The sequence below is a fragment of the Biomphalaria glabrata genome, chromosome 3 (genome assembly GCF_947242115.1).
Source record: "Biomphalaria glabrata chromosome 3, xgBioGlab47.1, whole genome shotgun sequence".
Classification (NCBI taxonomy): Eukaryota; Metazoa; Mollusca; class Gastropoda; family Planorbidae; genus Biomphalaria; species Biomphalaria glabrata.
Window position 1 is genome coordinate 19,128,822 of NC_074713.1, and position 63,466 is coordinate 19,192,287.

The 63,466-nt window shown below is 37.2% G+C and overlaps 2 protein-coding genes, 1 long non-coding RNA gene and 4 other non-coding genes across 7 annotated transcripts in view; 6 read left to right on the plus strand and 1 right to left on the minus strand.

Annotated features, from left to right (window-relative positions):
* Positions 1–6,117: 6,117 nt before the first annotated feature.
* On the plus strand, positions 6,118–6,189 carry Trnac-gca (transfer RNA cysteine (anticodon GCA)). The gene has a single exon. It is a non-coding gene; the product is annotated as a tRNA-Cys (tRNA).
* A 902-nt stretch (positions 6,190–7,091) lies between these two features.
* Trnac-gca (transfer RNA cysteine (anticodon GCA)) lies at positions 7,092–7,163 on the plus strand. The gene has a single exon. It is a non-coding gene; the product is annotated as a tRNA-Cys (tRNA).
* A 4,275-nt stretch (positions 7,164–11,438) lies between these two features.
* On the plus strand, positions 11,439–11,510 carry Trnac-gca (transfer RNA cysteine (anticodon GCA)). The gene has a single exon. It is a non-coding gene; the product is annotated as a tRNA-Cys (tRNA).
* An 8,195-nt stretch (positions 11,511–19,705) lies between these two features.
* Positions 19,706–19,777, plus strand: Trnac-gca (transfer RNA cysteine (anticodon GCA)). Its single transcript has one exon. It is a non-coding gene; the product is annotated as a tRNA-Cys (tRNA).
* A 9,864-nt stretch (positions 19,778–29,641) lies between these two features.
* Positions 29,642–39,463, minus strand: LOC106056983 (probable cytochrome P450 12e1, mitochondrial). Its single transcript, XM_056023868.1, has 9 exons — positions 39,239–39,463; positions 36,476–36,698; positions 34,490–34,671; positions 34,196–34,394; positions 33,822–33,996; positions 32,993–33,159; positions 31,540–31,621; positions 31,206–31,412; positions 29,642–29,859 (listed from the first exon to the last, which is right to left on the minus strand). The coding sequence occupies exons 1-9, from the start codon at positions 39,429–39,431 to the stop codon at positions 29,743–29,745; spliced, it is 1,545 nt and encodes a 514-aa protein (XP_055879843.1). The 5' UTR covers positions 39,432–39,463; the 3' UTR covers positions 29,642–29,742.
* A 1,705-nt stretch (positions 39,464–41,168) lies between these two features.
* LOC106056991 (uncharacterized) lies at positions 41,169–47,140 on the plus strand. Its single transcript, XR_001215783.2, has 4 exons — positions 41,169–41,302; positions 43,726–43,947; positions 45,744–45,973; positions 46,677–47,140. It is a non-coding gene; the product is annotated as an uncharacterized LOC106056991 (long non-coding RNA).
* A 9,335-nt stretch (positions 47,141–56,475) lies between these two features.
* Positions 56,476–63,466, plus strand: part of LOC106056988 (1,25-dihydroxyvitamin D(3) 24-hydroxylase, mitochondrial-like) — a 17,561-nt gene continuing 10,570 nt past the window's right edge. The window contains exons 1-2 of the mRNA XM_013213973.2: positions 56,476–57,005; positions 59,956–60,178. Coding sequence (XP_013069427.2) covers positions 56,807–57,005; positions 59,956–60,178 — 422 coding nt within the window. The 5' untranslated portion in view covers positions 56,476–56,806. The remainder of the gene's footprint in view (positions 57,006–59,955; positions 60,179–63,466) is intronic.

Consider the following 63,466-nt stretch of genomic DNA (forward strand, 5'->3'; position numbering starts at 1 on the left):
TCACTCCCACTAATTTCTCCCAAGCAAGAGAAAGATCCTCTGTGTTGGTTACAACTACTTTGACGGGACTTCGCATGCTCCTCATAGCTACTAACTTCTCTGATTTCAAAACTGCTGCTTAAACCGTGAATAAATACCAAGATTGTGGGCGTTATCAGATATGTCGGTAAACTCGTCAGTGGTAACAGAAAACATTTCGAAATCTGGTTTGTCTGTTAGTTTTGAATGGAGAATTTTAATCATATCTTTCACTCGCCTTGTAATTGTTATGAGAAAGGCTGACGGCTTCAATAGTATTCTTCTTTTCAGGATTCATTTCTTCCATCATTGCTAGCAAGCACTTTTTATGCATTCGCCGTCGGAAAATGGCTTCGTGTCTCTACTTACAATGTCAACAACACTGTAGCTAACCTTACAGCCGACTAATTTTCTATTTGGTAAATATTTTCATAAATCCTCCAACTTAGGTGTATTTTACAATCGCGTCTCAAACCTGGAATGCCACCTGTATTAATGTGTTTAGTTTCATAAAGCTGTTTAATATTATGTTCTTTAAAACTATCCACTCTTTAAAAAACAAAAAAAAAAAAAGAAAACACCGGGTATGTTGGATAATTACCGGTGCCAATCTATTTACTCTAAAGAAGGGAAAAAAATTCAAACGTTTTTTTTTTTTTGAAAGGGGATTTTCTACACATTGTGCCAACACTTCGGCGGGCCGGATCGATTCATATCGCGGGCCGGACGTGGCCCGCGGGCCGTATTTTGGGCATCACTGCTCTAGACAGCTAGTCCAAAAAAAGATTACTAAACCATTGTAGAAGCACTAAATTCTTAGTGCAGTAATATCATAAAATTTAAATAATTGTTTATTAAAAAAACAACTGAACGTAGCTTTTGACTTCAAGGTATTCCTCAATAATCTTCAGAGACAAGCCTCATTATTATAAATATTTGGAATTACCAAACAAAATAATATTTTGAGACAATTCAATTGTAAGAACAATGTTTCCAACATTTCTGAGGTAGTAACCAAGAATATATTCAGCCCACGCCATAGATCAAGCAATACGTCTATTATATTTTATGACTGCATATTGATAATTTACGCACAAGAGTAGACTTGACTTAAAGTTTATAACTAACAAACTGTATTGATCCTCATTAAAAGCTTGTCATATTTATAGTTTTACAAAGAAAAGTTCTAGTAATGGAACCTAAACACTGTATTTTTTCATCTCTAATTATCTACCCCTACATTATTTACTCTTTTGTGTAGAATCTCGAAGCAACTAGAATTTTAAAAAATGTTTTCTTTAGACACTTGTGACTGTCAAACCTGACACACACACCATGTGACACTGTTATTGTTAATAAGTAATTAATTGTTGTTTTTTTGTGTGTCGTAAATGAGCAACCTGAAATCGCCGCCCTACGACAACTTCGCCCAGCCTGTACCCCTTCTAATTTCGGTCTACGGACACGCCCGCGCTTATTGAAACATTTTGCTACTGGGTTATCCTCTCTTGTCACTACTCTTAAGTTATATAAGCTGTGTGTATAACTGAAGTGGCCTATTTAATAGGGCCAATAAATATGTGGGCCTCAGGTCTGGTCAAGATTACGCTCCATAAAAAAAAAGTTCACTGGGTCATTGACCGATAGATAAACTGGCCCTTTCATTGAATGTATATACTCGCGCGCACACACTTGGGTCAACATGCATGCAAATACACATACAGAACATTATAACCGATCATGTCATGTGATGACTCTGGCAAGGACAGTGAAGGAAAAAAAGTTTTCTTGATTAATTTAAACCTTGTGGGTTTGTTCTGAGGCAGGCTAATGTCGATGTACACTCCCTTTACTTAGGTAAGACATCAAATGTCGATGTACACTCCCATTTACTTCGGTAATGCATCAAATGTCGATGTACATTCTCTTTACTTAGGTAAGGCATCAAATGTCGATGTACACTCCCATTTACTTCGGTAATGCATCAAATGTCGATGTACATTCTCTTTACTTAGGTAAGGCATCAAATGTCGATGTACACTCCCATTTACTTAGGTAAGGCATCAAATGTCGATGTACACTCCCATTTACTTAGGTAAGGCATCAAATGTCGATGTACATTCCCTTTACTTAGGTAAGGCATCAAATGTCGATGTACATTCCCTTTACTTCGGTAATGCATCAAATGTCGATGTACATTCTCTTTACTTAGGTAAGGCATCAAATGTCGATGTAAACTCCCATTTACTTCGGTAATGCATCAAATGTCGATGTACATTCTCTTTACTTAGGTAAGGCATCAAATGTCGATGTAAACTCCCATTTACTTCGGTAATGCATCAAATGTCGATGTACACTCCCATTTACTTAGGTAAGGCATCAAATGTCGATGTAAACTCCCATTTACTTCGGTAATGCATCAAATGTCGATGTACATTCTCTTTACTTAGGTAAGGCATCAAATGTCGATGTAAACTCCCATTTACTTCGGTAATGCATCAAATGTCGATGTACATTCCTTTTACTTAGGTAAGGCATCAAATGTCGATGTACATTCCTTTTACTTAGGTAAGGCATCAAATGTCGATGTAAACTCCCATTTACTTCGGTAATGCATCAAATGTCGATGTACATTCCTTTTACTTAGGTAAGGCATCAAATGTCGATGTACATTCTCTTTACTTAGGTAAGGCATCAAATGTCGATGTAAACTCCCATTTACTTCGGTAATGCATACAATGTCGATGTACATTCCTTTTACTTAGGTAATGCATCAAATGTCGATGTACATTCCTTTTACTTAGGTAAGGCATCAAATGTCGATGTAAACTCCCATTTACTTCGGTAATGCATCAAATGTCGATGTACATTCCTTTTACTTAGGTAAGGCATCAAATGTCGATGTACATTCCCTTTACTTGGGTAAGGCATCAAATGTCGATGTACATTCCCTTTACTTGGGTAAGGCATCAAATGTCGATGTACATTCCCTTTACTTGGGTAAGGCATCAAATGTCGATGTACACTCCCATTTACTTAGGTAAGGCATCAAATGTCGATGTACATTCCCTTTACTTGGGTAAGGCATCAAATGTCGATGTACATTCCCTTTACTTGGGTAAGGCATCAAATGTCGATGTACATTCCCTTTACTTAGGTAAGGCATCAAATGTCGATGTACATTCCCTTTACTTGGGTAAGGCATCAAATGTCGATGTACACTCCCATTTACTTAGGTAAGGCATCAAATGTCGATGTACACTCCCATTTACTCGAGTACTGCCTGCCCCCCCCCCTTTTAAAATGACCACGGAGCTGTGGAAGAGAACAAAAATGAAAAAAAAAAAAAGAGTGAGCTAGGAGGCACAACTCTGGACCTGTATCTGTAACCTTTGACGTTTGTTTTTACAATCAAATTAGCTCCCTTGTGTTCATACACTTTGGGGATTTTGAAGTTAAACTATAAAGGACTTTCAATTGAACTTTAATAGTGCCAACTGGACTTTATGAAATCGGCTACTCTCTAATTGATATAGAAGTGCTATATATGGTGCACACACATTATTATATAATAAAAAAAAACATAGTTTATCAACACTTCCTTTATTCTGTGCACCGGATACACCAACAAGTGATCTATTTATAGTTTTTCGTCATAGAGGACATTGTCCAATACTTAGCATAAGAGAATGCAACTTAAAGAAGCATTAATAAAGTATTAACGTGAAGTTATATCTTCAGCTAACGTGAAGTAATATCTTAAGCTAACGTGAATTAATATCTTCAGCTAACGTGGTAGTCATTTCTTCAGTATAGCTCATTCAAAACAGTGAAAAGAGGGAAGAATGTATGCATTTTTATAGCTGCAAGTGATCTAACTGATACACCTAGACTATGTATAGAGGCTGCTTCCTTGTGCCCGTAAGTTGTGGGTAAAAATGTGGTGATTATTTGTAAGAATGTGAAGTGTAGCGAGTCTGGGTCATGAGACAGTGTCACACCATCAGATAAGAGGCCAGGTACTGTGGTCTACTACACGGCAGGTGACCCTCTGGATTGTTAAGCAAGGAATGATCCTTCACTTATTCAATGGTTCACGCACCGTGATCTTTAGTTGGTTCACGCACTGTGATCTTTAGTTGGTTCACCAATGTGACAATGTAGATCTTTTGCTTTGTTTTCTCATTAGCCGTAGCGTTGGACAACAAAATAAGTGTCCTAAAATCTAACAACATAATAGAAAACCATGCATAAATTATTGGAGGTTTTCAAACTTACAGCTAATTACAGTAATCAGCTCTTTCTTTACACTGTAATATTTAAAGATCCCGTCTACGTTATTTCAGTAATACAATTCAGTAAGTGAAGCAAATAGAATACAGAACGATATGAAGGAATGTCGTGGCAATATAATGGAACTCCAAGAAAAACGTCAGAAAAGGAAAAGACGAAGATCGGGCGAAATTTCGAAATAATTGACTAAAAAAAAACACCTCAAGGACGCCATAGTGAAAGACCAGTGTTGCCAACTACGAAATAAAAACCAAGTGAACGTGATGAGAAATTTAAATCTGAAGTGCTGGAAAGTGCTCTATGGTTTATAGAACTATTTCATTTATCAATACTTCCGTATTTTGTACACCAAAAACACCAAAAAAGCTTGCTAGTTATAGATTAGCCTTGGTGCATGGAACTCTTTCATATATTTGTTTTTCTATCACTGAAAATGTACGCAGTTGATGAAAACATTCATTCTCTGTTAATGGACAAGATTTCTGCACAAATCAAATATTTGTTAGCATTGTGAGGTGACCTTACTCTCTGCACTCAATAATTTCCAGAATATTTCCATAGACCAACACACACACACACAAACACACACAGAGAACAAAAAGAAAAGGACATGAATACCAGACCTACAAACACACAAACACACACAGAGAACAAAAAGAAAAGGACATGAATACCAGACCTGCAAACACACACACACACAGAGAACAAAAAGAAAAGGACATGAATACCAGACCTACACACACACACAGAGAGAGAGAGAGAGAGAGAGAGAGAGAGAGAGAGAGAGAGTAGGAAAAAAAGAAAACTACGAACCCTTGAAAGAAGGACAAATTTAATGTGTAACTTTAAACAAATACCCAACCGCTTGTTCTCAGTTGCCCACTGTGCGTTGATGAGTGAAACGCACTTTCAAAGTTGGCATCACCAGGAAGTTAAAAATAAAATCCCAGACCACGAGAAGTTTTCTGAAATAGATTTCTTTGAAACAATCTGGAATAAAGCGACCACCTGGTTGTGAAGTAGATTGTACAAAAAATAAATAAACATTTTCTTCCATACGTAAACCTGTGAGTTCCATCTAGAATACATATCTATCACCTCTAAATTATAGGCCATAAAGTAAAAAAAAAAAATTGAGTAAAAGCTGGACATTTAGACAATTTACAGTAATGCCAGCCAGACGTGGTACACGACTCAAAAAAGGAGGACCTGTTTTCCTTTTGCCGGACGTTTGTATTACTACGCAATGACCGCTGCGCAGAGATTAGCAGGAAACGGGAGAACAATAAGAGTTAGTTGGCAGATTAATTATGTCCAATTATGATGGCTCATGATGGCCCTATTGGCCCAACAAACTATAGAAAAGTAATTGGTCGAGCGAATAATAAGGGGCGCTGACCTACATGATGACCAACATAAGAATCCATAGAGTGACTGGTAAATAAAAGTAATGTTTCATTGTTGGACTGGAACTGTTAGCCCTCTTCACTCAGTCTCCACAGCTAGAGGCCGGCCACCGAAATTAAGGGGTAACAGTGTCAAAGCACATTCTAAGAGTTCCCCGATGGTCTATAAATAAACGAGCGTCATTTATTTACATTCTACTTCTGTCTTTCGTTTAAAATACTGTTTAGGGCAACATAAGAAATATTTAGAGTGAAAGAAATCCCCAGATTTTTTTCCTTCTTAGTAACATATGTTGCAGCTAAACAATAAAACCTGTTACCTCATAAATCTTATCAAAAACTTAAAAAAAAAAAAAAAAATAAGACATTACATATAGTTTGCACTATCATATGAGGTGTAGGGGATATAGCTCAGTGGTAGAGCATTCGACTGCAGATCGAGAGGTCCCCGGTTCAAACCCGGGTGTCCCCTTTTTTTTTTTTTTCGTTTTTAACATTTAAAAACTATTTTGATATTTTATTCATTTTGTAAAATTCCAATATTTTTATTTTTATTTTCCAAAGATATTTTATTTCATGTTTGACAAAGGGCAATTTCAGTTGAAAGCTGCTTTTTTAAAAAAATATTTCTATAGAAATGGTTAACTTTCACGTTTCAGCCGTGTACATACCACAGAAGATTACTAAGTCCTAGCCCAAATGTCCTGCATGACCAAAGAGGATACAAGCGGGCGAGATTCGAACTTGAGACCTTCACAACAAAAGCCCGAAGTGCAGACCTCATGACCAGAAACATTAGAAAGAATGTTTATGTATTTTAGAGATATTGTAGTGTAGAAAATGGCCGCGATGAAAGATAAAAGACCTAATCACAGAAATACATTTAGTTATCGATCCAGAGAACTTCGACGTAGAGGGATTGAAAACTAAATGGTACACAAGTCAAAACAAATAACCATTCTGTTGAAGTGACGTCATAAGGAGGATATTTTTGGCGTCATGAGCCTGTTTAAGCCTGTTGCTATGTGAGGATCTAAATATGGAATGTTTGATATAGAAGTTTGAGATGGGGTTACATGAATATTGATCCAAAGGTCACGGTAAGGTTTGAATAAGTCTCAAACTATTGATTTATCGAACTATTGGAGCGCTGCGAACATATTGATTCATACAGGCGAACTAAAACATTCAAAGAAACACAGGAGCGTAGCTACCTAAGGATAGAGTGTGGGTTTGGTGGTCACCTGGTAGCATTAGCGTCAATGTCGAATTTATAGTTTTGTTTTTTCACCACGAGAACATTTTTTAAAACTATCATTGCATATGCAGTCTTGGAAAAGTCTATTTAATTATGCTTAACACATAATCCTTAATGGGGATATAGCTCAGTGGTAGAGCATTCGACTGCAGATCGAGAGGTCCCCGGTTCAAACCCGGGTGTCCCCTTTATTTTTTTTTTGTTTTAATCATATTTTTACATTTCATATTTGCATTTCTAAAAGATTCCATCTATTTATAGCAATATGTTTCTTTTTTTTAAAGTCTACAACACTTATTTTGTTATTACCAATCATTGTTTGGGAGTGGTCTGTGTTAATGATTTCTAACGACAATCGATCGTGTCTTTCATCTACAATAGTAATACATTTTCTGGTATAAAAGTTGGAATACAAAAGTGTGCTGTGCAGCGAAACAAGATTACGTTTATTTATTTTTTACACTTTATCTTTAGAAATATGCCATCAGTTTGACCTTTCACAATCTTCATATACTTGTTAACATGTTGAAATTAGCCATTGACCTATTGATTATCCAAAAGTATACTAACAATTTTGTTACACTTTAAAACAGATAACAGAGTTTGAAAGAGGTTTGAAAAAAAACAAACTTTAAGGAAGTAATTTAAACATATGTTTTTTTTTTTTATTTTTTATTTTTTTAGTTTTTGGCTGCTGGCTTTGTTTTTCTAAGTATAAGCCGGCCTTGCTTAGGGTCAGAATTTGTAGCAAGATTGTTGTACAGAACTATCTGAAGATTAGCTTAAGCATGGGCTGAACAACCAAGTGAACTATATTTATGTTCATTTTTTTTCCTTTTCGTTTGTTTGCAGACGACAAGGGCATCGTGTCCCAAAATAGACGTGTTTTTACTTTGGTCTAATCAGAGTTTCCTCTGTCTGTTGTATCTTGGCCAGTGTCCATTCCACAAACACATTTACATTTGGTTGATGATAACAGTGGATGTGTAGCGATATTAACCTACACTGGACCTTGCATAATATGAAGATGACCTGTAAGAGAAGGGACAACAATGATGGACCTTTAGATCACTAATGTACAGAAGATATATGACAAGTCATGTGAATCTCAGTTCATTTCAGATACATGACATCTGAACACTCCAACATGAAATGGACCAGTACGGAAAATAACGAAAGTGTGGTTTTGAGAAATAACAATGGGGGTGGGGGAGGTCTAGTAAAATTTCTGGACTATAGGTCAGTTTGAAATACGTTCTCTCCCCCCACCCCTATGGAAGGAAGCCGCCCCCCCCCCACCATTCGCCCCCATAAGGGGGAATATAAATTACTAGTCGACAGGCGGCGTAGCAAACGCCGCTATTTTGCAGGGCTGTCCTTAGGGTACAGCAACCTATCCGACCGCAGTGGGCTCCACACTTTCATAGAACCCGCGCTAATTCTATGTGTAAATTATTAAATTAAAACATTTTATAACTTATAACAGATTTCTCGCGGCCTCTTATTGATTTACCAGGAGCTCCTGGAAATCTCCTGAAATTGTAAAATAAACGAAAACTTCGTGGAAATATCCGGAAATTATTAAAATCTTTTGAAAACTCATACAAATCTCCTGAAATATATAAACAAAATTGTCATTTTGGGGTGCCATTCAATATTTTAAAACGCCAATCCTACGCGCGATAAAAAAAAGGCATTATGCAATACACGTAATTGTGGAATCTAGTGAAAGAAGCTTCTCGCGCCTCAAAATAATGAAGAATTACTTGAGGTCAACAGTTCTCGTAGATAGATTGAAACATTTGGTAATTCTTGCTATTGATCGTGATCTATGTAGGAAACAGAATTCTTATAATATACTGTATGACTTCGCTACATGCAAGTCTCCTGTAGTAGTTCTGTGCGTGGTAAAGAATGAATAAAATACAAACACGAATATATTTTCTAATACAAACTCTTAATTTTCACTTATTATTCGTATCCCTACCCAAACTGGACCTCGCGAAATCCGTTTCGCATTGGGCCCCACAATGGTTAAGTTCGGCCCTGCTATTTAGTGACGGGTGAATAGAGGGTCGATTACTTGTTCTCTTTCCATGACTTCTTGGTCACAATGGTTAAGTCCGGCCCTGCTATTTAGTAACGGGTGAATACTCCTCGTTCTCCCCAGCCCCTCTTTTTTTTTCGCCTCTAAAATTACGTGGGTCAACTCTAGTCCGTCCGACTTGCAGAAATAAAAGAGTGATCTTTCCATTACTTGGTGTCCAAACTCTTGAGCCATGAAGAGAATGATCCTCTTGTGTTTCTGTGTTCATATTTATTTTACAGTAAAGAATAAATATCAATGGCTGCGACATCTTCCAAAAAATATAGTGCTGATCTGAAACTTAGATTCGCGAACATCATTAAAATTCTTAGTAACTATTTTTACAATGCTTATATCAACTCATTCTGCCTGTCTGTCAGTCTGTCTGTCTGGTAAATATAGTGCTGATCTGAAACTTAGATTCGCGAACATCATTAAAATTTTTAGTAACTATTTTCACAATGCTTATATCAACTCATTCTGCCTGTCTGTCAGTCTGTCTGTCAGGTAAAAAGTTTTGTACACGTTTTTCATCCCACACCCAATCTCGAATCATGCTGAAACTTTGCACAATTATTTCTTTTACCTGACAACACAAGAATCAATAATAATAATAAAAAAATTAACCACTTAGTTAATTAACTATAGCAATTAATGATTTTGTTTGGTATCTCGAACAATAGAAACAAATTGTACTTGACTGAAGTGGTGGTATAAGCTGAATCAGTCCCTAATATAGGTCGTCGTCTGAGGCTTAGTGAACACAAACAGGAAATAGAAACAAGAGATAACTCTAGGCCTACAATCTTTCATGTTCATGTTCAGAATGGTTACCGTGTAGGCCTGAGAAGACTTTAACCCTCGAGTTCGAATTAAGGTTGCTCACATTTTAAAAAATAAATACATTTAAAAAAGCGATCACCCAGATACCCCGTTCTTTCTTCCCACCCCTTTTCAACTGGTCCAGACAAGTGATAGGATCATGGCGTATTGAGAAAGCTAAAAGCATGAAATTGCGCTAAACAAAAACAAGTGGTAAAAAATATTTCAAAGCGTCCATATTTATTATTGTTGGTCAAGTAGAGTCCAGATCTATTACAATTTTAATTACACGACTTACACGACTGATCCAAACTAATTGATATACTTGATATAAGCTTTCGCTTCTTTAAAGAGGGGGACACCTATATACAGATATATAATTTGGTTTACTAACCGATTACATAAGTGAGAAATATCTCCAACACCAAGATAATTTTTTCCATGTCTTTATTGATTTCAAGAAAACTTTCGATCGAGTATGGCACGGAGCACTCTGGGCGACAATGGAAAAGTACAACATCAATAAAAACATAATCAAAGTTATCCAGAACCTCTACAAGGATGCCACCAGTGCGGTGTACTTCAACAATAATATTGGGGACTGGTTCAAAACCACAGTTTGAGTAAGACAGGCTGCCTACTGTCACCAACACTCTTCAATATCTTCCTTGAAAGGATAATGGAAGATGCCCTCGAGGGCTATGAAGGTACTGTTAGCATTGGAGGAAGAAGAATTACTAACTTGCGCTTCGCAGATGACATTGACGGCCTAGCAGGGACAGAAGAAGAACTAGCTGACCTGGTGATGCGCATTGACAAGACTTCCGCAGCATATGGCATGCAAATAAATGCCGAAAAAACTCAAATTATGACCAATGCATAAGAGGCATCAGTATTGGAGGTAAAAAGCTAACTAGTGTTAACAGCTTCAAATAACTAGGAGCTATTGTCTCAGATGAGGGAACAAAACCCGAACTATTGGCCCGAATAGCACAGTCCACAGCAGGCCTTTCAAAACTTAAAATAATATGGAAAGACAAGGCTTAGCCCTCGGCACCAAAATCAGACTGATGCGCTCTCTGGTCATGGCCACATTTTTATATGCTTGCGAATCGTGGGCGTTGAATGCAGAGCTTGAGAGAAGGATCCTAGCAATGGAATTGAGATGCTACAGAAGGATCCTAGGCATCACATTCAAAGACCGCATCACAAACCAAGAAATCAGAGACAGGATTACTGTAGCGATCGTAGACCATGACGACCTGCTAACTATTGTAAAAAGACGAAAGCTTAAAACCTTTGGCCACATTACAAGATCTACGGGGCTCGCAAAGACCTTCCTTCAGGGAACAGTCCCAGGAAAAAGAAGAAGAGGCAGACAGAAAAAGCGATGGGAGGACAACATTAAAGAATGGACAGGCCTGCCATTGAGAGAAGTTCTAAACAAGGAAAAAAAAGGGAGGAATGGAGAAAGACGGTCGACAAATCTTGCCTGGTGCCCCAACGGTCCAACAGACTAAGAGATAGGTAAAGGTACATGAGTTTATAGCATATCGGGGATATAGCTCAGCGGTAGAGCATTCGACTGCAGATCGAGAGGTCCCCGGTTCAAACCCGGGTGTCCCCTTTTTTTTTTTTTTTTAATTTTTGGCATAAAAAATATTACCAATATTTATTTTTATTTGAATTTCAATGTGCATTCGTTTACCAACCTGTTAGATACATAGAGAGCATGTCGGGGATATAGTGTAGTGATGCAGCATTTGACAAGTTTTATTAATTTTTTTTTATTTTTGGCATTAAAAAACATTACCTATATTTTTTATAATATATAGATATACAATTTCATTTATGAACCTGTTAGATAAAATTATTGTATCTTGGGGATCTAGCTCAGTTGTAGAGCATGAGACTGCAGATCGAGCGGTCCCTGGATCAAATCCGAGTGTCCCCTAATTTTTCTTTTTTTTTAATTTTTGGCATTTAAAATATTAAATATGTGTTTTGTTATATTTAGATATGCTTTTACTAACCTTTTAGATTAATTGATAGCATATCGTTTCAAACCCGGGTGTCCGCTAAATTTTTTTTTTTTAATTTTGTCATTTATATCATCCATCCATGGAGGGCTCTGGCCTGCTTCAACACATCCTTCAATTCAGATCTTTCCTGGGCCTTTCGTTTCCACGCCCTAACCCCAAGCTGTTGCAGATCTGCTTCTACTTCATCAATCCATCGCATTCGGGGTCTGCCTTTGGGTTGCCTGCCTTTTGGTTTTTGCCTGTATGTGATTTTCGCTCCTCTGTTATCTGACATTCTTTCAAGGTGACCTGCCCAACGTAGTCTGTTCTTTTTTATTTCGGTCACTATTGGTGGGTCTTCATATAATTGATATATCTCATGGTTAGTGTTCTCCACCCTGTGTCATTTATATATATATTTATTATATATATATATTATTTTTCGTTTAATACATAGATATACATACCCCATTTATTTTGTTTACATCACAGTTTCTGTCATACCTTATAGTTAAACAATTTAAAGCATTCAGAAATTTGAGTCTATCCCTAGCGTTTAGGAAGAGTCTAGAACAAAGAGAGAGAGAGAGAGAGAGAGCGAGGGAGAGCGAGGGAGAGAGAAAGAGAGAGAGAGAGAGAGAGAGGGGATTGAGCACGATAGAATGTACATGTGTATGTAACAATTTTGAATAGTTAATATTATGTATAAAATTTTGATAGCATCAGTTCATCTAGAGTCTAGAGACATATTTTGACTTCTATGAAGATTTTTATTTGCGGAAGTGGCAATGACTATGGCACGCGTCTCACACAGCGTCTGACAACCAGTCTGGAATACATCAGGTAACACATTTCTAAACCATTGAAATCAATGTTAGTGCTAAGACAGCCATAGGATCCGTAGAAATTATTTAACTTTTTGTTTGAAGAATCACGAAACAATTCTGGGTTTTATTAACTCAAAAAAACTTAGGTGACGCGTAAGAAGGGCAGAGGTTATCAATTGACCTTGACCTTGTGTTTTCCGCTCGATGTAAAAAAAAAAAAAAAGAGTTTGGTTTGTGTGCGAACTGATCGAATTCTAGTCGATACCTAGCGCGTTCAGATTAAAGTGTGGGCCAAATACCAGTTGGAGGACCGCTGGAACATCAAGATGTGTGTGTGTGTGTGTGTGTGTGTGCGTGAAAGAGAGATTGTCTGTGCGAGTACGCCCTGTTAGGGTTGATCCACCTGAAGTAACCTTACCTTTCAGGTAAACGAGGTAACAATTTATTTCTTATGTCGCAACTCTTGACATTTAGTTGAAGGAGGAGCGTTGAGAGGCGAGAGAGAGAGTGAAGAGGAGGAGGAAGCTAAAACCACGACAGAGTGTTAGGTAGGTAGAAGGGAGGGGGTAGTAAGCAAAGATTTCCCAGGGCAAGCAAGCACTTCCGTAAAATGAATAGGTTTATATAAATATATCCAGGTAGGGTGCCCTGGAGAGGTGGGGGAGGGTGCGCCCGGGGAGGGGAGGGCGTGGATTTCTCTCCTGTATGATAGATAAGGTGTAAGTATGGGGGGGGGGGGATGACGAGACCGAGGTTAAAAGTTTAGAGATAGTGCCCATAGGTCAATGTCCCGGTATGAAACAAACATGTCAGAATGAAGTCACTAGCCTTGATTGAACTTGACACTGTGACGTCACACGGTTCTACCTTTGTGCTCAGACGAAACAGGTTCTGGAACTTTGTCATTTGTAAGATTAAAAGCTTCAGCAGCGGCGGCTCGTTGATAATGAGTGGAGTGGGAGAAGGACGGTCAGAAAATGAAATTACGAGCTAATAATAATGCATGTATTAACATAATTAATTTTTTTTAACCGCTGGAAGTTTTACAACGACTGGTGGATCCTACTCACGTAAATACTTGTTTAGAACTTTGGGGAAAGGTCGGGACATGAACATTAAGCTAATGTTAGGACAACCTTTGAACTCAAGGTCGCGAACTTTTTCCATAGCCTCGCAATGACATCTAAAACATTATCTCATATCTCTTACACTGTGCGTTCTTACCATAGACGTATTATATAGTAGATCTAGACTGGAGATGGAGATCTTGTAACACTACAAAAAAAATGTCGTGAAAAACTTGTAAAAAAGTTGAAACAAGGCGTTGTTTTGTAAAGTATTTATAAGAAGTAAAGTTGTTTTTTTTCAACCCTAATTTATGTAACATATAATTAAATGTTTAGATATAGATCTAGTAATGGATCTCATTAACCACTCGTAAACAAACACTATTTAGCCACGCGATTCTCTATCTCTTCTATACAAATTACGTAATACACTAATGCTGTCACGTGATACGTTTTTTCGTTGTTTTATCAATATTATCACGTGGCTAAATGTTGTTTGTTTACGATTGGTGGATGAGGTCCATTAAACATCGAAAATAAGAGTAGGCCTACTCTCGTCTCATAATTATTATTTTGCAATTTTTAGATACATAATCTAAAAAGATCTAGGTCATCAATCTATTTAAATGTACATAAGATGACTAAAATCAATAGACGTGAATTATTTCGATCTAGGATTTCGACACATTATCTTAATGTGGAAACTAACAGGAAAAGGCTTTATTTCATGAATTACGTGAATATATAGTTCTGTGATAAATACATGACAATCTATATATATAGGTCTGTGATTTGAACATTTTCTAAACACGGAGAATAGAACGAAAAGCAGTGGCGTAGGTGGGAGGTGGGAGGAGGGGGGGGGAGAACTAGAGAAATCCCCCGGGCAGCCATTTGAGGGGGGGGCCAAATTAGTGGGGTTTTTTACATTAAAATTAAATATTACGCAAAATACAGGGGCCCCCAAAGAGGTCAAGCCTCCCGGGGCCCCCGAACGATAGAAAATTCCTAGCTACGCCCTTGACGAAAAGAGACCAGACTATGAAAACTTAGGCATACTTTAGTGTCTTATTAGCGAAGATAAAACACAGTCTATACACAGTCTATATGCTAGCTCGGATAGACTTAAACAGATTTTCGCATTCATACGTGCATATCTCAGAGAACATTATTTCTATAGTTTTAGAAGGTACACCTTTCAGGCCATGCGATCTATCGGGCAGGTGATGTAAAGCTCACATCTGTTTCTTTTTACGGTGATTAACGAGTGTGTCATGTGGTCAGCACTTTATCACTTGGCCACTTTACCCCCATAGACACTGTTACTAGAGCTAAATAACATTCAGTTTTTACGCTTTGCTAAAGCTTTGGATATTCCAGAGCCAGATTTAAGTATGGGCCACACAAACTATAACATAGGGCTCCCAATTACCTTGGTGCCGTAAAAAAAAATGTCCGAGAGAGTTTGTTATGAATAATGATGATTGAACTGAAATCTAATAACTGGAGCTATGCCCCCCCTCCTTCTCAAGGAGCTTAGGGACTTATCAAGTTAAAATCCGTTCCGCCGGACTTTTTAAAATTTATCCTGTTTAAAATGTGTATATGTACGTTTATGTTTTCGCAGTTCAAATACTTAATTTTGACTTAAAGACACTCTTTTGACAAACCCTAAGTTGTTGTGACCCCCTGTGAACATGAAGAAAATGTAGATAGCATTAACTTTCACATTGTGTACCAAACGGGGTGATACATTATAGGATAAGTGATTGGACAATGATCATTTTTTCTTATTAAACGTATGTTGATAATAGTATTGTTCTCTTTTTGGCCATTGTCCAGTAAGTCTACTGGCGGTTGAGTTCCAGGGACTAAGGGTACTTCAGTGCATGGGTTGTGTTGGTTGAAGTTTTCTTGTGGACTTAAAAAAAGAGTACAAAGTTAAGGGATGTTATTTTCACAAAGACAACGAGCATGAATATCTAACCTATTCTCCACTACTGTAGATTGATTTTCAAAAGATGGTTATATTTTTTGTTGCTGTTCTAGAAATGATTATTACCTGTCTGAATATTTTAATGTTTTTTTTTTAAAATACAAACCCTATGTAGTTAACATTTTAAATATATAAAAAAATATTCAAACAATCGTATAGGAACTACTTTAAAAAAAAAAAAAAAAGCAATCTCAGTTACATTTGTTTTGTTTTTCTAAATTGTATTTATTTAATTTATACTAGGTTGCCAGAGAAATAAAATAAACTGTGTGTGTGTGTGTGTGTGTGTGTGTGTGTGTGTGTGTGTGTGTTGAAACAGAGGATCTGTGCTAGTTCAATAAATACCATGGACGTTTCAGGTTGTTATGAAGTGTCTGTGCGCTTATATATGTGTGTGTGTGTTTAGACTGAGTTCATGCATGAGCTATGATGACTAAGAAGTTATTGTATCTGCCGGATATAATACAGGGAACGGCTAATGATCAGAGAAACAGAGTCGGAGACGTGAGTGGATATTGAATAGATACAACATTACACTTGAGTGAGTATGGGGATATGTTGAAAATCCTTTAACATTTTTTGATTTAATGCTCATGTTATGTAATTTTATTCAAATATTAAAAACCTGTTATATGTTTGTTGATAACGATTACATTTTATTGTTCATAAAGCAAAACATACAGGGAGTTACTACACATCAAAAGTTAGTTACCAATTAGAGTTGGGCGCCCTAAAAATCCCGAAATTCAAAATCTCAATCTACACCGAGAATTGAACCCAAGACCCCAGATTCGGAAGCCAAACGCTTAAACACTCAGCCACCGCGCCCCCGTATACTTATATAATATAGACAAAATCAAGCTGAGATCAAATGTAGTAGACTTTATTACTTCATGACACTCTAGCGATCTGGAGTCGTCTGTCCTAACTTGGACCACTCACCTATCTAGCATCAGTCAGAACCAATCGCTAACGTCTTCCCACAGTCACCATAGAAACACACACACATACAGACACACACACACACACATACAGACACTTCATGACAAACAGATCATTACGTTTCCAATACATCTCTAGATCTATTTAATACAAACTATTTTACCATAAGTAAAGGTAATAATAATGTTCATAAGCGTACTAACGAATCTTCTGTTCTGTTATAAAAGATCTTTCATCTGTGTGCGTCCCAGGCCGCACTCCCCCCCCCCCCCCCCCCCAAGCCTGTCCACCCAGGTGTCCGCCAATTTAACTAACTGGTTCACTTTTACATCGCTGCTCCATTCTCCATCTGTTTCAGTCTCATTACACAGTGTCTCTGTGTCTCTGTGCCTGTGTGTGTGTCCATATGTGTATGTGTGTGAGTGTTGAGAGAGGGGGAAAGAGGGTTACTTTTCACCCGCTACGTTGCTGTTGATGTAATGACCTACCATAAGGTACCATGTGGAGAACGGACGAGAGCGTCGAGGTCAAAGGTAAAGTGTTGTCTGTCTGCTGTCCGTCTGTTCATGGTCACGGCGCATAAGGTCAGTTCCAGCCGCTGTAGTAACATTAACACTAGTTGGTAACGCCAGAGAGAAAAAAAAAATTAGGAAAAATGGAGGGGGGGGGGGCAAAAGGTTCATGGCTAGGTCAGGCATATTTTAAGTGTATACCTTTCTCTGGCCTATACTTTTTTTTGATCCCCCACACCCCTTCCCCCCTGTGTTTCATAATACGGGAAGAGAGGGAGGGATAGATAGGTAAGATAAGTTGTAGAGTCTCTAAGAAAAAAAGGTACCGCTGAGATCCACGAGATCTCAAATCACAGTTAACCCGCCAGTATTTTGTTGTAGTTTAGGTCAACTCTCAGAGGAGACATCGCTACGAGTCAAAGATTTTGTCCCTCTCCAGTGTATGTGTACCTAATACATATAAAACCAACCAAATATTAAGGTAATGTTGAACTAAACCGCTAGCTAGATCTATCTAGATCTGACTGCTGTTAGTCAAGTTCACACACACAAGATGTGTTCACGCCATGGACTATTAATCAAAGTATTGCAAAATATTATCCAAAGTCCACATTTTCAACTAACAAACAAGCGTAATATATAAAATAATTTTCTTTTTATATATCTAAAGAAATCCCCCCCCCCCAAAAAAAAAACTAAAATTGTATACGCCCATGGAATATAGATATCACGTATGTAAATGTGTACAGAAGCAAAAGCTTGCCATGTAAAGTAAATGCCTCTTTAAGCGATGGGTTCATGGTATCCTAAATATTTCCAAAATACGAGACATTTTAAACTCATAAGGTTGTTTTCAACTATTGTACTTTAAATAACTTTCAGACAACATACCTACGTGTGTCAGTAAATGACATTAAGTAATCCTACGTAAGCATACATCCAGTTTTCGATGCACTATCAAACTTTATTATATTTGAAGAAAATTAGGCTTACACAAATAATATGGCATAATACATACATAATAAGTATCTATCGACCCTTTTATTGTGTGAACATTCTGCGTTATGTTCTGTTGATTCCTATTTCCACCTCTGATTGGCAACAGGCAACACACACACACGAGCCTACTACCCGTTCTGACCTAAACTATATATATTGATGCTAATTAATTGTATGTCTAGACAAGTGGTTGTTGACCTGTGCGACTTCTATGCATGACGTGTATTACGTAATCATCTTCTTTCTTGAAGTAACGTCTGTATTATATAAGATAAGAAGATTATATTGGAATCCACACGGAATTGAGACATTTTATTTAAATTTACATTAAAAAAAAATAAATTCTTGCTATTCTCAAACAGTAATTGACCTTTTGTTTTTGACCCTATAAATCTACTTGTGCTCAACTAGTTGAAACAAACAAATGTGTAACTAATATTTTACTCATTTGTTGTTTTTTTTCTTCTAATTCGTATGTTTCAACTCATAGTGGCTCAGAGCAGCTCTGGAGTCTAGATAAAATAAAAAAACAACAACTAAAGCTCAATTTGGACTTGTCCTGATGTCTAAACCACACCACTGGTCAGTGGTCAGAGATAACATTGTCCCTCCTCACCAAGCGCCTCTTATATTTCCATCCCCTCAACCAGCAAAAGATACACGGGGGGCGGGAGGAGACAGCTATGTTGACTTTGAGGCCAAGCTGGCCCGGGGGGGGGGGGAATCTTTAGAAGAGGGCAATGAGATGTTTGATACATGGCGTGCCCATAAAGTCTTTTGTACTTGTTCAAAGCTTACCGGATACGAGATATGGAGAGACAGAAACATATAGGAGGATGGAAATATTAAAACAGGCAAACAAATCACATCTGAGATCATTTTTTAAATCAGAATAGCTACATAGACTGTGTTAAAAAAAGACACACACTAAGAAGTAGGCTTATGTATCTTGGAGGATTTAATAAATATCTAAAGAACTAAACCTTTTTTGGCCTTTCCACAGGCGACATCAGATTAAGGGGATACGGAAGGTGGAATTTGTAACTAACCAAACATGCTGTTGCCGAGTGTTACTAGAGAATATGGAACACATTGTTCAAACTTGTATAGAAACTTTATCAAGATTCTGTCTCACTGTGGTACTACCGTCGTCACGTAGGGTGCAGCTATAAGACAGAGTGTAACCTACGGAAAATTGCCTGTTCTATAAAACCACTGCAAAGTTCAAATCTTAAGAGTCAGGAGTGGTTCTCAGATCCCTGCAGTATTATAATGACACAGAGAAGGAATTAGGTACTTCATCGTTACGAATTTCCAGACAAATTAGCGCTTAAAATTTCTTTTTCTCGGCGCAAAACAGAAACTATTTTTTAAAGTATTTGTTGATTAGTTCCAAATAGTCGATTTGTTATAAAATATTTTCTATGTTAGTACTATAATACTCTTACTGGTACCTCTGGGGATATAGCTCAGTGGTAGAGCATTCGACTGCAGATCGAGAGGTCCCCGGTTCAAACCCGGGTGTCCCCTTTAATTTTTTTTTCTAATTAAAATATTTTAAAAATATTAGTGATACTAAAATTCTATATTTTGTTGGATTTTCTTGATTCTGTAAAAATTTTAAATAGATCTTAAATTAGTATCAGAGATTTTAACGATAAACGGAACAACATATACGGACCCAACCTTGAACGTCATTGGTGTCTACTGAATTTAAGAATTGAACTATACTTTTAACACTATCTCGTTACGTGATGGTTGAACATTGAATCAAATCTTTATTTCTACAATGTCACTATAAGTCTTGGCATGTGTTTTTCATTCTGTCCTGAGACGTGTCCCACACCTTAAAAAATGCATTCCTTAACAATGTTCCTAACATTTCTCATACATCAAGCAAAACGATGTTTCAATTTTTGTTCACATATAGTAGCATTAAAACATATTCTTCTATTTTTCTGATCCGTGCAAATATCAATATGTTATATTATTTCTATGGGTATGATGGTGATGGAGTGTGATGGTGGTCGAGTGTGAGGTGTGAGTGTGAAGGTGAATGTAGTGTAAGGGTAGAGTGTGAGGGTGTAGTGTGAAGGTGTAGTGTAAGGGTGTAGTGTGAAGGTGTAGTGTGAGGGTGTCGTGTGAAGGTGTAGTGTGAGGGTGTAGTGTGAAGGTGTGTGATGGTGTAGTATAATGGTGTAGTGTAAGGGTAGGTAGAGTGTGAGGGTGTAGTGTGAAGGTGTAATGTAAGGGTGTAGTGTGAAAGTATAGTGTGAAGGTGTAGTGTGAAGGTGTAATGTAAGGGTGTAGTGTGAAAGTATAGTGTGAAGGTGTAGTGTGAAGGTGTAATGTAAGGGTGTAGTGTGAAAGTGTAGTGTGAAGGTGTAGTGTGAAGGTGTAATGTAAGGGTGTAGTGTGAAAGTGTAGTGTGAGGGTGTAGTGTTAAGGTGTAATGTAAGGGTGAAGTGTGAAAGTGTAGTGTGAGGGTGTAGTGTGAAGGTGTAATTTAAGGGTGTAGTGTGAAAGTGTAGTGTGAGGGTGTAGTGTTAAGGTGTAATGTAAGGGTGAAGTGTGAAAGTGTAGTGTGAGGGTGTAGTGTTAAGGTGTAATGTAAGGGTGTAGTGTGAAAGTGTAGTGTGAGGGTGTAGTGTGAAGGTGTAATGTAAGGGTGTAGTGTGAAAGTGTAGTGTGAGGGTGTAGTGTGAAGGTGTAATGTAAGGGTGTAGTGTGAAAGTGTAGTGTGAGGGTGTAGTGTGAAGGTGTAATGTAAGGGTGAAGTGTGAAAGTGTAGTGTGAGGGTGTAGTGTGAAGGTGTAATGTAAGGGTGTAGTGTGAAAGTGTAGTGTGAGGGTGTAGTGTGAAGGTGTAATGTAAGGGTGTAGTGTGAAAGTGTAGTGTGAGGGTGTAGTATGAAGGTGTAATGTAAGGGTGAAGTGTGAAAGTGTAGTGTGAGGGTGTAGTGTGACGGTGTAATGTAAGGGTGAAGTGTGAAAGTGTAGTAAGAAGGTGTAGTGTAAGGGTGTAGTGTGAGGGTGTCGTGTGAAGGTGTAGTGTGAGGGTGTAGTGTGAAGGTGTGTGATAGTGTAGTGTGAGGGTAGAGTGTGAAGGTGAAGTGTGAAAGTGTAGTGTGAGGGTGTAGTGTGAAGGTGTAATGTAAGGGTGAAGTGTGAAAGTGTACTGTGAGGGTGTAGTGTGAAGTTGTAATTAAGGGTGAAGTGGTCAAGTCCTTGGTGTAGGTTTTGAATCTCGGATGAAGACTTAGGTTTTTAATTTCGAGCTGTTATTTGATTAGGATTCTTCTAAAGAGTACCTGACACCCATATTAACCGTCGACCACAGAAACATTACATTACATCTATTGCCCTAAGATCGCAAGGTATTTCACCAAATATTTCTTTGCAACATTTATACATTTTTTCTTTTCATAAGGCGCAACATTTTTGTTTTCTTGGTCATTCGTATCACTCCGTAACTTTTGTTCAAGAAAGATAACTCGTTGTGTACTAGCTCCATCACTTGCATGAATCAGTAGAATGCAATGACTAACGCCAATGTTTACACTTACAAACACAATCACACATTTTTCCATTATGACTGGAGTTGAGTCATCATAGTTTGAATTAATACCACATTTAACCACATAACAGACTCCAATACATACTCGATTATATATTTCAGTGGTACCTAGACTATGTACTGAGGGCCATTTCCGTCCCTTAGTGCATGATAAAGCCGCAGAAGAGCCCCCACTCCCTACCCATTTCCATGGACATGAAAACATTTTTTAAGTGTTGTGGATTCAGAAACATGTGTAGGAAATTTAAAATTTATGCGGCACCATCTACAGACTTCATTACAGACTCTTGTATAGACTTCATTACAGACTCTTGTATAGACTTCATTACAGACTCTTGTATAGACTAAATTACAGACTCTTGTATAGACTTCATTACAGACTCTTGTATAGACTTCATTACAGACTCTTGTATAGACTAAATTACAGACTCTTGTATAGACTTCATTACAGACTCTTGTATAGACTTCATTACAGACTCTTGTATAGACTTCATTACAGACTCTTGTATAGACTTCATTACAGACTCTTGTATAGACTTCATTACAGACTCTTGTATAGACTTCATTACAGACTCTTGTATAGACTTCATTACAGACTCTTGTATAGACTTCATTACAGACTCTTGTATAGACTTCATTACAGACTCTTGTATAGACTTCATTACAGACTCTTGTATAGACTTCATTACAGACTTACACAACATATTACAAACACCGCTCTACATTCCATTACAGACTCCGTTAAAGACATTCCCAGGTACTTTATTACTACTTCATATGTTTAGGAAAGAAATATTTGTTTTCAATTCAAACATCAAAACAAAGGAAAATACAAAAATACTTTTTTAAACCACAAAGCTTATATTAAGTGTAGCTGTATGAATTAGGTTGAACCATTCATTTAAATAAATTGAACACATTTAAACTAAGAATATTATAATGAATACAATAAATATTTTTACCAATTGTTTTTTTTTTAGCGCAATTTAGATTTCTCAATACGCTATGATCCTATCACTTGTCTGGACCGGTAGGGAAGAGGTTGGGTGGGTGGGGGGGAGAAAGAAAAAGGTATATGGGTGATCGCTTTTTAAATGTTTGTATAAAACAAAAGTGAGCGACCTGAATTCGAACTCCATGGCTAAGGCCCCCTCAAGCCGACACGCTAACCACTGTGCCAGGGGAGTGCTTACAAAAATAGGTTTTTACAGCTATTTACCAACTTTTCTTTCTACAAACAATAAAGGGAACTAATTTAACTTATAATACCACCTTTTCAGTCAAGTACAATTTCTTTCACTTGTTCGAGATACCAAACAAAATAATTAATTACCAATAGTTAATTAACAAATTGATAAATTTTTCATTATTATTTATTCTTGCCTTGGCAGGTAAAAGAAATAATTGTGCTAAATTTCAGTTTGATCCAAGTTTGGGTCTGGAAGAAGTAGCGTGTTCAAACTATTTACCTGGTAGAGTTGATATAGGCTTTGTAATGAGAATACAGACATACGCTTTATATGACTTCCCATCACAAGATGACATTATTCCTTCTAGCTTTCCCACCCCACCCCCTTTAACGCGTCTCCCCCCCCCTCTTCACATTCATTACACATACACACAACGTTTTTTGAGTCACGTCAAAGGAATTTGATTATCTTCAAGGTCGTCAACTACGTACTTATGACCAACAAAGGGACAAAGGGGTGGGGGAGGGAGGGATTAGGGCGCATTGGGGTGTGAGATTTCTCCGGCGAGGAGATCAACAAATAGTTAACAAATAAAAAAAAATATTCTATAACCGGTGTAGGTCGAGACATGTCTATATCTTTAACATAGATACGTCAGAGGGTATTCCCGCATGTATTTAATAAAGAGTTCATTATTTAATACATTTTGCGCACCGTCTTGTGTGGATCTAAAGACCTATCGTTAGATTTGTATATATTCCTAAGTAGATTTATTTATTCATGCACTTTACCAGAATTTTTTGAAAATGGAGGAGGGGGTTGGGTCGGAAATTGGGAGGGTAAAATCTAATTCCAATCTATCATTCATTAGTTATTCTGAGCAAAGCGATTCCTCTTATAAAAGGTCATCAGCTTCATAAGGGAGGAGTTGTCTTTAAAAAAATACTTTGCCTGAGGAAAATTCTTATGATCCGCTGGCCAGACAAGATCTCGAATGAGGAACTGTGGCAAAGAACAATGCAGCAGCCCATTGAAGTAGATATCCTTCAGAAATGCTGGGGATGGATAGGTCACACCCTTCGCAAGCCTGTATCCATCATAAACAAGCTGTACTATTTATTTCCCTTTTCCTATATCAAACAAAGTTTAATTAATAGCCACTATTATTATTAATTATTATTATTATTATTATTATTATTATTATCGATTAGTTATTTTTAGATTGATTCATATGTTGTCATCGGCAATAAATAATTATGCAAAGTTTTAACTTTTCTGAGAATAGGAAGTGGGAGAAATAGCGTGTTTACATTTGTACCAGTCAGACGGTCAGACAGAGTGACTTGATATTAGCTTAGCAATCAACAGTAAACTGAGAGGAACTCCAATACATTTCAGTACCTAAAGAGGGCCTGCGGATCATAACTAGCACGCAGATAAGGAAAAGGCAACAGATGCCAGAGTTCCTTGGACTTAACTTTTTTTTTTGTTTTTGTTTTGAGGTGATGCTGCCATTAAAATATGCCTCGGAAATGCATGCGACCCTTCACCCGAAAATAGCTGATTTCTTAAGTCGTGATAAAATGTCGTCACAACGCATTACAAGTACAATACATCGGTGTCATAAAAAAAAATGTGATTTTCCTCTGTATACCGAAACATTTTTGTAATGATAGTGTACAGAAGATTTTTTTTTTTTTTTTAATTCCTAATTTTCACACGAGTTAGGGAACTTTATGACCCTGTTCTGCTCTAACCTGGTAATGGCCTGTTAGCCAGCAAGCAACGTGTCGTGTGACCTCAAACATATGAAGACTGTAATCTGTACTTGACCTAACAAACTAGATCGAAAAGCTGTTCAGGCAGAGCTACCAAGGCCTATATAGATCTAGACCTAGAGAAATAGTTGTGAACATTTGTGTTTTATTTAGCTGGAAAGAAAGTGTGCCTGGTTAGAGTGTACGCAGGAACATTGTTGTTAAAGGAAGATTGGCTTTAATAAAACATTGACGGGCGTTGGAGACACTTCTTAAGAATGGCCAATAATTTAAGGGCATAGTAAAAAAATGTTTAAAGCAAATAATAGTAATAAAAATAAATATATAAAAGATTCATTGAATCATTAGTTGGTTTAAAAGAAAAACAACAGAAGAATATAATGATACATTAAAACATACTGCCCGCACTTGACAAAGCCGCCTCTATATGAAATTCCGGGAAGCATTAAATTTTCACAGTAGTGTTTTTTTTTTTTTCAAACTCTGAAGGGAGTAGCGGTGTATTTTTCATTTTGTAATCTTATAAGTCTTGTAAATATATATATATATATGTAAGTGAAAATATACTTTCAAACTTTTCTATCCGGTTACTTTTTTTTGTTTGTTCGTCCTCTCTTTTTTTCTGTTAAAAAATGGACCACGCCACTGGGTCAATGCAGATATGTCTAAGATTCAGAATATAAATGTTACAGATGATCTAACAGAACGAGAGGCCTTGGGCGGTTTTCGTATTCGGGGCCTAACACCAACTTTATTCCAAAATATCTTTCTTAGAGCCTTAGCGACGATTGGTAAAGATACGAAAATAAAGCTTCAACAATACGACTAGCAAGTCTTTGATTTCAATTGTTATTGTTAAATCAATGTATCCCAGAGTATTTCGGTCTATGTCGTATGTGTATCGTGTGGGTCCTCATAAGGGTGCCTGAAGGTTGACTCTGTATTGAAAATCTGAAATTCACTTTTGGATTTCTATTCTTTATTATGACGAAGACACTAATTTTAAAACTAAATAATTTTTTTAAATACCTTCAGCAGATTTAAAGCAATGATGGTTATTGTCACCCCTAAAATTATTAATACATTGAAAACCACAGTCAATAAAGGGCCTACTATTCACCAAAATAACAAAGACGTAGTTAATTGTCTCGATTACCTCCCCTGACGAGTATTAAGAGTTGTATTCCTGAATAGGTAAACAAAGATGACAATGCCATGTAGATTATGTCTAATTGATAAAGCCTGAAAAATGTTAAAATAATCATCTAATATCAAGAAGTTTGATGTTCTGTGTAATACTGTGGGGAAAAGACGAGGGACTTTCTGTTGCTACTTAGTTCCTATTTCTGTTGCTACTTAGTTCCTATTTCTGTTGCTACTTAGTTCCTATTTCTGTTGCTACTTAGTTCCTATTTCTGTTGCTACTTAGTTCCTATTTCTGTTGCTACTTAGTTTCTATTTCTGTTGCTACTTAGTTCCTATTTCTGTTGCTACTTAGTTCCTATTTCTGTTGCTACTTAGTTCCTATTTCTGTTGCTACTTAGTTCCTATTTCTGTTGCTACTTAGTTTCTATTTCTGTTGCTACTTTATTAGTTCCTATTTCTGTTGATAATTAGTTCCTATTTCTGTTGATACTTAGTTCCTATTTCTGTTGATACTTAGTTCCTATTTCTGTTGATACTTAGTTCCTATTTCTGTTGATACTTAGTTCCTATTTCTGTTGATACTTAGTTCCTATTTAAAAACTCAGATATTAGAAGATAAAAATCAAATAAAAATCCCAAGACTGAAATTTGCAGTCTATCGATAATCCTATGAGTATCTATAAATATAATTCCTTTCATGGCTCAACAATTTGGACACCAAGAAGTAAAGGAAAGATCACTCTTTTATTTCTGTAAGTCGGACTAGAGCTATCCCACGTAAAAAAAAGTAGTATTCACCCGTCACTAGATAGCAGAGCCATTGTGACCAAGAAGTCATGGAAAGATCACTCTTTTATTTAATTCTACCCCACGTAACTTTAGCGGCGAAAAAAAAAAGAGGGGGGGGGGGGGAGAACAAGAAATCTACTCTGTATTCACCCGTCACTAAATAGCAGGGCCGCACTCAGCCGTTGTGGGGCCCTATGCGAAACGGATTTCGCGGGGCCAAGTTTGGGTAGGGATACGGATAATAAGAAAAAATTAAGAGTTTATATTAGAAAATAAATTCGTCTTTGCATTTTATTCATTCTTTGCTTCGTACAGAATTACTACACGAGCCTTCTTTGTAGCGAAGTCATACAAAAATTCTATTTCCTACATAGATCACGCTCAATAGCAAGAATTACCAAATGTTTCAATCTATCTTTGAAAATTGTTGACCTCAAGTAATTCTTCATTAGTTTGAGGTGCGAGAAGCTTTTTTCACCAGATTCCACAATTATGGATATTACATAATGCCGTTTTTTTTATCTCGCGTAAGATTGGCGTTTTCCGTATTGAATGACAACCCAAAATAAAATTTTTTGCCTATATATTTTTGGAGATTTGTATGAGTTTTCAAAAGATTTTAATAAATTCCGGATATCTCCAGGACTTTTTCGTATATTTTGCAATTTCAGGAGATTTCCAGGAGCTCCTGGTAAATCAGGCGGCAGCAAGAAAGTTGATTTAAAATGGTTTAAAATAGTTTAATTTAATAATTTACACCTAGAATTAGCTCAGGTCCTATGAAAGTGCGGGTACATAGCGGTCGCACAGTTTGCAGTGGCCTAAGGCTGGCCCTGCAAAATAGCGGCGTATGCTACGCCGTGGGTCGACTGGTAGATTTAAATTAATAGCAAAAGATAAACAACAAATTTGAATTGTAATCGAAACAGAACACTTTCTGGTCTGTAGTAACAGAAGGTAGACAACTATGTCAAAAGCAAGCAATGATAATTCATCAAAGTTAACTCCCCTACATTAAAGTCATTATAACTATTCATGCAAATTACAAAATATTGCATTTTAAAACAAAAACATAAGTTTGTCAGAGAAATCGTTAACAAAATATTGTATATTTAAATATATTTTTAAAGAGAAATCGTTAAAAAAAAGTTCTCAATTGCTGCCACTTTGTAACGACAATATAATTGTTAGTCTTCTGTAAGTCTTTTCTACAAACAGGGATATATAAGTATATAACTAAACATAATAATACCAAGACTTGCCTCGGAGTCCGAAGAATAATGAAGAACTTATAAATTCTATGTGGCTACGCAACCTCAGCTGCGACCTACATATTTTGCTACAACCAACGCAGACATAACTATTGTTCGCCGGTGGTCGATTTAGATTTATTTTCTTCACTTACACTTGTCCTCGGCAGTAGATGCATATAAGCATGGTGCCAGAGATATGTTGTATTTCTAGCACTTCAAGTTTTCTTTGGATATAGAAGATGAGAAACAAAGTTGAATATATTTTGAGTTTCAGGACGATTTAAAACTTTTAAAATATTGAATAATTATTACTTTTTAATAATAATAATAATAATAATAATAATAATAATAATAATAATCTTTATTGTCCATATGGAAATTTGTCTTACAATTTGTGCATTACACCAAACAAAAAACATTGTAACTATAAGAAACCAAAGTGTACATTCACACCAGACGCACTCATAATTTACTTGTGACAAAGTTTATACCAGATTGTTCTTATTTAATGATTTGATTGCCAGGGGAACAAAAGAGTGTTTGTGTCTGTTTGTCTTTGCTATCGGTGTCTTGTATCTCTTTTGTGATGGTAAAATCACAAAATCCTGACACAAAGGGTGATTCTTTATTTCGAGGATCTTGTTAGCTTTTTTAGAGATGTTTGTCTCAAACAACTGCCCAAATGGGGTTTGTTTTTTGCCAATGGTTTAGCCAGCAGCATTTAGGATTCTATAAAGTTTATTTTTATTTTTAATACTCAGATTGCTATACCAGGCAGTGATATTGAAACTTAAAATATTGCAGATGTGAGCGTGATAAAACATAGCCAAGGCCTTTTCGCTAACATGAAATGAGGACAGTTTTCTTAGTAATCGTAAGCTTTGCTGCCCTTTTTTGCTGATATAATCAGTATTTGCAGTATATTCATATTACTAGCTAAATTAAAACAAATCATTAACGCCTGTCACTGCAGAGCAGGAAGAATAGAAATTCACTTTGTTCTGTTGTCACAGATAAATATATTACTGTAGACATTAATTAATGATAACAATAATAATAATAACAACAGAGAATTTGTGTTTATCTATCTTTTTTTTATTGTCTCACTTCCTGTTCATTACTTTCTCACAAAACATTCACAACAAACAATGACGTAACCTATTTGCTCTACAGGCTGACGTAAGTAGTTCACTCTAGGTCAAGTCAAAGTACATGGAGTGGTTATCAAGTTGAGTGTCGACTGTTGCTTGCGAAAAAATTTTGTTACAAAAACAAAAGAGCATGGAAAAAAATATTTTAAAAAGCTTAGTTCAGAGGTCATGACAAATTGAATACAGCCTTAGTCATAATTTGTGAAATTTTTATTTGAAATCAACAACATCAGAAACAGTTTTGTTACGTTGTAATACGCAAATTAGAAATCTGACTTGATACAATTTATGTCGTTAAAAGCGTTATTTTCAAATCAGATAACAATATTAACAAACATTTAATATATAACCCACTAGCGCTGTTAACAAACATATTGTACTTTCATGGCAAGGAACATAACTAATATAAATACGAGATTTAAAATAAACTATAACTAACATAAACACAATGCTTAAACATCCATATCAATGCTTTTCTGCGTGGGATCCCCCATCCCTGTTTCATGAAGTGATTTAGTCTTAATTCAATTTGGAATAAACTTAAATGTGGTCTTATAAATGTCCATTTTTCTTTTCTTTCGTTCTGTTTTCCTTTTGAACCAATGACTGCTTCTAGTTGATGCGTGTAAATTTGAAGTGAACTGGTTTCTCAGGCTGAACGAATGGAGTGTATACAAATCTGGAAGTGACAGAGTCAGGCTCTAGTCCAATGTGCAGTCTCTGAAGAGTCTACACGGAAAGAGAAACAGAAGGGTACTCACGTTAGGATTGGGGCTTCAATAGAGATAGAACAGTCTTTAAATACAAATATTTGCGTCTTTATAAACATAGCCTCAGCTTTTATACCACACAAACTTTGTTGTTGGAATAATGGCAGTACCATTAAAATACTCAAATATTAACCAAGTTTCAATAGTTGTCGATACGACGCACTCTTGTTGTCATTGTATAAATACACGAACGAGAATAATTCAGTTCTCATGTAGATAATAATATAACAATATATATATATATATATATATATATATATATATATATATATATATATATATATATATATATATATAACAAAGCTTATCTAAGGGAATTAATTCCACATTTACAGCCATATCTCTCAATACTGTAAAATTTATTCTCCCTTTTCGATATCGAACACAATTAATTAATGACCACTTTTAAATTAAGTAATTGATACATTCTTTTGATGGATTCAAGTTCATTTAGAAACAAGGACTCATGGTGCAAAGTTCAACTTGATCCGGGAATAGGGAGTGGGAGAGAAAAAAAAACGTATTTGAAATGTGTTGCCTGACAGACAGAGTCAGTGGATAGAAGCTTTGTAATAATTTATTGTCTGGAAACACTGCTAACAAACATCATGTTGGCTCAACTCGGCTAAAGCCGCAATTTAAAACAAGAGATAGACGACAATCTAATCTAAAATACTGTTGCAACTCTGCTCCCGCGCCACTTTGATGGTGCGCATCTGAGCACCAATAAACACTAGTAGGAGAAGACATGTTTAGACAGGGAAGAAGGACTGTTGTGGATCCGGCTAAAGTGATGGAAGTCTAAGCTGTCTTGACTCGCGAGAACGTCCTTTGAGCTTTGAACTGTGTTGAGGACCTGGGGCGGCACTGGGAAGTGTGTCGATGGTCTGTAGTGGTATGTAGATAGAAAAGGACTGGTGTCACTTGAGATAGGACACTCTGGGACTTGATGGCTGAAGTCCATGCCTGTTTGTACTGTAAATAAATACCTCGTTTATTGTTACCTCCTGCCTTTCGTTGTGTGCCTACCTTCGAGTTACAACAATTCATTTTGATGAGGTAGGTCTTCTTAGTCTTCTTGAATACCACCTGAGCGCAATACTGAACGAGCTCCAGATCTTTGCTTTATGTAATGAAAAGGCCCTTAACCTAACTCTTGCATACAAATGTGTTTTATAAATGTATGTAATAGTAAAATAAACTAAAGAAAAGTCTATTTCTTACACAAAAAAAAGAAGAAATAAAAAAAATTCAGCGTATCCTACACACACGTACGCACACACAGATACACACGCACAAATTTACCTTAACAGCTGCCAAGTAAATTTCCTGGACAGCAAAACGTCGACCAATACAGTTTCTGGGGCCGTGTCCAAAAGGTAAGACAATCATACTGTGAGCTGAATCTTTCTTTGTATTGTCTTCTGACCTCAACCATCTCTCGGGGACAAACTGATCGGGGTTCTCAAAATGTGTTCTCGCAGGTCTCGGATTAAACAAAATAATTGGAACCTGTAGAATGTTCATGTAATAAATAGGCTACATTTTAATCAAAGAGAACAAAAAATTCCAGGCTGGAATACTAGGACTTCTAATCTGGATTACGTTCAATATATTTCAATGACGTCTGATTACTCACACCAGCTGGTACTTTGAAACCTCCAAGCACAATATCAACAGGCAGAATTCGTAAGTTTCCAATAGCCGTGGGATAGTTCATTCTGAAAATATAACATCTGAACATGTCCAACATACTCCTTGGCCATTTTTCTTAAATTGCGTACTTTGTCTCCAAATGACCATTAAACAGACATATTTGTGCAAAGGAAATCATTTCCTCCTATCCTCCCAGTCTCAACAAACATTTCCTCCTGTCCTCCCAGTCTCAACAAACATTTCCTCCTGTCCTCCCAGTCTCAACAAACATTTCCTCCTGTCCTCCCAGTCTCAACAAACATTTCCTCCTGTCCTCCCAGTCTCAACAAACATTTCCTCCTGTCCTCCCAGTCTCAACAAACATTTCCTCCTGTCCTCCCAGTCTCAACAAACATTTCCTCCTGTCCTCCCAGTCTCAACAAACATTTCCTCCTGTCCTCCCAGTCTCAACAAACATTTCCTCCTGTCCTCCCAGTCTCAACAAACATTTCCTCCTGTCCTCCGAGTCTCAACAAACATTTCCTCCAGTCCTCCGAGTCTCAACAAACATTTCCTCCAGTCCTCCGAGTCTCAACAAACATTTCCTCCTGTCCTCCCAGTCTCAACAAACATTTCCTCCTGTCCTCCCAGTCTCAACAAACATTTCCTCCTGTCCTCCCAGTCTCAACAAACATTTCCTCCTGTCCTCCCAGTCTCAACAAACATTTCCTCCTGTCCTCCCAGTCTCAACAAACATTTCCTCCTGTCCTCCCAGTCTCAACAAACATTTCCTCCTGTCCTCCCAGTCTCAACAAACATTTCCTCCTATCCTCCCAGTCTCAACAATTATTTCCCAAAAGAAAACAACTCCCCCCCCCCATGAAAATGTTTGCAATTTTTTTTCTAATATTCTTATCATTTCAAGTTCCCAAGTAGAACGCAAGCCTCAAGTTGAAAAACTTTGATCAAAGTGACATTCAGCAGCAATTATGTCGTGGTCATCAAGCAATGTCTTAGAAGGTAAATGAAATAAAAAAAAAATTGACTTCAACTCAATACAAATCTTTATTTATGTCATGTAGGAAAATAATCTGTTAACTACTGTAAAAAAAAAAAAAAAAAAAAGCAAGCTAAAACTTTATGGCCACATCACGTCCCCGGGGCTCGCAAAGATCTTCCTTCAGCGAACAGACCAGGGAAAATAAGAAGAGGCAGACAGAGAAAGCTATCGGAAAACAACACAAAAGAATGGACTGGCCTGTCATTGAAATAGATTCTATCCAAGGTAAAAGACAGAAATGAATGGAGAAAGATGATCAACAGATCATGTGTGTTGCCTCAACGTTTTAACAGACTAAGGGCTAGGTCAAGTAGGAAAATAACCTCGAGCCTATTAGATTTACAGACAAAACAGTTTATTACAAGTTGAAACAAATTATATTTATTTATATGTTCACCTAAATGATTCTTTGAGTGCAGCCTTTAAATAAACCAACTTTGACAAGGTTTTCGCAGTCAGCGGTCCATCAGGACCTAGAACGTCGAGAATCTCACGCCTTAGTAGCTCTTGCTTGTCAGGATTTTGGGCCAGATTGAGCAAAAATACTTGAGAGTTTTTAGCAGTCTGTGATACAGAAACAAAATCTGGAAGATAGGTGGAAGGCTTCAACAAGAAAACAATAAAAAAAATAATTTAAAATAAAAACAAAGCTTATATTAAGTGTAGTTGTAGCTGTTAGTTTTGGTCAGTCATTTAATTAAATTTGTTATAGGCTTGGACTAAGATGTAATATATAAAATAAGACTAACTATAATACATCTGCCCGTTTAGAAATATTTGTGTTTAGCATTATTTAATGATTTTAGCTTTCTCAATACACTATGATCCTATCACTTGTCAGGACCAGTAGGGTAGGGGTGGCGGTGGCGGGTGGAGAAAAAAAAAGGTATCTAGGTGAAATTTAGCATGATCGCTTTTTAAATTCATTTATATAAAAAAAGTTGAACGACCTGAATTCGAACTCGAGGGTTCTTTCATCCTCAAGCCTCCTCAAGCTAATACACTAACCACTATGCCACGAAAGTGCTTATGAAATTAGAAGGCTTATAGTTATCTATTGTTACTGTCAAATATTTATCTTTACAAAGTAAAAAGGGAACTAATTCAACTTACACCACCACATAAGTCAAGTATGAGTTTTTTGCCTTGTTCGAGATACCAAGTTTTTAACAGACAGACAAACGGAGAGACAGATTGAGTTGATATAAGCTTTGTAAAAATCTAACCGAATCAGTTCCTCCAGTATACAAGGACATCATAAGATTGGTCACAGTTTCATTGCTGATTCCTTTTTCAGACAAAAGAGAAAACAGTAAATTTGGTTCCTCCTCGCTGAATGTTCCTGAATTGATTTGGTCTTCCACTAGCGCCTTGGCTTCATTGACATGCTCGGACGATATTCTGGGAAGAAGAAAATCTGATTGGGCTGTCAAACATCGAATTAGAGATTCGATCAAAATCAAAGATTACAGACTCGTGCACATATTCACGCATCCATACACACAAACTCGCATACACAAAACACACACACACACATACGGACTCACACATTTACGATTAATAAATATATACAGAAATTGAAGAAAAAAAAAATAGAAACCTTTGTAGGATGTTTCTATTGGTATCGAATGTTCGGTACGTTGAATTTCTCCACCATTTGTGTGTCAACGATTTGCCACTGATTGCTCTCTGAATCATGAGAAGGCAGCTTTTCATCGCTTCCAGGAATTCTAGAGAATCTTTGTCTGGGTTTTGGTCAAATAGACCAAGTCTTTTGTTAAAAGTAACTAAAGCAATACCTAAAAATATACAAAATATATTCTCTTAAACAACGTCCGAAATTTATAAAAAACAACAATCTCCATAGAAGATGTCGAGAACAGTTTAAACTTACTTTCCGAAGCAAAGCGAAAGAAAAGGTCCTCAATATCTTCAGGAGACAGTTTTTCTGTTTGTAGAGCTCTGACGAAGTCATCCGCGACTTTATTTTGTTGGTCTAAATAGTGAAGGGCTGAGTCGACTTTGAGAAGTCTTTTATTGATAAGAACCCTCAAGGCATGCCACTCAGGACCTTGTCTGAGAAATGGACAAAGTAGCAGGTTAAATCAATGTGAGCTCTAGTACAATGTATGAACTCTAGCACAATGTGTGAACTCTAGCACGATGTGTGAACTCTAGCACGATGTGTGAACTCTAGCACGATGTGTGAACTCTAGCACGATGTGTGAGCTCTAGCACAATATGTGAGCTCTAGCACGATGTGTGAACTCTAGCACGATGTGTGAACTCTAGCACGATGTGTGAACTCTAGCACGATGTGTGAACTCTAGCATGATATGTGAACTCTAGCACAATATGTGAACTCTAGCACAATATGTGGACTCTAGCACAATATGTGAACTCTAGCACAATATGTGGACTCTAGCACAATATGTGAACTCTAGCACAATATGTGAACTCTAGCACAATGTGTGCGCTCTAGCACAATATGTGAACTCTAGCATGATGTGTGAACTCTAGCACAATATGTGAACTCTAGCACAATATGTGAACTCTAGCACAATATGTGAACTCTAGCACAATATGTGAACTCTAGCACAATATGTGAGCTCTAGCACAATATGTGAGCTCTAGCACGATGTGTGAACTCTAGCACAATATGTGAACTCTAGCATGATGTGTGAACTCTAGCACAATATGTGAACTCTAGCACAATATGTGAACTCTAGCACAATATGTGAGCTCTAGCATGATGTGTGAACTCTACACCCCCCCCTTACCCTCCATTGGCTTATGGAAAATTGTGAAATATAAAAGTAAGTAATATCTAGGTGAGTGACAAAACACAACTTTAGCACAGACGTTGCAGAACCAATGTGATTAACCTTCTATGTTTTAAGTAGCAAACATATATGAGCACCAGCTAATTTCTCTCTTCATGTCCCAAACTTCCAGATCACCCGTAATGTAAAATTGTTTAAATTACTTGTAAACTGATAATTTCTATATATTTTCAGTTCATTTAACCTCAGAATCATCTACACCCTTTTTCAATTTATAGAATTAAGAAATAATTTAGCAAATTCATTTTTTTTTTACATTATCTTAAGAGACACACTCAATGCCTCTGGAAAACAGATCAACTCAACCAGGCATTTAACCACTCTGCAAACAGCTAGTGATTGTGATCATGTTTTTTTTAAAAATTAAATTAAATTATAATCTCTAGAAATGTTTTAAACTTCGGAGTGAGCCATTTTCGAAACAAATATTTCTATATGAATCACTTTTGAAAAAATAAAAAAACAAAAACACGTATCGAAACAGTACAATCGAAAAAAGATATTCCCTTAATTGGCCTAATTATCATTTTAAGAAATAATCATTATACTTTACATACAACTAGCCGGATATGACCGGCGGCCTGCGGGTCTTAGTTCGGGTATTACTGATCTACTGTACTGAATTTAGATCCATGACAAACATAGAGAATGTTTCCTTCTCATTTATATTTTGTCACGAAAATAAAAGTAGAGCATGAAAATGGGTTTACCCGCTCAGCCGACATATTCATATCCAATATAAAATGCTGTGAAAACGGGTTTACCCGATTTGTTAAAAAGTTTCATTCTTTAACAGAGATTCAATTAGGTAGGGCATACTTTTTGTCTATTTTTAAAGCGGGACATTAAACATATACTACTGTCTCCGTCATGATCTTAGGAATATTTATGTCAAGTTTTAGTGAGATTGATCAAACGATTTTGATTTCATTTCGGGACATACATAGATACATACATACATACATGCATACATTCATAGGCCTTCAATGCATACGCCTTACTTTCTTCTTTATATATTATATTATAAAATGCCTTACAGTTGGCTGAGACTATCGGTATAGTTGTTTCTACGATTGTAAGTATGGATCAGGTCAAGGCCGTGTCTTACGGGGTACTTCCCTTCATTTTTATAGACGTTTTCAATGTCCTCGGGGTCAGACACGACAACGACTTGTGGCCCGAGCCGTAGCTTGAGCATCGGACCATACTTGTCATGCATTTCATTCAGCAAGTCCGATAAGGTTTCTGGAGTGTACAGCGCTATCCAAGATAAAACAAAGAAGAACAGTAAGATTAACTACAGTAACTCCAACATTAGAATCAGCATTAACAACAAAAGTTATATAGAAAGACCATAGACAACAAAATGTGTCCAGTGTATTCGCCATTTGCTTTGTGTTCCTGGCTGTCAATTAGAAGAATAGTTTGGTCATCTAAGTGAGCTGATATAAGACTTGTTAAAAACAAACAAACATAATTTTTTTTCCCGATATAACCTTGTCACAATGTTACTGAAATTAACCAAAGATTGATATTTAAAATTGGGCCAAAGCATTGATATTTCAGAAAAATGTCAGAGGATTTAGCAACACTGAAAATGTCATTGGTAGGCGACAAGTGTTTCTAATTGATGTTCACAATGAACTTTGCATTGTAAATATTTCTCACCTCTAGTTAGTCTACTTAGTTTACCATGGAGTCGGGCTCCGCGATACAGTGACTTCAATGTCATGGTCAATAGCTTCACATGCAGATGTTTGTTAAAATGATGTTTTTGAAATGATGCCTAACCAATGAACACGACATACAAACACTAAATAGTCTAAGTAGTTATACTTGGTATAGCGCGCATATTTGAATATATTTTCTTCATTTATAAAAATATAAAGTTTACGATTGATTATTTATTTGTTTTGCTATAATCTTACACCTGCTTAGCCAGAGGGGTTTTCAGGGCTATAATCCCCCTTCCTGTCGGAAATAAAATTCTGTGGTTAAACCCCCCTTTCCAACAAACAAACACTATAGCAAAACACTGGTTCCGAATTCCATTAACGTAGCCAAGGGGAGCTTTGAGTCTCAACCCTACCTCTAAAAAAAATATAAAACCGAAACTGTATAATTCCGTGATCGTAGCCAGCTGGTTTTAAAGTTCATTCACTCCCCACCGCACACACAAAAAAAAATTAAAGCAAAACTACAATTACCCAATTTCTTGATCATACAGATAGGGGGGTGGGGTACAACCTCTTTCCAATAAAAGTCACTAGGCTCCATTATAATAGCAAATAAACGAGAAATTAAAACAATAGTCTGTCTGAGAAAACCCAAATCAAAATAATTTCGCTTAATTCCAAGAAGGGACTGAGGCCCAAGCCCCTTCCCCCCCCCCCTAGAAAAAAAACCCAACTATAGTTACCTCATGAGTTAAGAATTGGTTACCTTGATATTTAACTACCCCCCCCCCTTCCCACTTTATTCACCAGCACTTTGATCTGTCTTCTTACCAGTTTCTGGAATTCATGACTTAAGCAAATATACAAGAATTCAAGTCACAGTCCTAAGAAAATTAAAGCAAACTATATTGGAGGTTTAAAACTAAACAAAAAACAAAAAAAACAAAAAACAAAACAAATTATTGTACACATTGATCTGTTTTTCTACCAGTCGCTGGACTCCATTAATAAAGTCACATTTGACCTACATTGTTTTTAGACTTATTGCAGGACATTGCACTGTAGACTCCTCTGAATTTACATTTTATAAGTTTGAAGAAAGGAAATAAATCTCCCTCAAAGCTCACAGCGCTCCACCAGACTCGTCTAGCTGACAAGCGATTGTAATTCCACTAACTATTCTAGGCTACTATAGACCGACTAAAAAAATGTGTGTGTGTGTGTGCGCAAAGAAAGAAAGAAAAAAGTTTCTCTTCCCGAACCCACCCTACATCCCCCCCTCAAAAAAAAAGGCTGGCTACGCCCATGGTTTGTAATAACTAGATATATACCCATGACAAATAGTGATATCCTACATTTAACGAAAAAAATACTAGACAAAGATAACACGATTATTGCTGGGCCATGTGTATAATACTTTAAGTCTGTATCAATCAGTCTACAAATCAGAAAAATCTTTATAAGACCCACGTGTTAAATCTACCAATATTACCTTCAGTTACTCAGGTATGTGAGAGATCAGCACACACACACAAAAAAAGCAAATAGACACAATCATAAAAACAAAAGAAGCTCGGACCTCTAGGCCTTCGTCAGCTAGAAGCAAACATAAGACAAACAATACAACACCAAGTATGGATCATGGGTTGTTGTTGGCTATCGACACATAATTGACCACATGCCTGTTGAAAAGCGAAAGAAATCGGAAACTGGTCACGGCTGGACCGATGCTAAGGACGGACACAAGGCAGGCTTTAAGCATAGCTTCAAAAGGTCAACAAAAAAAAAAGGGGGAAACTTGGATCAGATCTCAAAACTAGAAATTGTGATACATGAATTTCAGCTATTTCTCAATTTAGATATCGACAAAGGCAAGTTCTTTTATAAGTTGCGTAATTTTTTTTTTCGCTGTTTCTTTTTAATTAAAAAAAATTCATTTAGGGCCACCAAATTTACTTCTCCTAGAGCCCCCGATTATCCAAGGCAAGAAAGTATCAACAAAAAATAAAAATAAAATTGGTGGGTACTTGAAGTAGACAAAAGATAACCAAACAATAACCAATCAATAACTAAACACTACCAAACATCACTTTGTAATGAGAAGAAAACACTACGCTTACTTACTGAAAGGTTTATAAAGGACTAATGTTCCAATCAAGGGCCACTGGTAGATACCTTTCGGTCCTGGGATGTCACTGAAAGGCTTTGCTTTGACCTCGACCTTGAACATTGGGCACCCAGACAACTTAGCAGGTAATGTTGGACCGAACAGAGAGACACGATACCGATGCTTCAGTAAGGCGGCAGACTTCAACATGGCGGCAAGTTAGTTCGTAAATGTATGGGATAGCATCCCCTTGTAGCACTCAGAGAAGTAAATGTCATGACATCAGTTGAAATGTTCTGTACGGGGAATATTAAAAAGAGGAAGAGAGGGGGGAGTAAGGAGGGGGAAAGAGAAGGATCGGAGGAGATAGGTAAAGAATAAGAGATTTTTAGAAAAAAAAAGAGTTCCAGTGAGAGAGAGAGAGAGAAAGAGATATACATAGAGAGAAAGTGCGCGTACTAATGATTGTTTGACCCATGGGCGTAGCCATAATCTTTTTCGGGAAGAGGGGAAATTCGGAAGTGAGGAATTTTGTTTCTTCCCACCAATATATAAATATATTTGTGTGTGTGTGTGTATGTGTTTGGGTGTGTATGTGTGTGTGGGTGGTGTATTTGTGTGTGCATAATTAATGTTAATTACATTCTGACCCTTCACTATTGCGTGCGTTGTTTTGTACCCTTGAGTTCTTTCAAGACAATTCCAATTTCTCATTTATGAAGCTGATGACCTTTTGTAATTGCGCTTACTTTGCTCTAACTAATGAATGAAAGATATACAAGGAGAACGTCACATCAAGAGCAGAGGCGTAGTGAGCAAAACGTGACTGCGGGGGCAAGGTACTCTATTGCCCCACCCCTCCATTTTTCATGAACATCACATAGAAATATAAGTTGCATGTGTCACCCCCCTAAGGGTGGCGCCCAGGACATCGTGCCCCACTGCCTCCCCCCTCTCACTACGCCTATGGTCTACTGTACCTAGTATCTTTAATTTGATGCTATAAGTAAAAGATCCAGACTTGTAATGGCAACTGACAAGCTGCTCACTAAATAACGGCGTGAAACCAAATTTAATTTTAAGATGATTATGTTTTGGTAAATTAGAACGGTTAGAGTGTTCCATCTGTGACCTCATGGCTAATATCTTATTCCCCCAAAGTATACATATGTGTCGAATTTCTTTGAGCATCATTAGAGCCGTTTTAGAAATCCATGTTCAGCTACTATGGCAAACTTTAGGTTCCACCCATTAAGAGTTTGTTAGCTAATAAGAGGAATTGAAAAACCTCAGAAAGATTGATATATCAATTCGTGGAAAATAATGTACCACACAAATAGTAATCGACATGTCATATTGTAACACTAGGGGTACACGTATCACAGTTTGAAAAGCACTGAGGGCGACCTAGAACCCTTTACGAAAACTTTAATAAAGGATACGATAAATCAGTGGACAGTATATTTCATTTATTATTAGAGTCTGTTTATATTGTAAGGTGTATGTATTGCAAACAAGAAAAATCTATTGTTATTTTTTCTTACCTTTACCTATCCCTTAGTCTACTGGACGGTTGGGGCACCATGCAAGATTCGTTGAACGTCTTTCTCCATTCCTCTCTCTCTCTCTTTTGCCTTAGTTAGAACCTCTTTCAATGGCAGGCCCGTCCATTCTTTTATGTTGTCCTCCCTGAAGGAAGGTCTTTGCGAGCCCCGAAGATCTTGTAATATTTATAGCTTGGTTTTTTTTTACGAAAGTTAGCAGATCATCATGGGGTCCAATTGCTGCAGTAATCCTGTCTCTAATCTCTTGGTTTGTGATGCGGTCTTTGAATGTAAATTATTACTGTTAAAAGAAAGTTTTGTTCTTTGTTGAAGTTACGCACCACAAGTTTGCATGTTACAAGAAACGTCTTTAACAGAGATATTGAACAAGAAGTCAATTTGACTTCCGAGTAACAAAAAAAAAACACAACACAAATGCAGCATTGACAGGAACAATGGCTGGAACATATCTAGTCTTCAACAGAACATCACCAGCAGTATGAGTAGCAGATCTACAAGGAAGTCCAAGTTGAAACAGTGAGTATAAAGTAGCTGTGACAGGTTGGGGAAATGTGACGTTTGTTTGGCGCGTTTAATGTCTAGGGGATGATTATTTTTTAAATTATCACACACCAACCCGTCAGCATATAAATCGGGAGCAGGCACGAGACAAGCAATGAAAAGATGGATACAAAGTTTAACTTGAAGAATATTTATTTACATAAATATTTACATAAAATAATTAAAAGGGGGAGGTTTTGCATCTATCTTTAACTGAAACTATATTCAATCATCACTCGTGCACTTAATAAGAGAGTATGTCACTTTGTCTTCTGAACTTAGCTGGTTGTCCTGTTGATGTCGCAGCTGGCTGTGATCCTGGCTTGAGGTTCTGCAGCTGGAGGTGGCGCTCTAGCGGGTAGAGGGACGCCGGTGATTCAGTTCTCGTGGAGTCTCAATCCAAAGTTCTGATATCAGTAGTGGGCACAGTAGGGCGGGTGGCCGGCTACCGTGGGCACTAGGGTACCGCGGGCAGAGCTGATCTGCCATGGGCAGCGTCGTTAGCAGGATAAGTCCAGTGAGTTGCAGAGGGTTTGGCGTAGCTATGACGTCTCGCACAGACTCTGGGTCTATAGGGACGTCTTGCCTAATAAATTGACAAGTGGACTGTCAAATAGGCAGGCAAGTAGAGCCGATAGCACCAAGTAAATCGTTGAGTCGATCCAAGTAGGCAGTAGATGATACTCAATAGCAAGTAGGCAGTCGTGCAGTGCTGAATAGCACTAAGTACATAGGTGATTGATCCGATAAATAGGCAATTGACTAGGCAGACAATGCCAAACAAATAGGCAGGTGATCCAAACAAATAGTTGGGTAGATCTGCACATAGGCAGACACCTGAGGGAGGCTGCGGATAAATAAAGACAAGTTAGGACATGTCTCTCATGCATCTTATCGATGCCCTCGACTGAGGTGCATTCGTCAGATTGGTGAAATTGCTTCAGAGCACAATGGGGAGATAATGACAAATGGAATCGAAAAATAGATGGCTGATAGTAGCAATATAAAAATGTACAGAAAAGGGGAAATAATAATCTCAAATAAACAACACAAGTGGGAAGAGAAAAGGGGGGGGGGAATGGGCAACGGTCAGCGACCATGACGGTTTGTTTACATACGACCGTCGGCCGAGAACAATGGAGCGCGCTTGAATGGAGAAGGTGTCCGTTCAAGGGGCGCAACTCTCGTAAAAGTAGAATGACTACAGGGGAGATAATTCATATCTCTTCTCTAAGCGCAGTATTAGTGCGCTAGTAAAATTATCAAGGCGGCCAACCGAGATAAAGGAAATAAAATAAGATGTACAAATATACACATGGTTGCATCAATGATCAATTGAGAAAGGTAGCATTAATAGATTAATGCAATACATAAATATATACATATGCCGTGTTTATGTTTTCTACTTACGCCAGTGAGAAATACACAAAGCACTAATTAAATATAAATGAAATAATAAAATACACATGATGGTATCCGGCGAGAAATATGCACAATGTAATTAAGATGGAACTTGTGATTAAGTTTGGCTTACCACCAGGTATTCCTCTAAGAATAGTAAGAATAAATGAAGTAGCCCAGACTTGATAGACAGTGATAGAGAAATAAGCGGGTCTTGTTTGAGTTATTCTACTTTATAAAGGTCGGGAGATATGGGCGGAAACAGGAAATGTCCTAGGCTAAGAATTATCTTACACGTGGGTGAATCCGACAAAAGTCGCACCTAGGAAAGGTCAATAGGCGTGTTGGTCCGAGTGATCTCCTAGATCAAAGAGAGACGTGGGAGAAAGGGGGGGGTGGAAAGAGTGACTTGCATTCCACCCAAAGTGGTGTCAACTGCTCCCGTCAGACATCCGGCCGGTAAGATCAAAGAGACTGTGTTTATCTTTACCCCGGTCAAGGGAAGATAAGTGAAAAGACGTCAAGGTGGTGGACCAAGTCTAGCCTGAAGAGGAAAAGGTGGGGCGGGTGGAGAAATAGGGGATAGAGAGGAGAAATAATTAAAATAAAATAAATAAATAATAGTAAATAATGATTAATGCTGTGATAAAGTTGAGTGACTCTGACGGCAAGCTTTTGACTTGTCACAGTAGCTAAGCTTAGATCATTTCATATGAATGCCTTTCTCATTTCTCGTTATATATGCTTAACGCGTAGGACATAATTATCTTCTTTTTTTTTTAATTAACGTCTGTAATAAGATAAGATAAGATCTAGATGTACAGTTAATCAAAGTTAAGTTTTGATGCCTTCCCATCCTGATAATGTAATAAATAATTAAGTATTTACTAATACCTTACATGGTAAGCTATTCAACTCCTTTATCTCTCAGGTTCTCCTGAGTTTACTCCAATGGACCATTTCTTTACATAGAGACTTTTTTTTCATTCTCTTCCTAGATGACGTCATCTACACACGAGAAATCAAGAAAATTGTAGCGTTTGTTTGTCAGCTGTGCGCGCCCCCCCCCCCCCACTCCCGCGAGAGATGGCGCATTCCTTAATTGAAATGTGGCCCATGTTGGTAACAACGATCACAATGCAATATATAATTATAATCTTAATGATGCCCCTGATCAATTCAGAATTCTACGACTATTACTACCGGCTGTATTATTTCAGGTGGGGAACAATACTTTTATTCTCTGTTGCCTTAAACAATTGTAATTTGGGTTATAGGACCACATTGTCATCCATCTCTCTCTACTTTTATTTAGTTTTGAAGTGGCATCACTTCTCAGTTCTTATGTTCTTCACAGGCTATCATAAGTTCCTTCTTTTTTATGTCTAATTCCTATTTGATTGGTACCTCTTATCTCTTTTTATGTGTTTCTCTCTCTTTCTCAGTGGCGTAGCTTTGGTGGGGAGATGACGGTCCAAATTAGAAAAATCCCCCCGGGTCCCACTTGAAGGGTGTCCCCAATAAGAATGTCCAAAATTTAGTTTAACATTTAATATTAAGCCAATGACATGTAATCTTGCTATTCATGTTGTTATGTAAACTAGTAACAATTTTGCATGACAAATTAGACATATATTTATTAAGTACATTATCTTCTGGCAAGATGTCAAATGTCAAATTGCAGTGGGCCTTCAAGAGGCCAAGCTCTCCCCCCCCCCATGGCTCCAAATCCCTTGCTACGCCACTGCTCTCTTTATATCACTTTCTCTATTTATCGCTAGCATGGGTGCTCGCAGGATTTTTTGCAGGGATGTGCAAGCAGCCTACCATGGCTCAAAATCGTAGCCTTAACTTTTTTTGTTATAATATTAAACAAAAGAACTGCCCCTTATTCGGGCCCTCTTACCTAATCGATATTAAGTGCACAGTAAATACTTCTAGTTCATGAAATTCTTCTGTAAATCACCATACAGAATGTCTTATGAAAATCTACCTTGTGGCTTTAAATATATGTGCAAAGAAAAACAAATCGTCATGACTAATGACTAACATGCTATAGAATATTTGACACCCTGTATAGTGCAAAGAATTGCAAGCCTAGAATGAATCGTGCATGGTCGGACATGAACTACAGATCTGCGTACTCTAGTTACAATAATAGAATATCTTTACAACTGTACTTCAATGGAAGCACTACTTGTTAAGTGACTACACTTTATAATATTCCAATGATGGACCTTTAGATTTAGACTAAGAAGACGATGCGCACAATTTTCTTGAACATTAATTTATTAAGCTCTTGCATCAATAACGTATGGGCACACGCAAGGGAGTACATGGTGGTGCACTTGCACCCCCCCCCCTGGATTCTGACTAAATCTACATCTACGTAATAAAAACAAAACAGATCTGGAAGATGTATTTCATTATAAAATATAAAACATTGGCTAAAATGTGGCTACTCGGAATTCAGAGGCGTGCACGTACACGGTTGGTCGTCAAGTCCTGATAAGCCTCTAGGTCTAATTTACTACTAAACTAACCAGTGGAAGCACAACTCGTTCAGTTGCTACTTAGAAGTTAATTAATTTGATGGTGCGAAAAAATGGCTAGAATTTGGCTACTCAGAATCCAGAAGTACACCCCCTTGCACCCCCTGTGGGCGCCCATGTGACGACGCTATGTCTCTTTTTCTGATCTCTTTCTTTCTTTTATCACTGCTCATCTGTTGAGATGTGTTCGCGATATGTCCTTACGATGTGTTCGCGATATGTCCTTACGATGTGTTCGCGATATGTCCTTACGATGTGTTCGCGATATGTCCTTATGATGTGTTCGCGATATGTCCTTACGATGTGTTCGCGATATGTCCTTACGATGTGTTCACAACAAGTAGATGGGTTCAGATAAAAAGGTTGTGTATAATTTGTATGAGAAAATAGGCTTTATGAACTATTGCGCCATATCAGCTTTCAATGCGTATTTATTCTCATTACTGGCATATACATATCCACAGAGTCAAGAGGTTGCTGACCGCGCCCCTTGAAACCATTTACAGGTCTTGTTTGTTTGCCCGCTTCTTGATTCTCAGGATGGTGGACCTGATGTCTACACGGAAGATGCTTTTGAGTTTACTTTGCTATTTGGTCTTCTACGTCCTGCTGATTGTTCTTCTGGTCGGACTTATTGCCCCTTTTAAATACCTGCCGACATCTCTATAAACACTGGCGTTTGACTAGACCAATGGTGAGAGAATCTCTCATTCCCTTGATTTACTCTTACTTACATATTTAAAAGTAATTTCTTTATTAATGGAAAGAATGATGATGGTCGCTGTGGCTTTAAGCTTATCTTAAGTAATTATTAAATAAGACTGAACATGTACCATCAGTTTACCGACTCTGAAAGCAGAACTATATTGCTGCTAAATCTACTAGTTACCAAACAACGTTCATATAATAATTGTATTTGTATCTTGTCAACAGACTGCTAAAATGTTTTAGTTTTATTCATCAATCTGGCACGAAATTGATGTATAATACTCATAATGTGTGTTTTGTTGTGTATAAATATAAATATATGTCTTACAATGCCTTACATTTATGTATTGTTTTAGAATTGGTGTATTTTTCTGAAAAAATCGCTTGCATAATTAATTTTATAAATTAAACGGCTTGCTTTTAGAAAACCAAAAGTAGCCGTTGCAGCTAAACTTTTCAAGCCTCATAGCATGGTGAAATATTTTTCATTTTTCTTCTAGTTTTTGAAATCTGAGTGTGACAGACGGACAGACGGACATTTTGCACAGACTTAATAGTAGCTTTTCCCCTTACAGGGGCCGCTAAAAAACTCCTGCACCGCAGTTTGTATTGTATAATTCCCACAATGTCTGTCTCTTGTGTAGTATTGTAAGTACATACGATAAAGACTGATGCACTCTATTCCCCAGGTGCTTCAGAAATTACGTATTGGCCTTGATATAGAGCAAGAATTTGTTGAACCAAAGATTATCTACTCGCCTTTGATTGGACCAAAAAGACCAATCGACATTAAATTTACCAAGGTGAACTGATGGAAATAATGCAAAGTAACAAAGACTCAATGTCTTCAAAGATTTTCGAAAGTTAGACAATTGTCTCTATAATACATAACGATACTACCGTACTATTGCCTCAGTTATTGCCCTTGTGTTCAGCCATGATTGATGTGATAAGATGAGAACGAAATAATATATATATTTTTTTCTGTTAGTTGTGAAATGTTTGTAATAATAAACTTTAGAAAATTCTTTATTAATTTTACATAAACTATGCCAAAAAGATATTTAAAAACTATATGTAATGCCAAATCTAATTTTTCTTTTAATTTATAAGAATGATACAAATTTAAAATACTTAGTATATAACAACCCTAGTACACTGGCGGATCCAGGGGGGGGGGTGCGGCGGTAGGGGCGATCGAGGTTGGGGGAGGGGGAAATTGCATGTACTGCCCTCCCCACTCTAGCCCTCTGAGTGGGGGGGGGCGGTCCTATTTTTTTGGAGAATCATAGTTTGTGAACAAAATTAGTTGAATATCTATATAATATAAACTACATATTGATATCTGAACTCATTGTATATTATGTCGTACCACACTCTAATCTCAAATTTTATCTTTATTAAAATTTAAATGAAAAAGGGTTGTACCAGGTGGGAGGGGCGATTCATGCAATCGCCTTTCCCCCATCGGACCAACCAATACTTTTTCTTTTTGTATTACTGTTAGGAAATTACAAAACAAAAACATCTGTCACTAATATAATTTATATATACTATAAATTAAATTCTTACATCGAGTCGCCACACCCCTATTCTTTAATGCCAAATGCAATCTTTAGCAGAAATTATTAAAGGAGCGAGGATTAATCGTTTTCACTCTACGGCCCCTCCCATTTCCAGACAGAGTTTATGTAATTTCACATGAATTTATCATAACTATTTTAAGAAAGACTTTGCATTCAAAAAATTAGAATTCAAACGAAATTTTTCAGTATAAGAGTCACGATTGAGATGAGTTCTAAACCCAAATCATTTTTTCATAGTCGCCTTTTTCTAACCTTTACTCAATCTGATATTTTTCTAGTTAAATAAATTTGGGACTATAACTCACAATTTATACTTTGATTTTATTGAATATTATTTATCGAATATTTTTTTTTCGGCGGAGATCCTCAAAGCCAAAATCTAAATATGTGGGGTATCTTATCTTTTCAAGGAACAAATCGGATTTTTTGCAATGTATTAAGGGCCTATAAATTCATATTAGAATATTATAAGTACAACATTATTCAAAAGGTCCTTTTTTAATAGTATGAATAATGAGTTTTAGGTCAGGAGAATACCTTTCTTCTGTGAAGTATGCAAGAAAACTCTTTTGGCGGCGGGGCTTCGCCCCGAACTCCATTGATGAATAATGAGTTGTAGATGTCAGGAGAATTCGTTACTGCAATGAATAATGCAACAAAACGCTTTTGGCGGCGGGACTTCGCCCCGAACTCCATTGATGAATAATGAGTTGTAGATGTCAGGAGAATGCGTTACTGCAATGAATAATGCAAGAAAACACTTTTGGCGTCGGGGCTTCGCCCCGAACTCCATTGATAAATAATGAGTTATAGATGTCAGGAGAATGCGTTTCTACAGTGAAGAATGCAAGAAAACGCTTTTGGCGGCGGGGCTTTGCCCCGAAATCCACTGATGGATAATGAGCTGTAAATGTCAGGAGAATACTTTTCTGCAGTGAAAAAAGCAAGAAAACGCTTTTGTCGTCGGGGCTTCGCCCCGAACTCCATTGATAAATAATGAGTTGTAGATGTCAGGAGAATGCGTTTCTACAGTGAAGAATGCAAGAAAACGCTTTTGGCGGTGGGGCTTCGCCCCGAACTCCATTGATGAATATTGAGCTGTAAATGTCAGGAGAATACTTTTCTGCAGTGAAAAAAGCAAGAAAACGCTTTTGTCGTCGGGGCTTCGCCCCGAACCCCACTTGAAAACCTTATAGCGATGCCCCAGTTGTTTTGTTTTTCACCAAAGGTTGAGAAATGCTGCTTTTTAAAAATTCTCATATATATATATATATATATATTAGGGTTAGGATTTGGAAAAAAATCGCCCCCCCCCACTCAAAAGTTCTGGATCCGCCTGTGCCCTAGTATGTCTATATATATGTATATATTTATATTGTATATATTTATATGGTTAGTAGGCATACTTATATATTGTATAAATTTGTAAAATAAATATTAACTACTATGTTCTAATCGAGATCTTTTTTTTTCTTAGAGAATCTTATCAAAATGTGTGGGACTTTTAAAAAAAAAAGGGGGGGGGGTGAGGGAAAGCAAGTCAACCAGGGCAGAGAAGAAATTTCCTGCTCAGGGCATCCACATTCTAGGATCCGGCACTGATGCATTTTTACGCCTCTTTTTATAACTTAATGTGAAAAAAAAATAACTTATACATTATTGACAAAGAAAGGAGTATTTGTGTTTAATAATAAAAGGGAATGTGTGTATGTCAACTTATTAAATCTTTTTTTGTGTTTAATTGGCAATTATACAATATATTGATATTTAAAATGAAGTCTACACTATAGACCCTAAAACTGAATGTCATCCCACTGTTATCTAGTTAAACGCTAACCACCTCAGTGTACTTAAGTAACCCTGGACTGGGTCATGAAGATAACAGAAAACGTAATGAATTCAATTGTTGAGGCTGTTAACCTCATAGATATGAACTTGACTCATTTGGAATAATTAGAATCAGCGTCGGAAATGGGAGGGAGGGGTGCAAAAAATGAAATAAAAAGAATTAAAAAGTTTGACAATAACGAAAAAAAATCTTTTGTATTGCTGAGAAAAGAGTGTTGTGGAAGGTAAATAAGTTAGATAACATTAAAACAAGAGGCTGTAAAAGGGAGGGGGGAGGGGCGGGAGCAGCTAGAAAGAAATGAAAGGTTATTGCCTCAGAGACCAAGATATCAAGCCTTCAGTCTCCCAGCAAGCCCAAGTCTAAGGTTATTGCCTCAGAGACCAAGAGATCAAGCCTTCAGTCTCCCAGCAAGCCCAAGTCTTAGGTTATTGCCTCAGAGACCAAGAGATCAAGGTTTCAGTCTCCCAGCAAGCCCAAGTCTAAGGTTATTGCCTCAGAGACCAAGAGATCAAGCCTTCAGTCTCCCAGCAAGCCCAAGTCTGAGGTTATTGCCTCAGAGACCAAGCCTTCAGTCTCCCAGCAAGCCCAAGTCTGAGGTTATTGCCTCAGAGACCAAGCCTTCAGTCTCCTAGCAAGCCCAAGTCTGAGGTTATTGCTTCAGAGACCAAGCCTTCAGTCTCCCAGCAAGCCCAAGTCTGAGGTTAGTGCCTCAGAGACCAAGCCTTCAGTCTCCCAGCAAGCCCAAGTCTGAGGTTATTGCCTCAGAGACCAAGCCTTCAGTCTCCTAGCAAGCCCAAGTCTGAGATTATTGCCTCAGAGACCAAGAGATCAAGTCTTCAGTCTCCTAGCAAGCCCAAGTCTGAGGTTATTGCCTCAGAGACCAAGAGATCAAGTCTTCAGTCTTCCAGCAAGCCCAAGTCTGAGGTTATTGCCTCAGAGACCAAGAGATCAAGTCTTCAGTCTCCTAGCAAGCCCAAGTCTGAGGTTATTGCCTCAGAGACCAAGAGATCAAGTCTTCAGTCTTCTAGCAAGCCCAAGTCTGAGGTTATTGCCTCAGAGACCAAGAGATCAAGTCTTCAGTCTTCCAGCAAGCCCAAGTCTGAGGTTATTGCCTCAGAGACCAAGAGATCAAGTCTTCAGTCTCCTAGCAAGCCCAAGTCTGACGTTCAGAATGTTCTACATAACAAAAATTCTTTTACCTTTTCACATACACACAAACACACACACACACACAAATATTCCAGAACAGTTAAACAAAAAAAAAACATAACAACAAACACACACAAACCATGAAATAAAATACATGCACGCACACGCGCAAACAGAAGTCATATGTTTGTGTACATGTGCAGATAACACATAGCATAAACACATTTCAAAATGATATACATTTTTTTTGGGTGACGTTACAGGAAAAGTTAGTTCTCACATGTAATTATAAAAGTTAGTCCTCTCATGTAATCATATAACTTCAAAACATTCTATTTATTTCTTGTATTTCGTCACTACGGTAACGCAAACCAAAGACTCAGCCCTCACAGTCATATTCTTCTATTACAGTCCAGTTCACTTCTACATAAGACTGTGAACTAATGTACGTGAACATCTATTGATTTATTCAACTCTTTGATGAATACATTCGAGTCGAGTGCGGGAATTCCCTATGAACTTGATGAAGTGTTTTCATCGCAAAGAAACATTTGAGTCGAGTGCTGGAATAGCTAAATATAATTTTAAGATGATTATTATATTTTTGATAAATAATAAAGTCAAACCAGAGTTTTCACTGTGTAGCCAATTAGCTAGAATTTTTTTTAAATATACGTGAAATGTCGATTTACTAGAAAATTCGATTTCGAAAAGTGCGTCCACCCAAACAAAAAATAATTTACAAGCATTTAGGAAGAACTATGATTAAATAACTTAACAAAGATTTGTACGAGAGCGGTGGCTTAGTGGTTAAGTGATAGGCTTCCAAACCTGGGGTCGTAGGTTCAATTCACAGTGAAGACTGGAGTTTTAAATTTCGGCATTGTAAGGGCGCCTCTGAGTACCTGTTTAAGTTGGGGAAAGTTAAGACGGTTGGTCGTTTGCTGTCCAAATGACTCTCTGGCCAAAGACCTTCACATCATCTGCCATATTGACCGCAAGGACTTTACTTTACTATTTTATATTAGTCGTAGAGAAACAATCACATAAATAAATAAATAAATATTATTGCCACTAATATATTAAAAACGCCTATTCAAAACTCCAATGTCGACATATAGTTATTATTTGTGAGAGCATCGTTGCAGGGGCGGACTTAGGGGATGGAACCCCGCGATAAAAAGAATCTTTTGTCACCGTTAGCCCATCGTACAAATATTCGTGGCCCTGAAATGACACTCGCCCAGGGCCTGCGCACTGCAGAGGCCGCCCCTGATCTTTATTCTAACGAACTGATCGACTCCCTTCAAATAGTTGTTCATCCCCTAAATATAGTTTCCATTCGGTTATTGACCTGGAAACCAAATGTCACTCTCACCGCCGAGTTTAACAAGATAATACACCAGCCTACATGTCATTATGACCTTACTGAAGTATGTGGTCTGATCCTACCATGTCAGGTCAAGCTACAAGTTCTAGTCTATTTCTCGCCAGATGCACTCACTTATAGAAGCTGTTCAACTCATCTTAGTTCCACTGTAAATCTTAACAAGTGTTACTTTTATCGAGTTGTTTTTCTGACTGAGAGTTGGACTATTTTCTATTTTAAGTTTGTTTTTTTACCTTTACCTATCCCTTAGTCTGTTGGACCGTTGGTCACCAAGCAAGACTCGTCGACCGTCTTTCTCCATTCCTCCCTGTCTTTTGCCTTGTTTAGAACCCCTTTCAATGGCAGGCCCGTCCATTCTTTTATGTTGTCCTCCCATCGCTTTCTCTGTCTGCCTCTTCTTCTTTTTCCTGGTACTGTTTCCTGAAGGAAGGTTTTTGCAAGCCCCGAAGATCTTGTAATATGGGCATAGATTTTAAGCTTGTTTTTTTTTTTTTACCATAGTTAGCAGGTCATCATGGGGTCCGATCGCTGTAGTAACCTTGTCTCTACTCTCTTGGTTTGTGATGCGGTCTTTGAACGTGATACCTAGGATCCTTCTGTAGCATCTCAATTCCATTGCTAGGATCCTCCTCTCTAGCTCTGCAGTCAGCGTCCAAGACTCACAAGCATATCAAAATGTGGCCATGACCAGGGAGCGCATCAGTCTGATTTTGGTGCCGAGGGCTAAGCCTTGTCTTTCCATATTATTTTAAGTTTTGAAAGGCCTGCTGTGGACTGTGCTATTCGGGCCAATAGTTCGGGTTTCGTTCCCTCATCTGAGACAATAGCTCCGAGGTATTTGAACTTGTTACATTTCCCTTATTACGTACTGCACACGTTTTTTCGAACACTTTCCATTTTTGGTTCCTATTGAATTTTCGCACAATTGTCTATAATCGATGACTATACTTGAATCAATAAAAAAAAAAGTTAACCGATTAGGTCATTATCTATTGGTATTAACTAATTTTGTTTTATACAGAAAAGGAAGCTTGTTTCTGCAGTATTGAGATATATGTGATTTTTTTGCGGCTCTTTCCCTTAGACGAAACTAGTTGTTTTTCTATTTTTTTTTTTCTATATTTTGTTTTTCTCTTGACCTGTTCAAGATCGTGCTTCACGATACGACACCTACCCGCTCTTCTGATCTACTTCACCCGTTTACTGGACGCAGTGTGCAGCCTAGCGTGTCAGTATTTAAATAGCACAGTCTTTAGCAAGACGCTGTAAATGAAGGCTACGTCACAACTAAACAACTGAAAACTTTTGGGTTCAAGTGGCTTCAAAGTGTCAATATGTCACTGGCAGAAACTAAAAGTCTGGACTAGAGAAACCTGCCCTTGTGGAGCATCACCAGAGAATGCTGACCATGTCCTTCAAAGCTGCATACTACATCAAGAGACCTGAACAAGACTCTGGCCCACAAAACTATACGGAAAATAGGCTGATCTGGAATCCACTGCGCGGTTCATCTCAGATAAATAATTACTGATCTGAACCCACTGACATGTACAATGAGAACGAAGAAGAAGAACTGGCATTAAGTCATTAGTACCAACATTCCACTTTTCATACTTTAATCAGCTATGCACGTACATGGCACATTCTATTTAGGTTGTTTTCTAATAAAACTCTTGTCTTCAAGTCTGATAATTAAAGGTGAGTGCACTACACACACACACATTAGATATGTATAAGCGGGGTCAAACGTCTCAAAGATAACAAATAATAACTGATGTTTTGTTACAATTCTGTTCACAAATCCACAGTGCGCTTTTGGTGAAACTAACAATATATAGCTTTTATGAGCAATACGCATGCACAGTGGTTAGTGTATCGTCTTGAGCAGGCTTGAGCCCTCGAGTAAGAATTTAAGTCCTAAAACTTTTAAATATTTTTTCTTATTTCTAAACTGCATATCAAAAGCTATTACAGTAAACATGAAACAGATACCCCCTTCTTTTTCCAACAGACTCAGACAAGTGTTTAGTATCATGGCGCATTAAGGAAAACTAAAAGCATTACATTGCACTAAACAAAAACAATAGGTAAAAAAAAAATCTAATCGTACAGATTAATTATTGTTAGCCAAATTGAATGACATGACTGAACCAAACTAATTGCTACAATTACACTTTTATACAAACTTTGTTGTTGTTTTTTTAAAGTAATTTCGTTTTGCTATTTTTTACAATTCTTCTTCTTAAACTTGCACATTCGTCATTGAAAAAAATTCAAAAGGTGGGAAGAGAAAAACAAAAACCTGTGTGGACACGGTTCTCGAAAACAGCTCTAACGATTATCCTAGAAATTTTTGGGAAAAGAATTATCAGCTCATTGGTCACACATGGAAAATCTGGTTTGACATGATTTTAAATAGTATAATAATATAATAATTCAATTAGGCCCGGAGGTATAGACAATCTTTATGTTGCGGGTATTCCCGGTGTTCTGTTGTCACAGACATTAATTAATAATAACATCAATAATAACCGAGACTTTTTGTTTCTACAACTACGAGTAGACATTGAAGACTATCGTTTTAGTTCCGTCACATTCTTTACTTTCGCACAAAACATTCACAACAAACAATGACGTAATATTTACATATTATCACAGCCGGTGTGGTCCGATCAAACGGATTCGACTGTATAATGAACAAAAACAAAGAGAATAAAAAAAAAAAACAATAAACGTCAGCACCTGTTCAATAGATTTTGTCTAAAAGTCAAGAAAATCTAGAGAATGTCTCTCTTTGTGTATGAGAACTATTGGGCACGTAAATCGAACAGAAGATAAAAGGTTCAGCAAATATCGCTGTAGTGTCTTGTACCTAGGACAAAGTCATGTCCGATGTAGTCACACACACACACACAAATATATACACACATGTACAGTGACCGAGTTTTTAGCGTAACGTCCTTGACATTGTTTGTAACGTGACAACCCCGAGTAGTTAGCAGACGTTTATAGATCTCATTCTGATAGCATTGGCCCTTTAGTGAACCCCGGAAGTTTTTAGAAATACCCAAAATCTAGGTATTTTAATACTTAATAGTTGAACACTAAAAATACCCAGATTGATCTTGTTTTTTTTTCAACTTGTCTCAATATTTCGTAGAAAGGCAAGTGCTTAAGGGGTCAAAGATTTTTTATTCTAAAAAATTTTATAACGATCTGGGGTTTTTTTAAGTGCAGAAGGCTGGGTCGATGTTTCGATCTCATGTTTCTAATATATGAGTACTAGTTAATGAGCTGTCCTTTGGTTATATCGAACTGGTTTACTTAGAACATTCGAGGTTTTTTTTTAAAATGTTTTTTTTTAATATTCATTGGTATGGTTACACGCATGACGAGAGTTTACGAGAAGTTCGAAAAAACGAGATTTTGTTGTATTCTTTCCCATTTCTTTAAAACACACTGTGGAAAGGGAAATAGACAGATAGAAAGAAAGAAAGAAATAAAGATAGATAGATAGATAGATAGATAGATAGATAGATAGATAGCTGGATAGATAGATAGATAGATAGATAGATAGATAGATAGATAGATAGATAGATAGATAGATAGATAGATAGATAGATAGATAGATAGATAGATAGATAAATAGATAGATAGATAGACAGTACTGTATTCTTCATTAATCTTCTGACTCGAAAACAAATGTTATTATCAGATAGACAGACAGACAGAGCTAGAGAGAGAGAGAGAGAGAGAGAGAGAGAGATATTGAGAATTGTTCTTTTACTTCATTCTTAATAACTACATTTTGAAATTAATTCAGAATGACTATAGACCGACTTCTAGAAAGCAACATCAACTCTTGTTAAATAACAAAAGAAAACACACACTAATACAAACTTAGTAGATCAAACCTGGGGTGTGCGGCTGATTGGTGTAAAAGCCGCTTGGCTAACTATGATAGGGCCTTGAGTTCAAATTCTGAGCGCCCAATGACATCACGGAAGCGTTCTCACAATAAACCCATTTCTCAGGTAGAGGGTATTTAAGGTATCTCTACAAAAGGAGTTTGGACCATAGCGCACCGAAATGTTTCGTTATACAAAACCAATTAAAAACAACAACAACAACTAGCCTTCATTGTTAACAATAAAACCAAATTGATCAACAAAAATTTGATAAAATTGTTTTTTTTTGTCCTCGGCATTGAATTCATTTGGACAAATAGATTTACCGATGACAATGTTAAAGAGGAAAGGGAAAAAAAAACACCAAAATTAAGGGAAATATACTAACTTTGTCAACTCTGGCCAAATAAGTGCACCCAAACGCTCAATCCCATGCATATAGACTATATTATAGACAGTCACATATTATGTAAGGTGCCACAAACCCACTTTGACTACTTGGTACCGAATTTTGTTGGAACTAATTTTAAAATCGTTTCCAGTGAGACAAAGTAGGGCCAAGTACTCGGGGCTATTTCTGTATATAGTCTCCCTCTCCCTCTCTCTCTCTCTCGTTCTCAGCTATAGCGGTTATTTCAAGATAGTTAGATCTACATGAATGGACACCACTGCACCCAAGTTTAGAGTGTAAAGTTTATGTTGAAATAGTGTTTGGAAAGTGTTTACACAAAAAAAAATAAAAACTTCCAAAACCTTCTCGTTATGTTTTGTTGTGGCAATTGTGAGCTTTTAAAAATGTGAAAACAAAATGTTCTGAAACAAAAGACTTTCAATATTGGACTTTTAAAAGACTGTTTTAGATTCCATACAGCTAATTATCTTGTGGTGTTCACTGAGAGTTTTATTGGAAAAAAAGAACAACAACAACAGTTTAGCAATGATAAGATTAAATCTTGTAGTTCAGATTTGTCTGGAAAGAATGGTCACTCCTGTCTGGACAGTTCGCGCTTTGTCCACTATGAGCCGCATGTCATCAACAGAACAGCTTGAAGTCAAGCCCTTTGAGTCCATTCCAGGTCCAGGGGGACTACACCAATGGCCACTGATTGGATCGTTGCTAAACTACAAACCTTTTAGTAAGTACTTCACTTATGTACTGCATTGAATGAACTCATGGTATATTATTACAAATCTTGTATCAACTCACAGTCTGTCTGTCTGTCTGTCTGTCTGGTAAAACACGTTATATCTCTCACAGCCATTCTTGGATCAAATTGAACCTTTATTCAATTATTTATTGTACCAAAACACGAATCAATGAAAACATAAATTAAACAATTAGTCAATTAATTAGTAAAGTGAAAGTAAAGTTAATTAATTAGTAAAGTTCCCCTTTCAGACCTTGCGATCTATAGGGCAGATGATGTTAAGGTCATATGTTTCACTGGCCAACGGTTAACTAGCAGGGTGTCATGTGGCTAGCACAACGACTAACCGCCTTGACATTCCCCAACTTAAGTCAGGTACCCATTAGAGTTGGGTGTCATGTGGCTAGCACAACGACTAACCGCCTTGACTTTCCCCAACTTAAGTCAGGTACCCATTAGAGTTGGGTGTCATGTGGCTAGCACAACGACTAACCGCCTTTACTTTCCCCAACTTAAGTCAGGTACCCATTAGAGTTGGGTGTCATGTGGCTAGCACAACGACTAACCGCCTTTACTTTCCCCAACTTAAGTCAGGTACCCATTAGAGTTGGGTGTCATGTGGCTAGCACAACGACTAACCGACTAACCGCCTTTACTTTCCCCAACTTAAGTCAGGTACCCATTAGAGTTGGGTTGACTTAGAAGCACCCTTAAAATCCAGAGATTCCAAATCGCAGTCTTCAACGAGATTCGATCCCAGGAACACAAGTTCAAAATCCAAGCGCTTAACCACTCAGCCACCGCAATCCCATATTTTTTTTTATATAGAAAAAGGGAAAAAACTTCTACAATATTGAGATAAATGGTTGTTAGATATTTTTTTCACTGCCTTTATATTTTGCTTGTTTTCAAGAATATAGTTTCTGAATTAGAGAACCAAGTATTGAGAAACTATATAGTTTCAAAAGCATACAATATTTTTTCTTTCTTGTGAGTACCGTAGCATGTTGTACTGCTTCTTGCACTGAGTACATTTGTAACGTAGTAGACTAACAGTGATTTCTCAACATGGCGTCCTTGACATTGTTTCTTATCTATTCTGTTCCGCATCTACCAATAGTTCCCTTTTATTTTCAAATGTTGTTCATTATATTCATCTCCACTTATTTGTTTGTTTCCTTTAGTTTTCTCTTAATGTACTTGATAACTGTTCTCTCTGTTGATTAGTAGGTTTAAAAAAAAAAAGTGTTTTTATAATTTGTTTGTGAACAGTTTTGAATTATTAGGCCAGGGATGTAGTCTGAAGATGTTTTGAATTATTAGGCCAGGGATGTAGTCTGAAGATGTTTTTCCTATTTTTTTTTTTAATCTGCGTTTTTTTTAAAGCTGAACGAATATGGACACAAACAAAACAGGACGAAAACAAAATTAACTACAAATAAAACAAGATGACAAAGAAAGTGGGGGGTTATGGCCCAATCTCTTTAGAGGATAAGTAGGCGGGGGGTATCTGGGAGAAGGTTTCCGTGATGTCTTTACGAAAGCAATTTAAAAAAAAACAGTACAGGATTCGAACTCGCGCCCACTGAGTAATCAAGCGTTTCTAACCTCTCTGCCACGTAGCCATGGTTTCCTCTAGCTTCTAGCTTGTTTGTATGACTTTATTGTCCAAAGCCACAAAAGAAAACCCGCTGCCTAGGTCAGGCGTAGACGGCGAAACGAAAAATCTAAGCCAACCACCGGCAGACAATGGTTATGGATGCTATGATTGTGGCAAAATATGTAGGTCGCCACTGGGGCATTGCATTGCATTGCTCATTAATCTTCGAACTTGACGACAGGCCTTATTGTCAATTTGAAATTTCTATCAAACGACCTAATTTACTAGACTATTTTAATGTTGTTTTCAGTTTGTTGATGAGCATATAGTTTATACAAAGTTATAGATAGTTTCAAAGTAAAAGAGTTAAATTCAGGATTCTCTGCTGGAGAGATGCAGTTGAATAGATTATAGTGTCTAGATGTAGTCTATATAGATCTAGGTCTAAATCTAGGACTAGATTATAGTGTCTAGATGTAGTCTATATAGATCTAGGTCTAAATCTAGGTCTAGATTCTTGATCTCTTATTGATGACACACAGATCGAACACCAAATCGTGTCTCTAGCAATTGAAACATTGTAATATATCATGATATCAGAAGTTCCATATTTTTTTAAATACTTTTTGTGTTTCTAATTTTTGACTCAATGACAGACGGGCAGACAGACAACACAAAACTAATAGCTGCTTTTCCCTTTTCGAAGCCGCTAAAAATGATTTACATTGTTCTCTTTATTTTTCTTCTTATTTCTTTAAATTTTATTTCTTTAATGCCAGCTTTCCATTTATCCATTGCTGGATATTCCGCCTGGATGTTCTGTTTATCTGTCTAACATTAAACTTTATTTGTCAAACAGAACAGCTGCTTGTAATTGCTATAAGCTCGTATGACCCATATAATATTAATACCCAATAGCGCATAATATGACACCATGACATTCAGATCTAGATCTTAGCAGACAACAGCTGCGTTAAGTTAAAGTGGCAAAAAAAATGTAGGTCGAAACTGGGTTTCGTATCCAGATACTCTCTATTCATGCTAAATCTTTGGACTCGAAGGCAACAACTTTTTAAAAATCAATCAAATTAATAATTACTTTCCCTTGGCCCTTAGTTTTTTAGACATTCGTGATACCACCTATGATTTGACAACCATCTGTCTCCATTCTTTTCTATCTTATATCAGGATTAGAGTCTCTCCCATAGACAAGCCTGTTCATTCTTTAGTTTTGTCCTACATCGCTTGCGCTGTCTTCCTTTCCTTCTGTTTCCTGGTACTGTTCCCTGCAGAAAAGTCTTTTCGAACCCTTATATATTTTTTGTTATACTTCAACAGCGAGATTTACTCCAGAGACTCTACACAACTTTCTGAACCACATGCACGACAAATATGGACCAGTGGTCAAACTACGACTTGGATCTCAAGTTGTTGTGGTGTGTGACCCCAAAGACTTCGAGACAGTGTACAGAAATGAAGGGATGTACCCGAAACGAACAAGCTTCGATCTCATTACCGCCTACAACAAGAGAAACAACGTGGAACCAGGCCTGTCACAACTGTAAGATTTTTACAAATCTTATATCAAATCACTCTGCCTGCGTGACTGTCTGGCCAAAAGTTTGTGGACGTAAATATTCCGACACCCTATTTGGCTGAATTATTTACTTTACCTTACAGCACAAGAATCAATTTAAAAAAAAAGTTAAATAACTATTGGTAATAAATTATTTTGTTTGGTATCTCAAACAAGGGAATGAAATAGTATTTAACTGAAGTGGTGAATTAGTTCCCTTTATATTAGACACCTCGTCTCAGGCTTAGTAAACACAAACGTGAAATAGAAAGCAAGAGATCAGACTTTCTTGTGCATAGACTCTTCGCTAGCAGAGTGGTTACCGCGTTGGCTTGAGAAGCCTGAGAAGACTTTAGCTTACAAGTTTGAATTCAAATCGTTCCCTTTTTTTTAAATTTATTTTTATAAATACATTTTTATTGTTAGTCTAGATCAATTACGAATTTAATTGCATGATAGGCCCAAACTAATTGATACAATTACGCTTAATATTACCTTTGTTGTTGTTTTTTTAAAGGATTTTTTTTTTGTTTTTTTTCTTGTTCAACTTAATGGAGGGTACCTAAGGTCTAAGGGTTTATGGGTGCTTCTTTGTCTAGTTCAGCAGGGCACCTGAGTTCTATAGGGGCCTCTGGGTGCTTCTTTGTCTAGTTTACCGGGGCACCTGAGTTCTATAGTGGCCTCTGGGTGCTTCTTTGTCTAGTTCAGCAGGGCACCTGAGTTCTATAGGGGCCTCTGTGTGCTTCTTTGTCTAGTTTACCGGGGCACCTGAGTTCTATAGGGGCCTCTGGGTGCTTCTTTGTCTAGTTTACCAGGGCACCTGAGTTCTATAGTGGCCTCTGGGTGCTTCTTTGTCTACTTTACCAGGGCACCTGAGTTCTATAGGGGCCTCTGGGTGCTACATTTATATTTGTGTTTCGACATATGAACAAAATTCAACAATTTTTCATCATTATTCGGCTAAGGTTTGGGTTTGTTTATTTTTATAAGATTCAATGAATCTCTTTTTAAAAAATAACACAGACTATAATAATCAAACTGCAGAATAATGTCTTGTCTTTAAGTTAATTTACTAAAATTAGTATATCTTCTAAAGGAATACAAAATCTACGACTGAAACTCAATTGGAACAATCTCCACGAAACGTAGCATGTTTTTATACAATGTCGAAGAAGGCGGGGTCCAAACAGTAGAATAACGACTTCGTTTTATCTTAAGGCAATGCTTCCTCTCTAGTTCGAGTGGCGAAATATTTTTTTTAAAAAGTAACCAAAAAAGTTTGAACTGGTTGCCGCCATACAGATACATTAAATGTATGAGAAGCAAAAGTATGTTAACTATAAGAAACTAAGACTAAGAGACTAAGACTAAGAGACTAAGACTAAGAGACTAAGACTAAGAGACTAAGACTAAGAGACTAAGACTAAGAGACTAAGACTAAGAGACTAAGACTAAGAGACTAAGACTAAGAGACTAAGACTAAGAGACTAAGACTAAGAGACTAAGACTAAGAGACTAAGAGACTAAGACTAAGAGACTAAGACTAAGAGACTAAGACTAAGAGACTAAGACTAAGAGACTAAGACTAAGAGACTAAGACTAAGAGACTAAGAGACTAAGACTAAGAGACTAAGACTAAGAGACTAAGACTAAGAGACTAAGACTAAGAGACTAAGACTAAGAAACTAAGACTAAGAAACTAAAACTAAGAGACTAAGACTAAGAGACTAAGACTAAGAGACTAAGACTAAGAGACTAAGACTAAGATACTAAGACTAAGAAACTAAGACTAAGAAACTAAGACTAAGAGACTAAGACTAAGAGACTAAGACTAAGAGACTAAGACTAAGAGACTAAGACTAAGAAACTAAGACTAATAGACTAAGACTAAGAGACTAAGACTAAGAGACTAAGACTAAGAAACTAAGACTAAGAGACTAAGACTAAGAAACTAAGACTAAGAAACTAAGACTAAGAAACTAAGACTAAGAGACTAAGACTAAGAGACTAAGACTAAGAGACTAAGACTAAGAGACTAAGACTAAGAAACTAAGACTAAGAGACTAAGACTAAGAAACTAAGACTAAGAGACTAAGACTAAGAGACTAAGACTAAGAAACTAAGACTAAGAGACTAAGACTAAGAGACTAAGACTAAGAGACTAAGACTAAGAGACTAAGACTAAGAGACTAAGACTAAGAGACTAAGACTAAGAGACTAAGACTAAGAGACTAAGACTAAGAGACTAAGACTAAGACTGCTTTATTGATCCATATGGAAATTGGCTGTGGTGACAAGGACTCTCATCTCATATGAAGACAACACTAACAGAAACATAGAACAGACACAAGATATAGAGTTCATTGAGCGATTACATACAGGCGTCTTGGTCCTTTTCATGTTTCCTGATCAACTAAGTAGTTTGTTCACTAATATCGGATGAATAATTTGTGAAGGAAGGATATATACCCGAAGTAATTTTGGGAATATTGTTGTAATTACGAAAATGAACGATCGGGTAAAGACTCAATCCAAAGAGTTGCTTTTTCGTTCTGTCAGTTCTCAATGTAATTGTACATGGCGATTTGAATAGAAAGTCCCCCCAACAGTAGGCCTATAGAAAACCACAGCTCACGTCTTAAGGTTTTACATTGCTTCTTTCGCGTAAAACTATTGGGCTATTGTTGTAATTACGAAAATGAACGATCAGATAAAGACTACTAATCTGAAGAGTTGTTCTGTTATTTCTAAATGTAATTCCACATGGCGATTAAATATAAAGTCTCTTAAGTCCTCCTATAGTCTAGACCAACCACATCTCACATCCGTCTTATAGTTTTACAATCCATCATTTGCGTTAATCTATTGTAGGCCTACTATTATTGGCTTGGAAGAAAGTCTTTGCAGTGTTACTTCTCAGATGGTAACGTTCAGACATTTAATTATGGAATTAGTATATATTCATTATGGCTTTAGTACGAAACATCAAGTGACGCAAATCTCTACGTTATAGGGTAAAACAGGCACTTTGTGACAAAGTAAAATGGCAAATTTTTTCTTAATAGACTTAAATCATTGCATTAGTTTTCTAAAGAAACGTTTCCGTGGGGCACCTCTGTTACGCCGAAAAATATGTTCGTCCCCCATACGGGATACGTACCCTGCCCAGCCTGACTGTCGGACTATAAGAAGTTCATACCGGCTTTTGTCATCCATCCATCCATCCCTGTGGTGCTACAGACCGTGGAGGGATATGGCCTGCTTTTACAGATC

Bases quoted from the DNA above. Each gene is read 5' to 3' on its own strand.
- LOC106056983 (XM_056023868.1), bottom strand. From the start codon at position 39,431: ATGTTGAAGTCTGCCGCCTTACTGAAGCATCGGTATCGTGTCTCTCTG. The intron at 36,699-39,238 runs GTAAGTAAGCGT...TATCTTGGATAG, and splicing joins AGTCCTTTATAAACCTTTCA to CGCTGTACACTCCAGAAACC. The intron at 29,860-31,205 runs GTAAATTTGTGC...CTTTCCGTGTAG, and splicing joins TTTACTTGGCAGCTGTTAAG to ACTCTTCAGAGACTGCACAT.